The sequence below is a fragment of the Euprymna scolopes genome, chromosome 41 (genome assembly GCF_053919585.1).
Source record: "Euprymna scolopes isolate OS-2025 chromosome 41, ASM5391958v1, whole genome shotgun sequence".
Classification (NCBI taxonomy): domain Eukaryota; kingdom Metazoa; phylum Mollusca; class Cephalopoda; order Sepiida; family Sepiolidae; genus Euprymna; species Euprymna scolopes.
The window spans coordinates 21,325,567-21,387,541 of record NC_136522.1 but is presented as its reverse complement, the minus strand read 5'-3'; the positions used below and the strand labels follow the sequence as shown (position 1 = coordinate 21,387,541).

At 35.1% G+C, this 61,975-nt stretch overlaps 1 protein-coding gene across 1 annotated transcript; it reads right to left on the bottom strand.

The window, feature by feature from the left end:
- Positions 1-10,449: 10,449 nt before the first annotated feature.
- Positions 10,450-57,682, bottom strand: LOC145266405 (uncharacterized). Its single transcript, XM_080122059.1, has 4 exons — positions 57,577-57,682; positions 34,245-34,377; positions 31,620-31,728; positions 10,450-16,174 (listed from the first exon to the last, which is right to left on the bottom strand). The coding sequence occupies exons 1-4, from the start codon at positions 57,656-57,658 to the stop codon at positions 16,079-16,081; spliced, it is 420 nt and encodes a 139-aa protein (XP_079978185.1). The 5' UTR covers positions 57,659-57,682; the 3' UTR covers positions 10,450-16,078.
- Positions 57,683-61,975: the final 4,293 nt, after the last annotated feature.

Sequence of the window (61,975 nt, the reverse complement as noted above, 5' to 3'; positions counted from 1 at the left end):
GTCGCCTTTATTGAAAGTTTAAGGCAGACATACATTTATATATTGGTAACTAAAAATTTTCGACCCAAACTGATGAAAAAGCTTGCCCTATCTCTGAATACCCTTTATATAAAATTTCAAATATTTAGACCAGAAGTTGTCTGAGTAATTTGGAAGAGACCGCAGAGGTCAATTTTAAATCGTAATATCTCACAGTTAACAACGAAGCTTGCCTGTCTATTTAATTTGCTCGATTTCGAGAAGATAAATATTCAACATTTGTTGCTTGCCGCATGTGGTGGGTTAGTCTTTTTCCTATAACATCTTGGGGGAAAAAACAAAAAAAGCTTTCAGCAGTAAATGAAATCCCGCAGTCAAACTTGACCTCATTAACTCATTAAAACGGGCACCTGCTAAATCCAAGTAATTAAATAAATTCAAACATGTTTCCGTTAGCATCTCGCAGTGGGGCAATGGTTAACGTCGCACTTTTTTTTTTTTTTCACACTTTAATTTACAACTTTGCCTCAAGGGTTTGGGTTCGATCCTCATACTTACTTTTTTTTTTTAAACCCCCCCCCACTCCCCGGAGTTTCTACACACACCTCCAAACACCCGGGCAACGCCGGGTTCCCCTCGCTAGTACTTTCATAAATCAGAGTCCATTTTCTGTAGGCTGTTTTTGAACCCAGTCAACGAAGGGTATTTTTGCTAGTATATATATATATGTATATATATATATATGTATATATATATATATGTATATATATATATATATATATATATATATATATATATATTGTTAAAATGTTTTTGATGGATATAGAGTGAATATCTACAAGAATTTCACGATCCTATTTATAACTATGCGTTAGAACAATCAACTAATGATAAGCTTCCGACCTCATTATAAAAATATCGAATTTTGGATTCAAGTCAGTTCGCTATCACTCTCCATCTGTACAAGACTGAACTACTGCTGATCCGGACACGATTGATATTTTGCCGTCATCTTTGTTCTTAAGAATTACTCAACATTCGAAATCGTGACTGCATTGATTCTTTGCCGATTTGATTTACTACCGCCATCTTTGTTCAACACTGGGAAATGTAAAAAGACGGTTCAGTATATTTAATAATTTATAAGAATATGCAGAGAATCCATATATCTATAAAAGCGAACTTGTGTGTGCGTGTGCGTCTGCGTGTGTGTGTGCGTCTGTGTGTGTGTATGTGTGTGTGTGTGTGTGTGTGTGTGTGTGTGTGTGTGTGTGTGTGTGTGTGTGTGTGTACATTTCCCTCCCAAACTACTCTGTCAATTTTCAGTCTACACACTCGAGATTTTACATAATGGGTATTGAGATTTGGGAAAATCTTTTTAATCGGTTTTCGGCCAGAAATTTGGCTGTCAAGGGGTTAAAGGTTCAACAATTTGACCTGTAAAAACTCTACCAAAAGTTCTCCACCAATTTTGAGTATAAACACTTTAAATTTTAGATGTAGGTTACTTGGACACAGATCAAAGTTTTTAATTTGATTTCAGCCCAAAACAATAAATGTTAAGGGGTAAAAATTGAGTCAAATTTAAAGAAAATTTGACTTCTGCAGTCTCTACCAAATTACTCAGCCAATTTTTGGTCTAAATAGTTTAAATTTTACATAAAGTACATCCAGTCATAGGGCAAGCTTTTTAATCGGTTTTTGGCCAAAAATTTAGCTACCAAGGGGTCAAAGTTCAAAAGATTTGACCTTTGCGGTCTCTAGCAAACTATTCAGCCAATTTTGGATCTAAACATTTGAAATTTTACATAACGGGTATAAGCTTTTTAATCAGCTTTTGAGCGAAAATTTGTCTGCTAAGAGGTCAAAGTTTACAGAGTTGACCTTTGCAGACTCTACCAAACTCCTCCGCCAATTTGGGATGTATACACTTGAAATTTTAGATGTAGGTTACATGGACATAAGTCAAACTTTTTAAGATATATATAAATATGTACATAAATTTATGAACAGTACATAAGGCCCGAGCAAAATCAACTTTTGTCACTGGCCTATGATATACACAACTGACAGTGAATAAAACACAACACAGCTGGTTTATAAAAATATTTTTATTTATTCCACACTGACAACAGTTTTTGATTCATTATGAAGGGGGTTGACATCAGTGAAAGCGTGTGGCGGAGGTGTTCTGCAGATGTCTTGACGATGAAGAAAATATGTTAGCTTGTCCCCGGTATGTTATTAACTCTGCTCGCTTTGTTGTGTCGATTTATATAAACATTCTTTTATCCTGGAATGTTTAATATTTCCCATTGTCTATTGTCTCTACCTTTTGACCAATATGCTCTCTCATATTTCTGGTCAAATTATGCATTTTGATAGACAATGGTGGAAAACCTTGCATTTCTCACATGGAATTAATTTTTGTGTGTGTAACCTATCGAATGCCTCTCTTTCTGGGGTCATCTGTCAAATATCCAACATCTTGATGTAATGCACTTGGCAGAGAGGCGTTTTAACCAAGTGTCACACACATACACAGCAATTAAGTTGTCGTAATTAGTACAAAACATTAAACAAATTGTAATCCATACCATAGACATGCTCTTGTTTGATCCTTCCCGACCAAATACAGCATACCTCGAAAAGGACTAACTCAAGACACTGACCAATGAAAATCAGCAGACATTTATTTAACTTGATCTTAGTTTCAATCCACTGGGGAGGATAGCAAAGAGAGAAAGAGCGATCAAAATCGCTAATTAATTATATCTTTGTCAGATTATATCACTTTACACGTCCATGCACTTTATGCTCCCAAATGGACTGTTTTCTTCTACCTCACACTTTCTCTCAGAGCCATGTGAAGTCATATTCGTTTCTATTAATTCCCACAGTCTAACCATCTTCACCTTGTGACACTTTCTCTCAGAGCCATGTGAAGTCATATTCGTTTCTATTAATTCCCACAGTCTAGCCATCTTCACCTTGTGACACTTTCTTTCAGAGCCATGTGAAGTCATATTCGTTTCTATTAATTCCCACAGTCTAGCCATCTTCACCTTGTGACACTTTCTCTCAGAGCCATGTGAAGTCATATTCGTTTCTATTGATTCCCACAGTCTAGCCATCTTCACCTTGTGACACTTTCTCTCAGAGCCATGTGAAGTCATATTCGTTTCTATTAATTCCCACAGTCTAGCCATCTTCACCTTGTGTCCATCAAATTGATCCCAGCTGACCTTCCCTTTTCTGTTATTCTCTATTAACTAGTTTATATACATTGCTATTTGATGAATGTCTAGCATTTATGCATATAAATATATACACAAAAATGTATATGCAAAGAGCGATTTTCTGGTTGGCGCAATGGTTAGAGCTGACAATTATCAACTTGATGGTTGAAGGAGTTGCGGATTGGGGTTAGGAAGAGTTGCGGGTTGGGGTTAGGAAGAGTTGCGGGTTGGGGTTAGGAAGAGTTGCGGGTTGTGGTTAGGAAGAGTTGCTAACCTAACCACACTGAATATACAACGAAACAGTGTCTTTGGTTGACCATATAAGCTCCCTCTTTTTGGGGAGGGGTAGAACACTGTTGTCAGGTGATGTCTCCTGTTGCTTTTTAACGTAATGCAAAGCTCTTTATAAACAAAAAAATTGAGCATGGCGGAGTATCAGTCATGTGTTTTAAATAGACATTTGAGATGACAGTTTATGAGTGCTTCTCTCATTTACCCAATGGTTAGAGATGACTATAAACACAGTGACTGACAGTTTGAGCTCAGACTAGTCTTATCTAACTGCACTGAAAAGCTGAGATACAAAGAAACAGTCTGTCTGTTGATGATTATATTCAAGAAAATACAAGCATCAGTTTACGGAAGTATGAGGATTATTCTAAATAACACCCTACCTGAGAGCTCATCCTTCAAACTCTCCGTGTACTCCTCTCACTCCTCCTTGGTCTCTTGATGCTGGGTGGTTACTTTGATGAAGGCCCTGGGTATTAAAAGGTCCTGTCGAGTGAATTACCAATTTCTCCACGTTATAAAAAGATTGAAAGGGAAAATCAACCGGCAATGTCACCAAGATTTGTATTACTGGGGAGTAAAGGCCATTTAAGCCAAAAAAGAAAGATTAACACTTCAACAACTGATCATACGCTTTATATAACCCTATGACTTTGGGTTGGATTTGTCGCAATCCTGGTTGACGGGACCATATTTGTGTATGCTCCTGGTTGTACTCGTCGATCCTGGCTTACAGGACCATAGATGCAATCCAGCAGGGCTACACTCTTAACCCACATCACCTTTTACGACTGGCAAATTGGTGTATCTGCCAGTTTAAAGGGGAAGGTTTTTTATATGAACACCTTTACTTTTCTTTTCATTGCAAATATTTTCAATATTGCAATTTTCTTCATCCAGCTCCACCACCCCGCCTCTTTTGCATATTGTATAAAATTGGGTTTAAGTAGATTATATAACCCTATGTCCTCTGGGTTGTATTTGTTGCAATCCCAGCTCACAGAGCCATAGATGCAACCCAGCAAGGCTACACTCTTAATTGTCTAGTGGTGGACCCCTAAAAATGTAACCAGACAATTACTTGTTATTGGAAACTACCGCTCTGATACTCTTGGCATGCAAAACATGCACGACCCTAGATCTATGTGGCAACTCTTCAGCTAGCTGTTCGTCGTCAGATGCTGCGGTTGAGTTCATCCTTCATAGATGCTTTGGTGAATGGCATCGGTGCTGTAATAAATCGTGTTTCGAGTCAACAATTTAAAAATAACTCTGAGATTATTTCTTAGGAACAAAAATAATTATTTAAAAGATCTTCATGGTAAACTTTGTATAAGGAAAGTAAGTTCTTTGGGTTCTCAACGGCTTCGTGTTGCAGGTTGTTACAATTTAAGTTCGTTCAGACAATTTTCCAGCTAATAGCCTTTCAACTTAGCAAGAGCCCAGGAGCGATACGTTCTCTTCAATGCCAGCCAACCAAATCCCCTGTTTTTCAGAACACAATGGTTTTTATAAAATGCAAATTCCAACCACACATCTTTTGAGATCATTCTGTTTTCCTCTCTATTCTCTCCCTCTCCCTCTCTCAGTCTGTACCTTTCTATCTCCCTCATTTCTCTCCAAATATATACTAAATCAATTTATTTATTTATCTGTCCACCTACCTCCCTATATATTGGGGTTTACCACCGTCCATAAATGTCTGGTTGCTTCGGCATTTAAATATAGTGTGTGGCCCAACATCATCATCGTGTCGCCATGTCAACTTCACTTCTCTTTTCTGTTCACCATATCGGGAATAAATACATATCCCAGACTTTGGAGGAAAGATAAATTTCTTAAACTCCATGTCAAACACCCCACCCAACTCTTAGCCTGTAAGTAAGGTGAATTGGTGTTACCTGGGCATGCAACATTGTTACATCTGATTCTTCACAAGTCTCAACTTAGGCTCTTAACATTTGTGTGTTGACGGCATCCTTTGGTTAGACTGGGCGATTCTCTAGTCATTAACTCTAAGCCTGCGAGTCAGCCTTCGTATGGCAAGTTTATAGATGCAGCGCTGATTCTATACGATAATAAGAATGCAGAAAAAAAGCATTGTAGAAAAGGTTGATATGACGTCAATTAAATACACACACACATAGTTATTTGTGGCAATATCCCTTGTTTGACGGTAAAACAAAAAAGAAAACTTTTTGTTTCAAAATAGATGTAAGTTAGAAAAGATAAGGGTAGGTCACCATTACTGGTGGAACAAATTAGGGTTAGGGTTAGGGTATGCTGTTATTATTAAGAAAATTAGATGACTTTTGCTTCAGTAAAGCATAGCTTCTCTTCATGCTAACATTCTTAGTTGAAAATAGATGTTTAAGAGGAAAAAAAGTAGCGTTTTGCACCATCCTATCTTAATGGTTCCTCTATTCATTTAACGTCACTTTTCCCTTGTCCAGGGGGTCAGACAAGTTTTGATATTTCACAAGCTCACTTTCCAGTTCTCATAGTTTAACAGCCTCCAAATTGCACTCCATATCGTCTTGTCTAATTACTTACTTCCAAGTTTTCTTTGGTAAGTCAACCTTCAAGACGTCCATGCTCCTGCAAGCAGTAGTACGGTCAAGCACCATATAAGGTTAAATATTAGTGGAATTTTTCCAATTAGAATTTGAGCAGGTTAATGTGTCCTACCAGTGACGTCATGCAGATAGAAAACGGATAGAGATGGTGAACGAGCAAGTTTTTTTGTCTCTTTCAACTGAACCACCAGCACTTGAGATTTTGGATAATTGCTTCCTCTCCACCTGTAGCGGAGGAGAAAGAGGTGGAGGGGGATTTTTATTCCTTATCAGAGATGACCTTGATGTTTTATTTTTCAATAACTTTGTCTAACCATTTCTCTGCGAGTAAGGCACCAAACAACTCCTTTACTTTGGCAGCATTCTCCCAGGAAGGCTTGAGTTGGCTCCTTGCATAGAATGCACAGCATTCCAGATGAATACAGACAGTGCATGATAGTCTGCAGCAATCAAGATAGTCAGGGGCAGCATGGTAGAAGTGATGCGTGTTGTTCTTGCTGGTCTGGGAAACGGGTTGGAAACTTAACCATCTGTGAAAGGGAATGGGATATAGAGAAGTTATGTGTTGTGCTACCAGCTGCGTCTGTGTAAGTAGAGGATCCAAGCCAGTTGCAGTGGCGGACATTGAAGTCACAAAATACATGCACTTGTGTGCTAGTGTTGAGGGAGAGTGCTGTATCTATGCTGTCAGAGACTTTGTTTAATAGGGTGCAGTCCTGAGCTGAGGGAGAGCGGTAGAGAAAATAAAATTAGCTAATATTATGTTGCATGTTTAGTCTGAAGCACATAAAGGCTTGACTGTTCGATTCTAAGTTTGTTTCTCTAGTAAGGGGGAGATTGTTACGAATATAGACTCCAAATGTAGCTATGTCTTCATCCAATCTCCACATCACATCTTCATCAGTCTTGAAGTGGTTCTGAAGTTATTGCTTTGTGGATGAACTCTCCTGGGTTGTGGCATGCAGTGTGACCAAACCAAAAAAGTCTCCTCTTTAAAAGAGTTGGTTGAGGGAAATAATCCTGCTTGATATCCAGATTTGTCTATTGGAGACAAAATGGTGCCAGGAGACTTGCAGAATTCAGTGGAGGCAGTATAGATCAAACACTACCAACCTTTTGAGATCTCCAACCCTCATCAGCCAGGTCTTGCAGCCATAGAGAAGAATCATCAGAACACGCGCCTGATAAATCCAGACTTTTGTGCCTATTGCGATCTCAAAACAAGACCACAGACGGGGTTGCAAGCGATCAAAAGCATGCTGAACATTGTTGATTCAAACGCCGATGTCATCATACCCCTTACTTGTGGCGAAAAACATTGAGTCTAAGTATTATATTTAGGGATGAGAGATATAAGAAGGATGATACCTTTTGTTCTCCGAACGGCACCAGATTATAAACATATAAATTGTATGTATGTTTGTTTAGCCAGGGGATATGATATTGAAGTATAAACTGAGTCTTGTTGTATCAGAGAGTTATCACACGGGTATATATTACAATTCATATTTACTTAAAGGTATCAATTTTTATAAGAAGAATAATATATGTCTCATACCTTTTCTTTCTCCAAGAGTTCTATCTTCACTATTCAACTCCGTGATGAAAAATGAAATGACCAACACCATAACCAATTGAGACCTCTGTTCTTCCTTCTTTTGTGAAACCACAGAACAACACTTTATATTTTTAATATATAAATTTATTTCAGTTGTCTCAAATGGTCTTCACTAGAGCCTGCATTTCGTTTACATGCTTATTCTTCACAGCCTCGTTTCCTGGCTTCAAGTACATCTATTCACTTTCATGACTAAACTCCAACTTTCAACTCTAAACTTCCCAACCTCCTGACCTCTGTCCCAGTACGTCATCATTCAAAAAGCACACATATCCCTTACATGTGACCTTTCCCCGTCTGCCTGCCCAAAGTTATTTTGTTTATTTAACCTAGCTAATTTATGTAAACATCTTCAGCTAAAACCCATTGCTACACTTTATTCTATAAACAATAAATAACTCCCAATATAAACTATTTTAAGAATATCATTGATTAGATAGATAGATAGATCGATTATAACTAATTAACTTAACAATGTTAATTAGCCAACACTCCTTTTCTTTTTTTTTTTTTTTTTCAAAATGTATACCGATGGATACATTTTCTAATTTCCCTATTCTCACTTTATTTTTCAGTGAGCCAAGAAAACGCCAGATAACATCTCTAATATGCATTTTTTCCAATTTATTCATCTTTTTTCAACAAGTGTATGGTGCAGACATATGTTTTCTATGTCTCCCATTTTATTTGGTTTATTCGGCCGGATCCCCTTTTCTACAGCCCATGGCATCACTCAGGGATGTGAGTAAACTAACCTCATGTTCGTTAACAGCTGCCACGTCAGTCATCCCCGCAGCCATTTCCAAAATTTTAACAATGTCAGTTATCCAACATAAGTATTTGAAGCAATATACCTCTGTTAGTATTTCCTGACTGACAAGAATCATGCTTTACTCGGATGGTAGGAATTTTGCAGAGAGGACTTTTGTTTTTGTAGCATTTATCTTCATACTAATAGGTGTGAAGTGGTGCATTTTGTTTATGGTTGATTAGATGTTGGCAAAGTTTGCTCAGAGACCGGTTATGTCATCAGCATAATCAATGTCAGTCAGGACGAAGTTGCAGCCAACAGAGACACCAGAAAACTCGGCCAGTGCATTACAGGTGATGCAGCATTGATTGTTGCCAGACCCCCTCCCCTCTCCAGAAAAAAAAAAAAAAAAACTTATGTTGCATTTCTGCTATCTTTAAAAGAATGACGGCACACTGATATAAGAAAATGTAAAGAATATATTTTTTTCGTCAGTGACGCTGATGAATGGTTGGTTGTTAGAAAGATGTATGTATGGGGATTCGATGGGTTGATTCTTGTCAGGGCCCAAATCGTCAACCAACAGTATCCTTTTTGATAGTTATTATATAAACATTTGTGACCATCTAAAACGCCCCTCCTGAGATAGCATCGTCAGTGTATCCACAACTTCAGAGTGTTTTATTTGGCCATTGTTATTTTACTGAATTAACCTGACTTTATTACACCTGTGTAAACTTTAGCTAAAAATGACCTTTCAAATATCATACTCTTAACTTAGCTTCTTTGTGACAATTGATCAAGTTCGCTATTTCTTCCCATGTAAGTGCCTGGTGTCAGGTTCATTATTTTTATTAAAATGACTTTTTGGTACATTTGATAATTATTTTGTTGTTTCTTGCATTTGGCCTGGAATATGCTTTTATCAAAATGATTTCTCAGTATATACACTTGTCCCTTGAGTGCTTGCATGATCCAAGCATCTAATCTCCTGAAACCAACAAAGATCAATCAATCTGCAAGATATTGTCTCCACTTCTTTGGTTCTTCCTCTCATTGTTTCCACATTTAAAGATGCAAAGCTAAGCATATATGTGGGATTTCGCTGGATAACTACCTGGTTAGTCCACTTTTGGGTACTTATGCAAAATGTTATTATTTAGAAACCCATTCATGGGAAGAGAAGAAGTGAGACGTTTTGTAACTATTCTGTGCTTTCATCTAAGAATTTAATTAAGAAATTACCGCAAAAATTGAAAATACTTATGCCGAATATGAACTATGCTGAAATAATAGTATTATTATTTAGAAACCCATTCTTAACATGGAGAGAGGAGGGCATTTTTTTTTTTTTTTTTTTTTAACTATTCTATACTTTCACCTAACAATTTTATAAAGAAAAGGAAACCATAAAAATTGAATTTAACTTGAAAATGCTATCTATAAAATAGCATAGTCTGTATATATAATTTAATTGAAATTATTGGGACGTTTATTATTTATTAATTTATTTATTGCGGACTATTAGCCTTATCTTTCTTAGTTGTTGTTTGATAACGTTTCGGCCAACTATTCCTCTAGCCTTCATAAGATGGTAACCACGACGGGATAGGAACTCTGAATCTCCTAACTGCATTTTCAGCAATTACTGCCATCCATAGTGAAGACAACAACAATGGAAAGCAGTAATTACTAAGGGTGCAGTTAGGAGATTCAGAGTTCCTATCCAGTCGCAGTTACCACCTGACGAAGGCCAGAGGAATAGTTGGCCGAAACATCGTGAAACAACAACTAAGAAACATGATAATAGTTTGCAATAAATAAATTAGCATAATCTGTATTCTGCAATAAGTACCCACTTTTGAATGTAGATCTTGTAATGTTTTTTAACGAGATGAAACAAAACCCAACACATGATGGCATGTTCGAAATAAATTGGAGGAAATTCCAAAACATTATGCACAAAAGTGTGAAATCAAAAACTAAAACAACAAAAACAGCAAACACACACATATATATATATATATATATATTTTTTATTTTTAATGATTAACAAAGTTTTATATGTAAAGAAGAAAATGTAAGGCAGCAGTATTTAAGCATAAGTTGAGGAAAAAGAAATGGATATTTTTTTTATTTTTGCTTAATCTGTTTTTTTTATTTTTTTATTTTGCTTGGTCTTTTTTTCTTTTAATTTTTATATAAAAAAGAATTTGTTTAAAGGATGTATATTATAATAATGAAAAAAGAAACAATGAAGTTTATAAGAGTATATAACCTGTTAATTTCAATATTATACAGTTATTGGTTGATATATGCCGGCGGTTTCAGAAGTTAAATGCGGTTTATAACTGCTAAAAACAGTAAAAAATGTCTTGCTGCTATTAGTTACGTTTGACTTTGAAAAACACTCGTATAGTACGACCAATCAATAACTGTGAAACTGGAAGAAACACATATATATATATATATATATATATATATATATATTACACAGAGAGAGAGAGAGAGAGATGGAATTAGAAGAGAAAGAGAGAGATGGAGAGAAGAGAGAGATGGGAAGAGAACAGAGAGAAAGAGAGAGATGGTAAGAGAAAAGGTAAAAAGGGAAGAGGGAAAAGAAGAGAGATAAAGAGAGGGCTGGGAAGAGAATGAAAGAGAGAGAGATGGGAAATAGAAGACAGAGATGTGAATAAAAGAAAGAGAAGAGAATAAGGAGAAAAAGAAAGGGGAAAAAAAGAGAAAAAACCAAATACACAAAAAATATAAAATCGAAATTATTGAATCTCTGGTAACATTTTTTCGGCTTCTCTTTAAACCGTATTAGTCCAGTTAATCTGTATTAGTCCAGTCAATCTGGCTGATTTTTTGGCTGAACCTCAAACAAATTGCTAACAAAGGTTTTTAACTTGTCAGGAATAATCTTTCTTTCAGATAAAAAAAAAAAGTTTATCAAAATTAGCCTTGACAAAAGGGGTCAATGGCCACCATCTTTAAAGAGTCCTGCCGATTATAGCCTCCTTTTTTCAACTCAATTACTGTAAGTTAATCTTAAAAAATAACAAATGTAGCAATGTAAAATTGAATAAAACCAACAGTTTTCATAAAGTTAAATATAATTATAACTTCTTTAGTTTGGTTTGGTTTGATTTGACAGCATATCAACCTTTTAAGATCAGTTAATGCCAAGAACAATCATTTTTTGATAAACATTTCATTTTTTCCACATTTTTTTTTTAAATAACACAATGTGCACATTCCTTTATGATTTCTTATGCTTTATTTTTGTCTCTCGATGTATTACTGCAGGAGCTTAATAATCTGATATTCAAATTTCAGGAAGACCAACTGTGGACCATAATGTAAGGAGTATTGATGGATTCAACACATTCAATGGTATGGGTATCATAGCATCTTTTACGCTCAGGAAAGTTAAAGCAAAATATTCATAACTTTAATGGTTGGAAAAATATCCAAGAGTACACTTTAAAAAAAAAAAAAAAAGGACAGGCAATTACACTTGGGTCCAAAGTTTCGTTCAGCAAAGATGAAGCAGTTGAGACTGATCCACAACTCCTATTCCAGAGACTGTGTGTGCTATCTACCAATGAATCCTCAACCCAGCAACAGCAAGAAGATTTCCAGTATGAGCTTTGTGGTTACCCACCTGCACTTTTTGGTTACTTTGGACTACCGCAAGAGGCAAAAGAAAAAACGGCTTCGGCAGACACAATATGGGAACTGATTTCCTCTGTACAATCAGGTTCACAGTCTTCAGATCCATAGTATCTCTTAGATGGTGGAGCACTACTTCAATGCCTTGCATTGGCAAAATGGTCACACATTTGATGAGATCTGTGCTCAATATCGCAGATATGTCACAAGATATGGAGAGGCATGCATTGTCTTTGATGGGTAGGACAGTGGTCCATCTATTAAAGACGCGACTCACCGACGCCGAGTTGGGGGCTCTGTTGGTGTTAATGTGTCACTGACTCCTTTCATGGTGTTCAAATTAAAAAAGGATATTTTCCTTGCTAATCAATGAAACAAACAATTGTTTATTGACTTGATTGGAAAGAGTTTGAAGGAAACAAGATGTAAAGTATTCCATACATCTGGAGATGCTAATGTATTGACTGTGAAGACTTCTCTAGAACTTGTACAGACAGGAGAAACCATTTTGACAGCAGATGACATTGACCTATTGGTCCTCCTATGTTATAATGCCAATAGAGTTACATCTTCATGCCATAACCAAACGCTGGTGAAAAATAGTGAAAGTCTGGAGCATCAAAGAGATGAGAAAATCTTTGAGAGATGTGGTTCCAAGGAACTGAGAAGGCATCATCCCTTTGAAAGGTGATGAAGAATAGAAATTTCCTTAAATAGGCAGAAGTGTTTGGCAAGGAAAGTAGTGCAGAAGAGGTTATTGAAGCTGAGGAGAAAGCTTTAGTGCGCCTGTACAATGATAATGATGGGAAAACATCAATCATCTCCGACTGAGGCGCTTCAAGGATAAGGTTGCAAAAAGCTCAAAGTATGTTGATGTCAAATCATTGCCACCAGCAAGAGCAGCTACGAAATTCCACAGCCCCCAAGTTTACTCCCAAATTCAAGAATGGAAAGGTAGAAACCAGCTAAAATCTGACGAGTGGGGACGGAAACTTTCAGATGGTAAATTACAACCAATCAAGACTGACTTACCACCTGCTACTATAAATTTGTTGGCTATAATTACGTGTAACTGTACTTTAGGGTGTACTATGGCAAAATACAGTTGCAGGAAATATGGCACTCACTGTTCAAATTTGTGTGGTAATTGCAAAGGTCTCTACTGCACCAACTTGTCACAGCCAGATCTTGATGATGATGATGACGACGTCGTGACTTTTGACTAATTCTCGACAAGAAATGTTCTTTGGTCCGTTCATAAACTTGTTCTGTGATGGTTATGCAAAAACTTTGCCCTGGCATTCGACCAACTGACCATTGCTTTATTGTAAATTGTACTTAGTACCTTTTTTTTTTTTTTTTTTTTTTTTTAGAAAATTTCAGGAATTAATGTGAAAATTGTTGACTTGAAAAAGGCTACTTAGTCTGTTTTCGTATCTTTTATATTAATATTTGTATAAGAAAGAAAAAAAAGCATGAAAACAATGGCAGGGCTAGTCATTTTCTGGTGTTAGTTTATTATGAAGCATATTGCTATTTATCATTACAATTTAAAACATCAAGAAAATATCAACCTAGCTTGCAGTCATGTAAAAAATTTTTTATTTCTAATCTAATAAAGGTCTTTTATCAGGAAAAACGTTTATTTTTGTCGGTAATCATCAGAAATAATGGACATACTTGTCAGAAAATGTCAGGATTATGTCTCGATATTTTAATATAGTTAAGTTGGATTTAATCCTTTGGACTTTGAAAGGCGTTGGCAACCTAGCGAAGAAGTATATTTCAACCTTTCATGATATGGTAATTTTGTTAATTACGTATAGTCTTTTTCGCTAGTTATCACATTTTATGTCAGAATACAAAGTTGGATTTTAACCCTTTAAACTCTGAAAGGCCAATATATCAGCCTAGGTGACCTAGCACAAAAGACTACACGGCCAACATTTCGGCCTCTTATGATATGCTAATTGGTAATTTTGCTAATTACATATTGTCTTTTAGACTAGTTATTGCATTTTACCTCAGGATTCAAAGACTGAAAGATGGCAGCTGTTGACCCCCTTTCGCCAAGGCTAATTTTGGTAAACATTTTTTTATCATGTCCACAATGTAATTTAAAATATTTGTTAGCAATCTGAAGTTCAGCAAAAATTTGTCTGGACTATATGGTCGCCTACACAAAAAAATATAACAATAGAAAAAGTTAACACAAACGATTTAACAGATGAAAAACAGGTTTTCTACAAAACAATCACCATGACTGAGTTTTGATTTCTTGGATATCAAAATTCAGTTGATGTTTTTTTATTTTTTATTTTTTTCAATTGAGTCATTTTTTTTTCAACACAAAGCTTTAAACATATTCTTTTCATGTGTTTTTATGTGTAAGCTGATCATATTTTAATTTAATTTTTTTTATGGTTCTTTCTTGAAATATTTGCTTTTCTTATAGCAAATATTTTTATTTTGTGTCTCTTTGATTTGTTCATCATGCTGTTCCCAAAATTTAAACATACAAGAAAGAAGAAAAGAAAAAAAAAAGGAAGGAGAAACGGAGAAATAGAAGAGAAGAGGAGGAAGGGAAGGAAGAAAATGAGGAGAGAGAGAGAGAGGGGAAAAGGAAGAGAGAGAGAGGGGAAAAGGAAGAGAGAGAGGAGAAGGAGGAAAGAAAAGGAAAAAAATATAGAAAAGGAAAAAGAGAAATAGAGGAAGGAAAGGAGTAGAAAAGGAGAAGAAAAGCAATGAAAAGGGAAGAAAAGAGGAGAGGAAAAGGAGGGGAAAATGAGGAAAGAGAAAGAAGAAAAGGAAAGGGAGAAATAGAAGGAGAAAAGGAAAAAGAGGAGAGGAGGAAAGGATGAGAAAAAGAGGGAAAAAGGAGAGAAAAAGGGAGAAAAGGAAAAGAAAGGAAAGGAGCGGGAAAAAGAAGGAAGAGGATGGGAGAAAAAAGGAATGAGGAGGAGGTGAAAAGAGAGAAAAAAAGGATTAAAAAAAAAAAAAAAATGGACAAATTAAAAAAAGGAAGGAACCAAAAAAGAGGAAATGGAAAATAACATTGTAACCCACCCTCCCACACAATCTTCAAACTTCTTTGGGAGCAGAATTTTCTCCAATGGAAAAAAATAATGTACAATCACACTGCAATAAGAGCAATATCTTGTTTTCTCAAATAAACCAATTTTTCAAAGTGAATGATTCATGATAAAATCACAAGTGTAGCCATTTTGCCTGCATTATAAAACTATGGTAGCACAAAACATTAATTACACTTGTTATTTAAGTATACAAAGCCAGTATTCAAGAAATACACAAATGTCTAAATGGTGAAGGTTTGATGCTGCTGTATTTTAACACAAGATGGCGATACTCTTAATGATTTCATGCCAAAAGTAAACTTAAAAAAAAGAGATACATTCTCATCTAGATGCAAAAAGTTTGGTTATCCCTGAGAGCCACGTGTTTTTTTGACTTCCTGTATTTGCTGACTCTTCCGTTTCATGGTAAATGCCTTGCAAAAGTCCCTTCTGATTAATGCTTACCCATTTAAAAATAAGCAAATGAAATTGGTTATTTATAAGAACAACAATATTTCAAAGCTGGAACACATTAATTAGAAGGGACTTTTCCAAGGTATTCATTGTGAAACAGAACGGTCAGCAGAAACTGAAAGTAAACAAAAAAATGCACTGAACTTGGGGGATAACCAAGAGTTTAAAAATGGTGACCATACCGTACCCACCTGAAAAAAATGTAACTATTTAAAAAAAAAAAAAAAAAAATTAAGACATTTTTTTTTTTTAATAGCGGTGTGATTGCAACAAAATGTTAAAAAAAAAAAAAAAAAATCACTTGAAGCAGTTTGAATATTTTACAGCTGATGACCTTTGTCTTTGTCATCATTTCCCTAATCGGTGGTACAAGTAGAAAAAAAAAAAATGTCCCTTCTGCATTAATATTCCTGGTCAAGTCCCCTTGAGTCAAGAGTTGCCTCCCATGATTCTTCTTCAGCCTTTGCAAGGATCAAGACCACTTTGCCATTATAAAACTGAAATATTAAAATAACACAATCAAATTACTAGCGATTACAAATATTAAAATAACACAATCAAATTACTAGCGATTACAAATATTAAAATAACACAATCAAATTACTAGCGACTCATCAACAAATTCTTTGGATTACTGTTCCCATCTTAAGAATCATTTTCACACCGTTTTGGTCAATCTAACCTCAGAACTTCTTCAGGTTATCTTGTCAAACTCTGGAATTTGATCAGTATTTTACACTGAACCCTTTATGGGGTAGAATGCTCTTGTTCCATCAGCCATGACTGGATAGAGGTCCTAAGTAATTCACAATTCTATTTTTTAGTCACCCACAATGAGAATTGAACCTTCAAACTTTAGGAAAATATCACTTTTTTACAACTGATTTGTCCAAGTACTCTAACCACTGCGCCACGAGTCCTTTGGAAGAAGGTCAGAGGTTACATCGATTGAAACGTTGTGAAAATGGCACTCAAGATGCGAACAATAGTCTGAAGAATCCAAATAATATGAATAACCAATCCTCATCTAAAAAATTCAGAAACGCAAATTCGTTTAATTTAATGCCAATTTATATGCTGACATTTGTTGGACAGTTTCTTTGATGAAAATCGCTCCAGACAAAGCATGAAGTCACTTAATGTAAGGACCTAAAAAGAACAAAAGATGATTAAAGCAAAAACAGGGGGTATGCCTATGAACCTTAGTCTTAAAAAGATAAAAAAAATCCAATCAGGAGAAAAACAATTAGCAGGAAGAAAATGGCAAGGTTTCCTTCTTTGTTTAATAGTTAAATCATTTTTTTTTTTTTTGCTACTGCTTGCTGACATGAGCTAGCAGACCCTGGGTGTGGCAGCAAGACTCGGTGCCAGACCACAAGTCAAAAGAAATCCAAACTTGGCTTTAGAAGGAGTGCTATGACTTCGAATCTTCTCTCACTGCCTCCCCTCTTCCCCCAATCTGAACCCACAGGACTACTTTGTTTGGTCATACGTCGAGAACATCACCAACATGACCTCCCACAACACCAAAGCCAGCCTGATTGAGGTTGAAGGATGTTACATTGAATAGATGTAAGTTCTACTACATAATCACGTTACTTGAATTGGTTTTTTCAATAAAAGTTTAAAAAAAAAAAAACTGCAGCATTGTTTTTTTAGGGCAACAACTTTATCGTTCTACCACAGTACAATACAATGAATCTGGTGAAAACTATTTACCCACACGGTGATTACTGTTACCAAATAGCATTAGATCGATACATCAAATTTGGAAAAAAATCTGAATTTAAAATTCCATCGAACTTAAAACCATAATCAATCTTTTCATTGTCAAGCCTATATAAGAGGTGTGGGACTTCATTGACTACAATATGGGCCAAGTAGTGAAAATTACAAAAAGTCTCTCCTTCAGCTCCACTCACATAAATTAAATGTCAAGAAAAAAAAAAATTCAAATTTTACTATTTTTATAAAAAATATTTTTAATTATTATAGGGTAAAAAAAAACATCCATGTATATATAACTTTGTTATAATCCTACTTTTAACACTAATAATAATGATAATATAAAATAAAACACAGATAAAAATAATCTATATATTAATACGATAGCGTGTGTTATTTTTGTGTTATGCTTACATCCGGGTCGTTTAATTGTTATGTACTTCCATTTCTTTTAAATAAATAATTTTAACAAGAATTCTTCATAAGTTTTGGTTTCGATTATAGCAGATGGTACTCAAGTCATCTATTTTTTTTATAGATAATTTTACCAAGAATTCCTCATAAGTTTTGGTTTCGTTTTTTTTTTTTTACACAGTGATCACCACTTATCAAGGCCTGGAAGCCACTCAGAGATAAGGGTTATTGCAAGTACAGTACGTTAGTGTGGAGATTTGATGAAGTGTTTAATTAAGGGGGCGGGTCATTAGGAATTTGTTAACATTGGACTTGAAGACATTCAAGTTGTAGTCCGGGGGGAAGCAGGCAGACGGAATAGAGTTCCACAGGCGTGCAGTTCTAAGAAAGAAGCTTTGTTCATGGAATCCGCATTTTGATTTAGGCACAGATATAGAGTGGGGGAAATTTTTCACTCACAGTGGATTCAGCTAGACGGGTGTTTTTCGTGAAAGATTGGCGAGGGGGGACCAGAGATTGGAGTTCAGACGAGCACCTGCCATGGAAATAACGATAAAACAAGGATAGGCTCGCAACGTCTCTTCTGTGGGAGAGAGAGGTTGCAGGGTAGAGAAAAGGGCATCCCCCACTGAGCCATGAAGTCTATTTTGTACTCTGTCAAGGCAGGATAGGCTGTTTTTAGCAGCTCCTGCCCAGAACAGCTAATGGCACCTAGGTAATCTTTTTTTTTATAAATAATTTTATCAAGAATTCTTCATAAGTTTTGGTTTCAGTTTCGATTATAGCTGAAAGAACTAAAGTTATATATATATATATAAGTTTGGGATTCAGTTTCAATTCAAGCTGATGAACACAAATCATATGGATATATTCTTTTATTTTTGAAATCGTAACTTTATAATATATAAAAATCAATAGAACATTAACGATAATATATACGAAATCTGCAAGAATTAAAATACCATATTTAAGAGTACTTTACGACTAGGCTTTGCCGGGCGCTCATGCTAGCTTAGATAAATACTTTTGCAGTTTTAACAAAAGAGCTACAATAATATCAGAGTGTCTCCATTTACACTGAACATTTACAGAATGCCAACATCAATATATTACATATGAATGAGTCCCCTGTGGAATTTCCACAGGTCTCGCTAGTGAAATATTAATATAATTTGAAGTATAAAAATCAATAATTGTAAAAAAATATATAATCGACAAGCAGGGAGACATGATGTTGCCCAGAATTGAATGAGGATCAACAAATCCTTCACGCCATACTTTGTCACCAAAATCAGTGAAATTTGCCTGTTTGGGATCCACTGCGCTGCACCAGGAGGAAGCTTCACATGCCTGTCTGAAGTGACTTTTTCCATGATACATTGTAGTCTACATAGCACTGTAGAGAACCTAGCATTGATTTTATGAAATTATTTTATATATAATGGCTTGAATTAAAGTTTAAAATTCAAGAGTCAAGTATCATGGTTCGATTGTGCTCTAACCAGAAACCTTCATTTCGAAGGTGTCCCTGTCATATTAAAGAACCTACTATTTTATAAGCCAGTTCCTTAAAAAATATATAAAATAAACAAAAATAGAGCAAAAATAATGAAGATATAAAAGAAAATCTAAGAATTAAATAAATTGCACGCCTGTGGAACTGTGTTCCTTTTTCCTGCTTTCCAACTGACTACAATATGGTTGTCTTCAAGTCCAATGTGAACAAATTCTTGATTAGCCATCCCATTAAGTAATCCAATTTACCTAATTCCCACTACTAAAGATTACTGCAACATTTTCCCATTGACTACTGGACATTCATTAACCCTTATCCTCATCTTAGAGAGACTTCATGTTTTGACAAGATTCTAGGTCTGACCTTTACCCCTAATCTGAGATGGAACACGTACATCAAATCCGTTACCAAGGCTGCAAGAAAAATGGTGGGATCATTCTACCGCTCCAGTATATATCTCACTGCTGATGCAATTCTCTACCTGTATAAGAGACAAGTACATCCAAGGATGGCGTAACTATTACCACATCTGGGCAGGAGCTGCTAGAAGCAGCTTATCCTGTCTTGACAGAGTTCAAAATAGACTTTGTAGCCTAGTGGGGACACCTTTTTCTCTTTCCTGCAACTGCTTTTCTACAGAAAAGACGTTGCGAGCCTCTCTTTGCTTTATCGTTATTTTCATGGCAAGTGCTCATCTGAGCTCCAATCTATAGCCCCCCCTCACTGGCTTGACTTTTACAGAAAACACTCATCTTTCTGAAACCACTATCAATAATTTCCCACACTCTTTATCTGTGCCTAAACCTAAATGCAGATTCCATGAACAAAACTTCTTTCTTAGAACTGCACGCCTGTGGAACTCTGTTCCGTTTTCCTGCTTTTCAACTGACTACAATATGGTTGTCTTCAAGTCCAATGTGAACAAATTCTTGATGAGCTTAAGTAATCCAATTCACCAAATTCCCCTTACTAATGATTATTACATGTTTCTCTTGACCTCTGTACACTCATTAACCCTTATCCTCGAATGGCCTCCGGGCCTTGATAAGTGGCGACTCCTTTGTAATAAAAAAAAAAATTTAAAAAAAAAAAAAACTGTGCATGTGTGAATCATTCATATTATGTTAAGACCAAGCCGGTTAAAAGATTGTGTCAAGTTGGCCTAATGGTTAACGTACTTGTCTCACTGTCTTTAGGTTTCAGTTTTGATTTCAGCTGGAGAATTTTTTTTTTTTTTACCTACAAAGAGTGAACTGTTTAGAAAAAACATAATACTCGCATGCACATGTCTCAGTGTCTTTTTTTCATATTTTTTTTTTTTTTTACCTACAAAGAGTGAACTGTTTAGAAAAAACATAATACTCGCATGCACATGTCTCAGTGTCTTTTTTTCATATTTTTTTTTTTTTTTTTTTAAGGAATTTGATGTTACATTTAATTCCGGGCAACGGCGGGTACATCTTCTAGTAGGATATATTAATGATAGTAAAGTACCTATTTACTATGCCTCCCTACGGGACAGAGTTAGACACCAGGGTCGTTTTTTAACATGGAGAAAATGATAGTAAAGTAATCCACGTTATAAATTAAATTTTAGTTAAATCAAAAGAATTAGTTTTACAGTTTATCGGAATCGGTACCAGAAAACTTTGAGCCTCGTTTCCGATGCCAAAGCCAATTCCTTAAATTATCTTCTTTTTTTTTTTTTTATTTAATTTTGGTTTAAGAAACATCTCTCACTGCTTGTAGTAATAATAAGATAATAAATATTTATTGATTTAAACTTCCAGTAAAACTAAAATCTCTAGATCACCCCCCCCCCTCACAAGTGTGTTTTTATGTTTGAGAAAATATATGCACATTTAAGATGTATTTTTACAGTAATCGAGACAAAATAATAATTTTATAGTTAAACATTTAAAGATTTATAAAGAATCAGAATCGGTAATTGTATCAGAATTGAGAAAAATATTGGAATCGTTCATCACTACTAAATACATAAACTCCCAGAAAAATATATAAAAATCAGATAAAGGGCGTTTGTACAAAAAAAATCACCACAATCAAGATGCACAATATTTTCTCTTTTTTTGGCAGGGCGGGGGATTTGCACCATTAAAATAAAGTCGAAAGATTGACAACGTTCCATCATACAGGGATATAAAAGTTATGCAAAACTGTTTTTTTTCTTATTGCTTTATCTTTTTTGTTTTTGCCGAGAATGGGGCATCCTATTAAATGCCAAACATTTACCCATTATTTCAAAGACTCAAAATGATAGAACTGTTTGGACATGAATTTCACAACCTGGTCAATATGCAAGCCTCCTAGACCTTTTTCTCTCAACTTCCCCTGAGCTATGTTCATGTTCCGTTCATTCTCCTCTAGGATCCTCCGACCATTCCGTCGTATCAGTTAAGATAAAAACGAAATGTAATAAGTCCCCAGACGTACCCCTCCACCGTACTGTATACCAATACTCTATGGCTGACTGGGATATATCTGATTTACCTCTGCATTCCATATTTAAAAAGGATGTGTCCTCTATAGTATCAGATCTGACCGAATGGTTAATTGTAGGCATAGACCGATTCATACCATCTAAAAAAATTCCAAAAACCTTACAGCCAGCCATGGTTCTCCCCAGAATGTGCTGCTGCTATCGCGCACAGAAATCACTTTTTCCATAACTACCAACGTAATAAATGCACTGAGACTAAAGCTGCTTTCAAGAACGCCAGCAACCACTGTAAAAGAGTAATAAAAAATGCAAGAGAGCTATACGCCCAGTCTGTTAAATCCAAAGTAGTTGATCAGCGGCTTGGTTCCCACCAGTTTTGGCAAATAACAAATAGGATCCTGAACAGAAGTGTGCGTTCTATCCCAATCATTATCAATGGATCAGAGGTCATCTCGTCAACATCAGACAAGGCCAAACTATTTGCAAAGAACTTCGCAGCTAATTCTACCCTATGCGACGAAGGCCATCAACTCCCCATATTTCCTCCTATAACACAGAACACGCTAAGTAACATACAAATATCTGTGCATGAGGTCGCTAAGCTAATCAAGAACCTTGATTCCAGTAAAGCAACTGGCCCTGACGGCATCCCAATTATATTGTTAAAAAAGCTACAACCAGAACTTGCTCCCATACTTACGAAACTGTTTAAGCGTTGCCTTAAGAAGTGCTTTCTGACTCCCTGGAAAACCTCATCAGTATGCCCTGTATTTAAGAATTCAGGTGAAAAGTCATCTCCCTCTCAGTACAGACCAATAAGTCTCCTGTGTGTTATGAGTAAGTTGCTGGAATCCATATTAAATAGAGAAATAGTCAAACACCTCAGCAGAAATAACCTTCTTAGTGACACACAATATGGTTTCTGTTCTGCAAGATCTACCACAGATGTGCTAACGGTTATATTTCACAGGATTAGTGAATCTCTTGACAAAGACTTCCTTTCTAGGGCAATTGCTCTTGACATATCAAAGGCCTTCGACAAGGTATGGCATAAGGGCGTACTTCACAAGATTTCCAGCTACGGTATAACTGGAAATGTTTTCTCAATCATTAAATCATTTCTCTCCAATAGGCTCATAAGAGTAGTGGTAGATGGACAAAAATCAGAGGCCTACAGTATTAATACTGGAGTCCCTCAAGGGTCAATCCTGGGCCAACTCTCTTCCTGATCTACATCAATGATCTCCCTAAACACATACTTAAATCATTCGTTGACATCTATGCTGATGACACGACCATCTATGGCAACACATCAAAGGCTGTAAATGACACAGTTCTCTCTGATTCTCTCTCCTCTGATCTCGAGCGTGTGGTTCAGTGGGGGAAGACGTGGCTGGTTATCTTTAATGCATCTAAAACCAAACTCCTATCTTTACATCATCAACGCTCTGATCCCCATCTACCATCAATTGAAACAGATGGCTCTCGTCTAGGAGAAGCCCCGTGTTTTGACAAGCTTCTGGGTTTGTCCTTTACTCGTGATCTGAAATGGAACACGTACATCAAGTCTGTTGCCAAGGTCGCTGGAAAGATGGTGGGATCCTTCTACCACTCCAGAAGATATCTCACTACTGATGCAATTCTCTATCTATATAAAAGCCAAGTACATCCAAGGATGGAATACTGCTGCCATATCTGGGCAGGAGCTGCTAAAAACAGCCTATCCTGCCTTGACAGAGTACAAAATAGACTTCATGGCTCAGTGGGGGATGCCCTTTTCTCTACCCTGCAACCTCTCTCCCACAGAAGAGACGTTGCAAGCCTATCCTTGTTTTATCATTATTTCCATGGCAGGTGCTCGTCTGAACTCCAATCTCTGGTCCCCCTCCCTCGCCAATCTTTCACAAAAAACACCCGTCTAGCTGAATCCACTGTGAGTGAAAAATTTCCCCCACTCTTTATCTGTGCCTAAATCAAAACGTAGATTCCATGAACGAAGCTTCTTTCTTAGAACTGCACGCCTGTGGAACTCTGTTCCATCTGCCTGCTTCCCACCTGACTACAACTTGGATGTCTTTAAGTCCAACGTTAACAAATTCCTAATGAACCGCCCTCTTAAGTATACATTTCATTAAATCTCCACACTAACGTACTGTACTTGCAATAACCCTCATCCCAGATTGGCTTCCGGGCCTTGATAAGTGGTGATCACTGTGTAAAAAAAAAAAAAAAAAAACTGGGAGCTACACCTTTGCCTCATTTCCCAAACTCATGTTCTAAAAATCAAAAATTAAAACAGCTAATAACTGTCACCAATAAGTTGAAAATTTCATTTTCAACCGATCTGTATAGTTTTAGTATTTTGGATTTTTGTAAAACATGGAGGCTACACATCAAGTAAAATCTGATACCATATTTAATCTATTGGGTTTTGGGGTTTGGGACTCCAACAGCAACAATAAAAAAAAAAAAAAAATGTTGGAAAATGTCAAACTTGAAAAGCTATTCAGATTAATAGAAGATGAAATTTTCCTGCATTTGGTAACATTCATTGTAATTTTGTTTTCCTCACCTCTTATTTCTGTTAACTTTTCAATCACCAATTTTGCTATGGGTGATAAATTCTTTTTTTTTTTTTTTTTGAGGGGGCGGGGATCATGCTGAAAATTTATTAGTAATAAACCCCTTAAAAAGTTTCTCCTTAACCCTAAGTTCGAATTAATAATAAGTAACTCCCTCCCCCCAAAAAACTCCTTTAATCCAATTACTAACTTAATGTCCGAACAATAAGCCCCTTTCTAAGCAGTGAAACATTATAAAAATGAAATAACTAAAAATTACCCCCTTCTCAAAAAAACAGATAATCAGATCGAAAATTAGACAATCATTGTTGATATTTCTAGTCCCCAAAATTGGAAAGAGATTTGCAATTAGCCTTCGTTGTTTATCTAACGAATAGCCGACTCAATTTATTGAAATTGAATTGATGGCCATCCATGATACTCGGGATATCATTATGTAACCAAAACAGTTTTTTCTTTTTACATCAAGATATAAATAAAATATATTTCTATATAAAGTTAGATATATGAATATATTTATATATCTGCATTTGTATAGGATTGTATCGGATTCATTCCTAAACCCAAAGCACTTGTACCTCCCCTCGATGTACATACACTTGAAAAACCTATTTTCCGAGTAACTTCTTTACAAAATGTTTACAATTTCAATTAACAATTAAATTCCTTATTTTAATTTTCATTTTTATAACAGAAACAAATTTCACCATTACATTTCTTTTACAATAAACAGATATTTAACTATTTTGTGTGAGCTAAACAATTGCGATTCCACATTCCTTATTTTCAATAACATTCTGTATTTATTTTAACTTATTATTGGAATTTTCAATTCCAAATCTAGCTTCGCAAGTTCAAATCCTTGACTATCCTATTTCATATTTACTCACTTACAAGAACAGGCTTCTGTTATTGTAACAATACAATGGGGGCATTATCACCATAAGTTTCTTTCATTTCATCAAAAATCTCCTGTGGTGTGCGTCCTTTCAAATACAAAAACCTAATCATTGCTCGACATTCAACAGGCTCCATTTCACACCTGACTCAGTTCAAACACCTGTAAAACAGAAACCACAATTAGTTCAGAGCTGTAATTTTCCACAACCCGTAGTGATATAAATCATTGCACATGCAAAATTTCAGCTACATCAGACAACTGGAAGTGGGTCAGGGGCATTACTTATTGCACACCCCTCGTAAGTCGCTTCTGCTTTTCCATAGTTCGTATAGTTAACACAAATCTGACGTCACAGAAACATGCGGTCCATTTTTCACAATCGTTTGGCAGACCCTAATGAAGACATTTAAAAATAAAGCTGCGACAACTTTTTTTTTTTTTTTAATTAAAAAGTAAACGCTATGGTAAGGTTTTTTAAAAATAGTCTTTAACCTTAAAAAAATTTTTTTTTTTTTTCAAATTATATTTTCACCCCAAACAAGGCACATTGTCACTTTGATGTAGGGGGCTACTATCAGGGGCAACAACTACTGGGGTACTATGTAGGGATTTGGGCAGCAAGATGTTGGTTCACGTTACACTTGAACTTTTGCACGTCAGTACAGTTGGGCAAGCAGGGACCTGGAATGGAATTCCAAAGTCTAGCGATTCTGGGGAAGAAACTATTGGAGTAGAAAGATCTTTTACATCTAGGGATCTCTACAGTGTGGAGGTGGGATTTAGCAGCCTGTTTGGGTTTGTCGAGGGTGCTCACGTCGAGGGGGCACAAGTGATTGCAGTTCGTCAGAGCATTCACCACTAAAATACTAGTAGAACAGGCAGAGGGATGCAACATTTCGTCGATACAGAGGATCAAATTATTACAGATGTGACGACTTTTTTTTTTTGTTTACTATAACAATGAAAATGCAACGATAGATGTGGAGAAATTGTAAACGAAGTTGATAACATCAATAATACAAATGTAGTCTTTACACAACTATTAAGAAAACAAATTTTCATTAGATGAAAACATTTTAAAAAAGAAGTTCGGCAACTTTTTTTTTATTAAAAAGTAAATTATGGTAAGATTTTTTTTTAATTAGTCTTTAAAAAAAATACAAAGAATGAAACTCTTTAATAACTTTTTTTTTTATTAAAAAGTAAATTATGGTAAGATTTTTTTTTAATTAGTCTTTAAAAAAAATACAAAGAATGAAACTCTTTAATAACTTTTTTTTTTATTAAAAAGTAAATTATGGTAAGATTTTTTTTTAATTAGTCTTTAAAAAAAATACAAAGAATGAAACTCTTTAATAACTTTTTTTTTTATTAAAAAGTAAATTATGGTAAGATTTTTTTTTAATTAGTCTTTAAAAAAAATACAAAGAATGAAACTCTTTAATAACTTTTTTTTTTATTAAAAAGTAAATTATGGTAAGATTTTTTTTTAATTAGTCTTTAAAAAAAATACAAAGAATGAAACTCTTTAATAACTTTTTTTTTTATTAAAAAGTAAATTATGGTAAGATTTTTTTTTAATTAGTCTTTAAAAAAAATACAAAGAATGAAACTCTTTAATAACTTTTTTTTTTATTAAAAAGTAAATTATGGTAAGATTTTTTTTACTTAGTCTTTAAAAAAAATACAAAGAATGAAACTCTTTAATAACTTTTTTTTTTATTAAAAAGTAAATGTTATGGTAAGATTTTTTTTTAATTAGTCTTTAAAAAAATACAAAGAATGAAACTCTTTAATAACTTTTTTTTTTATTAAAAAGTAAATTATGGTAAGATTTTTTTTACTTAGTCTTTAAAAAAAATACAAAGAATGAAACTCTTTAATAACTTTTTTTTTATTAAAAAGTAAATGCTATGGTAGGATTTTTTTTTAAATTAGTCTAAAAAAAAAAATAAAAAAAAATACAAGGAATGAAATTCTTTAGTAACTTTTTTTTCTGTAACAAAGCTTACAATATTAATAACACTAACATCTAGTTTTTAACAAAAAAATGAAAATGCGACAATAATTGTAGAAGAATTGTAAACAAATTTGATAACATTAATAATACAAAATGTAGTCTTTACAACTTTTTTCTACATTTTTTACGACTTACTAAGAAATTAAATGCGACACTAGGAAATTATTTTTTCAATTGACAATGATGGGCGAGCATCATCAGATAGGGGTAAGGGAGAATGAGACGAGAAGTATTTACATTTCTGGATTTTTTAAATGAAGTCTGAAAAATTTTTAAATCATAAAATATGAGATTTTACTGAAAATGAGATAATTTTTTTGTCAATTTATTAAAAAATGTTCGCCATTTTATAAAGTCAAGTGTGGAATATGATATCTTTCCTGTGATGTCCATTTTCAGCATACCACGTTTGACACACCGGTTCCTGTCAGATCACCAAAGTTAAGCAACAATGAGCCTGGCCAGTATTAAATGGGTGACCATTTGGGACATGCAGGTGCTGTACGTGCTCTCTGCTTATCTCGGCATTGTTTCCAGTCGTCCTGGATTTCTCCTTGCCACTGGACTCAAGCAGTGCAGATTCAGGAGAGTTGTGGTTAGGGGCTGCGCAACCCTTGCCACACAATTACACATGCAGCTGTCCCCTACAGGGGGTATCCTTTGTCTTTCGAGACTGAACGGAGGCATCGATTAAAGGGAAATAAAATAATCATCCTACTTATAGATTTATACTTGACAGCTTCATCCAGCATTAAATAATCCATGCTGTTTGATGTTTTGAAATCTTTTCCTATAACAAAGTGACCTGCGGTGACTTCCAAATGTTTCCAATTTGTACTCCAGTCTTTAATGACAAATGTTTTGTCAACATAAAATCTGAACACATTCTACAGGGGGTATCCTTTGCCTTTCGAGACTAAACAGAGGCACCAAGATTTTCAGTGATGTAAAATTCCGAAAGCACCTGTTATTACTGACCCACCCTGTATTATACATATATTAAGATACCGTTACATGAACACAGTTAAATAGGCAGCAGCTACACAACCCAACATGTATATACACTCACATACACAAAAGAGACACTAAACAATACAGACATGGATACACATTCACGTATTTAGATATACACACATTATATAGAAGGTATATAACATTGCTCTTTATACCCATTCAGTGGTCTCATTTGCACACTGTTCCGCTGGAAGAGTAAAGATATTTTGCCATGGGGCATCTCTGATGAGCTCCCTGATGGCTTCCCAATCAGCCTTTTTGTAATACCTCGTTGTTTTGAGTAGTGGGTCTTCAGTTTTAGGGCGAGAATTTAGGCTGATTTCTACGATTATCACAGCGTGATCAGCATTCCCGAGTGGGCTGTGGGCATTTGTTGTACAGTCATTGGGAACCGTTGTCAGAAAGAGATCTAGAACCACTGAATGGTTCAAAACTGCTATTGAAGCACATGTTCCCGCACGGAAATTCTATAGCAAGCCCCACTCTCCCCAATGGTTTACTTCTGCTTGTGCAGCTGCCATTTGCCAAAGGCAGCATGCATTCTGCAGATTCAACCGACATAAGTCCAGCTCAAATAAACAGAAGTTCATAGAAGCTAGAAATAATTGTAAGAGAGTGATAGAGACAGCTAAGACAGATTACTCTGAAACCACCAGAAAACGCATCGAAGAACAGAAATTAGGAACCCGGGATTTTTGGAAAATCTACAACAGCGTAGTAAATAATGGACAGTCAACTATTCCCCCACTATCAAACGATCATGAGGTTGCTTGCACGGCAACTGACAAGGCTAATCTGCTTGCCAGTCGGTTTGCCTCAAACTCCACACTGAACTCGGTACACCACTCACTCCCTGATTTTCCTCTGCGAACAGACGCCTCACTAGACGATTTGAAAATCACCCCTTCTCAGGTACATGCTATTATAAAAAACCTAGACACCTCAAAAGCGTGTGGACCAGATCTCATCCCGGCTGTGCTATTAAAAAAATGCTCTGCCGAAGTTGCTCCAGTTCTGTCCAAACTTTACAATAAATGCCTTAACGAATCTTGTTTTCCCGACTGCTGGAAAACCGCCTCTGTGGTACCAGTCTTCAAGAATTCTGGTGAAAGAACTGACCCACTAAATTATCACCCCATTAGCCTCCTCCTGCTTTTCGCCAAATATTTGAGTCCTTAGTTAATCAAGCCCTAGTCCAGCACCTAACAGCTGCTAAACTCCTGACTGACAAACAATATGGATTCAGGCAAGCCCGTTCAACAGCAGATATCTAAACTGTAGTTTCTGAACGTATATACCGTTCATTGGATAAAACAGGGGAGGGTAGAGCAGTGGCCCTCGATATATCTAAGGCTTTTGACAGGGTATGGCACAATGGTCTTCTAAGGAAAATTAGATCATATGGAATCACTGGAAGAATTCATAATGTAATTAAATCCTTCTTAAGTAATAGAAAAACCAAAGTTGTCCTCGACGGTCATACATCCAAACAATACGACATAAATGCGGGAGTACCTCAGGGGTCTATACTTGGACCTCTATTATTCCTGATATTCATAAACGACCTCCCTGATAAAATTGTTTCGGAGATGGGTATATTTGCCAATTACACCACTCTCTATAACAGATATGAGGGGAAAACAAATGAACACATATCCAAGGAAATGGCAGAAACACTAGAGGATGACCTCCAATCCGTAGTGGAATGGGGACAAAAATGGTTGGTCACATTCAATGCTGCTAAGACTAAGCTTGTTTCCTTCAATAACTACAAGAAACCTTCTCTACCACCAATAGCAATGGCCAAGAACACATTACCTGAAAGTACTTCTTTTAAACTCCTTGGCCTAACGTTTACAGGGAATATGAACTGGAATAGATACATTGAGAGCATTGCCAAGGCTGCTGCAAGGAAGGTTGGCTCCCTCTACCGTGCTAGAAAACTACTTACGCCTGACAGTATCCTATACCTCTATAAGGCAACCATTCGCCCATGTATGGAGTACTGTTGTCACATCTGGGCTGGTGCATCTGCTTCTTGTCTCTCGCTCCTGGACAGGGTTCAAAAGAGATTCGCCAACCTGATAGGTCCTGAACTGTCATCTAGGCTTCAGCCTCTGTCCCATCGACGAGATGTTGCATCCCTCTGCCTGTTCTACAAATACTTCAATGGTGAATGCTCTGACGAACTGCAAACACGTGTACCTCCTCGACGTAACTACCCCCGACAAACCCGACAAGCTACTAAGTCTCATCCCTTTACAGTAGAGATCCCTAGGTGCAAGAAAGCCTTTTACTCCAATAGTTTCTTCCCCAGAACTGCGGATCTTTGGAACTCCCTTCCGGGATTCTGCTTTCCCAACTGCAACGATATGCAGAAGTTCAAGTGTAATGTCAACAAACATCTTTCTACTCATCTCCCTTCATAATGACCCAGCTAATTAAGTCCCTGATAGTAGCCCCCTGCTTCAAAGTGGCACTGTGCCTTGTTTGGGGTGAAAATTGAATAAAAAAAAATAAATAAATAAAAAAAAATACCAAGAAGAGCAACGATTGCCTCAATGGAGCCAAACAAACAGAACGAGTTATCTCCCTTACACTGGACACTAGTACCAATTAGTTAACGGTTTGATTCCAGTGATAACACTACAACATTGCGGTGATGGAACAGGGATTGGAGCTTGGCTGTTAGTGCTGGATATATTAGATTAAAGACTCTTGTTTTTGGATCCTGTCTAAAAGGAGGGAGAGACTAATGGTAGATGCCCCAGCCAAGATCTTTCAGCAATACTCCATACATGGATGAATTATGGCTGGTCCGATACAGGGATTGAACTCACAACCTGCAAATTATGGAACTTTTACTTTTAATACATTCTACCGATTTTCCCACCACTTCTCATCTCATTCACTTTTATTTAATACATTCAATATGCAAACAAACATTCAAGCAAGATTTATGATTTAGTAACTAGCACTAGCAAGGCTATCCGACATTGCTTGGGAAAGTTGTAATTAATTTTAATCAATAACCAATGTCATCGTCATCATCAGTTTAACATGTTGGCATGTGTTAGACAAATTTAGAAATTGATTTCCAAACTAACCCATCTCTGACCAGGTCATTTCTTAAACTGCAATAAGGCATATATTCTTTGAAAGTCATTTCCTTAGTTGGGGCAAGGTGCTCTTCCTGACACTAACCTTGGTAAACCTCTCCTACTTTGCTCATAAAAATTAAATTTGCATGTGTGATTATTGAAGCCAGCCAGACCCGTGTATTAATTAGAACGATCCGAATATACTTACTTTTGCAATGCAATCATCAGGCGTTATTTCTCCTGGCAGTTTCTTTACAAAATATTCATATTTTATGGCGTTCTTTTTTGTCTTTACATCAAGTTGAAAAGATACAGACCTAGAAAACATAAAACATATACATGTAGTTTCTAGTTGATAAAAGATTTAAAAAAGAAATGAAAGTTATAAAACAAAACACACATACTTTAAATAAAGTTTGGCTGGTTGTTTTATTTTATGGCATATCAACTCTTTTCGGGTTATTAAATGCAGAATTTTGTCATTTTGGTAAAAGTTTCCTCCTTCAGATTCTTGATATCTTCAAATATTTATTCATGCTGCTTAGTTTTGTTGCTTAATGGCATATCAACCTTCAAATAACCAATTGATCCTCAGCCACGGCTGTCCATCATATTTTAGTGGTTAACATGTGAAGCATGCATGGTCCCCCGTGAGTGCACAGTGAATGAGGCATAAAAAATTACTAAGTTCAGCATTGGCCCCCCCCCTATCTCATTTAGCCCTAAAAGTCCCCAGGGGACATCAAGTCCTGGTGAAAATGAACAAACGGTGCAGTTTTAGGCCTTAACATATTTAAATTTGAGTTCAGCACCATGCAAAACTGCTAAATAGACATACACAGAAAATTTTGGACAAATATGGCAAAATAATCCCAAAATGAAGTGTTTTTATTAGCCCTAAAAGAACCCCTTGGGACACACCCAAGAGTTATCGCAAAGCAAATTATATAGAAATCAGTTAGTTACAACTTTTCAGAAAGTTTTATAAAAATCAAAAGCATCATTTTTTTTTTAATAAGCACAAAAGTGTCAATTTTAGCCATTTTAACCCGAAAGGCACTCCTAGGGATCAACCAGTGTTTTCCCGAAAATCCGTTCTGTTACTTTTTTACTCATATCATGTTTAATGTTTGTGCAAAATTTCAAAAAATTCCAAGGCGTAGTTATTGAGAAAAGTGCGAACGAACGAACGGACAAGGGTGAATTTACAGGTCCACCCTCCTTTTGTTGAAGGACCAATTATTAGTAAGGGTTGGAATAGGATATTAATTGTTCTTGCAGTTTTTAATTTTTAAATTCAGATGAACATATATCAGCTCAAACAAAAAATTTATTGGTCGAAATAAGCACCATCAGAATCAACACACTTTTACCAACATAAAACAAGTGTATTTATGCCAGGAACGTAAAAATCTGGTATTCTGTTCGTGATGAGGTCGCTGAAGGCGTTTTTGATATCACTTAGGATTTTGGAGCATTTCTCACGCAGAAAGTTGTCAAAATGCTTGAAAAAGTGGTAGTTGGTGAGAGGTCTGGAAAGTATGGCAGATGAGGCAGAGTTCTGTAACCCAATTCGTTCAATTTATGCAGGGTCGGTTTAGCAACATGCGGTTGGGTATTGTTGTGGAGGATAATAGGGCCTTTTCTGTTAACTAATACTGGGTATTGTTGCCGAAGTTTCTGATGCATTTTATCCATTTGTTGGCAGTACTCATTTGCCGTAATGGTTTCGCCTACATTCAAAAACTAATGGAAGAGACCCGTCACAAACCACCAAACAGTCAACATAAACTTTTGTTGCAACTCTGACTTTAGGAAATGTTGCGGAGCTTCATCGGCATTTCACCACTGAGCTGAGCATTGCCAGTTGTCGAAAAGAACCTGCCTTTCATTGCAAATCACAACCCGGTAAAAAAATAGGTTCTTGTTGCATAAAAAAAGGGAAGATAACACTTTATAACGGCGTTTTTGATTGTTCGTAAGGCACTCATTTATCAAGTTTTTGTCTTTCCAATCTCTCAGGTGGTTGGAAATCGTCATATATGTTGTTTATCACTAACAAGGCTGGGTGCCCTCTGCTGGTAAAAAAAATAAAATAAATGACATTTTTTTTTCTTTATAAATTACAAAATGTATTAAATTTCATTAGCCAATGAAATTGCATTTTTAGTGGTTTTTGTTGTTTGTTTTGTTTATTCTAATGGAAAAGTTGTTTTCTTTTAACTAGCCAATAAAAAATGTTTTTCACAAACAATTTGTTAAAAAATCTGTTTTTGTAAATAAAATTCAATTGTTGAAAAAATCTTTACTAAAATAAATTGTTGACAAAAAAACTAAAAATAAATTAAAAGGTGTGTTTGAAGGCTTGTCAATGCAAGAATTATTCAGTTGATGGAAATAAATAACTAAATAGTGATAAATAATTCAAAGGGTTCAATAATTTTCAATAAATATTTATTTACCTGACTGTAAATTGATATACTTTCTCAAATATTTTGGGGGGCATTTTCAAGAGGTAACAACAACTCTCTATGCTGCCGCTATCAGTTTGATTTAAATTGGCCATTAAATTTTATTTTGTTTTGAAACGCTATTTTTTGAATGTTTAAATTAATAAATTGATATTAGTTATCTCCCTTTATGTCAGCCTAAAGTAAAACAAAAAAAACTTTATTTTTGATACGCAATAGAAAAATTTTTTCTTGGTTTCTGTCTTTCAAATTCTTACTTGCATTTCTTGGTGAGAATTTTCCTCGTTTTGTGATACTTGGAAATATCATTTTTACGCTAAATGACAAAACAGAGACAAAATGACTCGCTTGTATTTACTTACCGAGAGGAGAATTTAATGTCTGGCACAGCATTTTTCGGTTTACCCTGCCAAAAGCGACCCAGAAAATTTCCGACTCTTAATTCTGGAACTATCATGGTGACTACTGCTGCTGTGAGAGAGTCCGAAGTTCCAACTGAAAAACATCAAAACTCAGAATACAGAAAAGACATTTTGTCATGTTGACCATCGTCCAAAATTAAATTCACTCATTTGAAACTATAAGATGTTCCAAGAGTAATGCCTCCTATTTTTTATTCCTTCAAAATGGATCAAATGGAATTGCAAATTGCATTATTATGATGACTGAACATATACATTCATGACCTGAAAGTTTCATCTCTCTGTTGCAGATATTAATGGTATGAGGCTAAGAAAACAACCCCTGTCACGGACGTGTGTCAGAAGCAGAGATACACGACTGAATTTCTGGCAAAAGTGCATGGAGAATGGTGGTGACTATGTAGAAAAATAAATTCTGATGCACAAAAGGTCACTCATTTTATTGGTACTACTCCCATCTTTGTAACTATTCAACATTTTGAGTTCTAATTAAAAAAAAATAGGAAGCTTTACTTTTGGAATGACCCTTGTATATTATATCTGTATCTAACCTGCATTGTCTAGACAAAGATATTGTCAGGTGGAGGGCTTAGAAAGACAAAGAAAAAGGGAGGAGGGGAGGAAGTGAAAAGAATTTCTCAATAAAGATAATGGAAGCAAAATTGCATTTTGAATTAATTTAATTCAAGGTCTTCGTCTGGGCAACATCAGCTAGTATGTCATAAATGTTTATATGCCGAGCGGATAATTTAAAGAAAAATAAAAACGAGTATATACAGATAAAATTGTTGCCCTAGAAAATGCGACATTATTCCATTTCCGTTTGAGGAAAAACGGTTTCCTTTTTTTGTTGCAGACCATCTACTAATTGGCCAATGGTGTACAAATTCCAAAAGTGATAGGAGCCTTCTATCATGCCTGAAAGCGACACAATGTTCAACGAGTGAGATCGAAGATGCGCCGCTGTACAACTCATACTCTCTACCAATCCAAGTTATGACAACAGGACCATTGCCAGCAGCCTCCAAATGCAAATCCAGATGATTCAACACTTGAAGGCACAGCTCAACAAAGTTTCCGGCCACAATTATGGTCTTTGATGTGGTTTCAAGTGAGAGTCACATAATGCCACATCTCTGAAGTCGACTTGAAAGTCAACACCAAAGTGTACCTGGATATGCTGAAGAGTGTGGTGATCCCTTGGTGCAATCAGGTGGCCGCTGGCAGACTCTGGGTGTGGCAGCAAGACTCTGCGCCGGCCCACAAGTCCAAAGAGACCCAGGTTTGACTTCAGAAGTAATGCTATGACTTTGTTCACTTCTCTCACTGGCCCCCACTCCTCCCCCGACCTGAACCCATTGGACTACTTCATTTGGTCATAAGTCAAGAACATCACCAACATGACCTCCCACAACACCAAAGCCAGTCTGATCGCTGCCATCCGCAGAGTATTCGCTGAGCTCCCACCAGCACTTGTGGAAAAGGCATGCTTCCAGTTCCAAATCTGTACCGAGGCTGAAGGAGGCTACATTGAATAAATGTCAGCTCTACTACATAATCAAGTTAACTAAATTGATTTTTTCGATAAAAGTTTGAAAATAAAGCTGTAGTATTGTTTTCTTTAGGGTGACAATTTTAGTGGCAGATGCACCAGCCAAGATATGTCAACAATACTACATGCAAGGAAGAATTGTGGCTTTGTTAAAATATAAGATGCTTGCTGGTGTGAGTGATTTTCTAGCATGGTAGAGGGAGCCCATCATCTTTGCAATGTATTTGTTCTTATTCATGTTGCCTGTGAATGTTAAGTTGAGAAGTTTAAAGGATGCGCTCTTATTTAGGACGTTATTTATCATGGCAATTGATGGTTGAGAAGGTTTGATTGTAATTGTTAAAGGAAAGAAGCTCAGTCTTAGTAGCATTAAATGTTACCATCCGTTTATGGCCACATTCTACTACAGACTGAATGTCATTTCCTAGGGTTTCTGCTATTACCTTGGATATGTGTACATTCGTTTTTCCCTTCATGTCTATTATAGAGCATGGTATCATCAATAAAAATACCTATCTTGGGCAAAATTTTATCAAGGAGGTCATTTATGAATATAAACAATAATAAAAGTCCAAGGATCGACCCTTCAGGCACACCTGCATTTATATTGTGTTGTGTAGATGTATGGCCATAAAGGACCACCTGGATTTTTCTCTTGTTTAGGAAGGATCTGATTATGTTAAGTATTCATCCAGTAACACCATATGATTTAATTTTCATGAGATGCCCTTCATGCTAGCTTTCCCCCCGTCTTATCCAGTGCATGGTATATGCATTCAGAGTGGATAATTTAGAGACAAATTAGAATGTATATATACTGCAATTGTGCAGTATAGTTAACAAAAGAAAAAGTTATTTTTCTACCTACTACTCCAGTGAGTATACTACACAATTTATGCGATATAATTTCTGGAGTCAGCCATTTTGAATTCAGACTGTAACAATGTTTTTTTTTTTTTTTACATAGGCATCACCACATTATCAAGGCCAAGAGGCCACTCAAGGATAAGGGTTAAAGAGTGTACAGTAGAAATTGGACATTATAGTAATCATTAGTAATGAAAATTTGGTAAAGTTGATAACTTATATGGAACGGCTCATCAAGAACTTATTTACGTTAGACTTGAAGACAACCATATTGTAGTCAGCCGGAAAGCAGGAAAACGGAAGACAATTCCACAGGCGTGCAGTTCTAAGAAAAAAGCTTTGTTCATGGAATCTACGTTTAGGTTTAGGCACAGATAAAGAGTGAGGGGAATTATTGATAGTGTTTACAGCTAGACGAGTGTTTCTTGTGAAAGTTTGGCGAGGGGGGACCATAGATTGAAGCTCATTCGAACACTTTCCATGAAAATAACGATACATCAGAGACAAACTCGCAACATCTCTTCTGTGAGATAAAGGTTGTAAGGAAGAGAAAAGGACATCTCCTAGGAGGCTACGAAGTCTATTTTGAACTCTATCAAGGCAGGCCAAGTCTGATTTGAATGAAATATTGAATTGAAATTAAAACGATTTCGAAGATTTTTTTTTTTAAGTATGCATGTCGGTAAAACGTTTTTAAAGAGTTAAAAAATATGCAGGTAGGTAAAAAAAGAAACTTTTATTGCCTTTGGTAATAGTTATTTGTTAAATATTTTTCTTGTTAACTATACTGCAAAATAGCTCAAAAAATATCTGAGAGATCCAAGAGTCTCTTAATCTTCTAGTGCCATGATGGCGTTGCATTATTTCATGCAGCATGTTTTGGGCAAGAATAGCCTAGCAGCACCGAATTCTCTCGAGGCTTAGAATAAAATAAATAAAATAAAATATAAGCTTTTACCAATGTCAAATTAAAGATGATCAATCTGACCTGGTTGTGATTTTTATACCAAGTTGAGGATACATCATTGACAATCAGTCCGACAGAGTCTGGGCCATTTGAGTTAGGTGGCCTTTCTGTTAGACTGAGGTATGGTTCTATGCAATTCTAAGAAGTCCATCTTCCCAGGCTTTACCTTCTCCCTTTAAAAAGGGGTTAGTTTATACCTATTATTATCTATATATTAATACGATAGAATGTGTGTTATTTTCTGTGTCATGCTTACATCATTTTCTTCCGAGTGGCTGTCGTTTAATTTTTATGACCTTCCATTTCTTGCAATAAATAATTTTACCAAGAATTCTTCAAAAGTTTTGGTTTCAGTTTCGATTATAGCTGAAGGAACTCAAGTTTTATATATATATATATATATATATATATATATTTCTTTATAAGTTTTGGTTTCAGTTTCGATTCAAGCTGATGCAACCAAGTCATATAGATATACTTTTTCATTTCCGAAACCACTTCATAATATATAAGAATCGATAAATAATATATATGAAATCTGCATAAATTTAAATATTTATTAAAACGTATTCTACGACAGGGCTACAACCTCTTTCTCACAGAAGAGATGTTGAAAGTTTGTCTCTGTTTGCTCTGTTATTTTCATGGCAGGTGCTAGGCTGAGCTCCATTCTATGGTCCCTCCCCCCCATGCCAAACTTTCACAAGAAACACCAGTCTAGCAGAAAACACTATCACTAGTTTCCCCCCACTCTTTATCTGTGCCTAAACCTAAGCGTAGATTCCATGAGCAAAGCTTCTTTCTTAGAACTGCACGCCTGTGGAATTGTCTTCCGTTTTCCTGCTTTCCAGCTGACTACAATATGGTTGTCTTCACGTCTAACGAAAACAAGTTTTTGATGAGCCGTTCCATATAAGTTAACAAATTTATCGAATCTCCATTACTAACGGTTACTATATTGTCCAATTTCTACTGTACACTCTTTAACTCTTATCCTCGAGTGGCCTCTTAGCCTTGATAAGTGGTGATGCCGATGTAAAAAAAAAAAAAAAGAAAAGAAAGAAATACTTTTTCAGTTTTATCAAAAGAGCTACAACAATATCAGGACGTCTCTATTTATGCTGAACACCCATAGAATGCCAACATCAATATATTAAATATGAAAGAGTTTGTTGTGGAATTTCCACAGGTCCCGCTAGTTTATTTATTATTCAATTATACAGCATAATTACATTGACACACTGGTTCACATTAGATCACCAAAGTTAAACATCGTTCAGCCTGGTCATCATTAAAATGAGTGACCATTTGAGAATATACTGTTGTATAAGTGCTCTCTGCTTATCCCAGCATTGATCCCAGTCATCCTGGACTTCTTTGCCACTGGAATCAAGCAGTACAGAGAGGAGTGGTTCGGAATTGAGCAACCCTTGCCCCACAACTGGTCATTGTCATTCCAACAGACATATATCCATCCATTTAGTTTATTCTAATTGCTTAAGGCACCTCTACTGGAGAATACCAATCGGGCTGCTCCAGCATTTTTTTTTTTTGTGTGTGTACGCCAGCGTTCTCTGCTCATAGGCAATGGCTTTTCAATCACAATCTTGTGTCAGATCTTGCTGCGGTGGATTGAAGGTAAATACTAACTTAGAACCTTATGATCAAGCTCTCTTACTGTTAGTTATTTGTTAAATATTTGTTTTGTTTTTTTTCACCCATTTTTCTTGTTAACTATACTGCAGAATAGCTAAAAAAATATCCGAATTGAACCCCCCCACCCCCAATAATCAATGTTTTTATTTTTTTTTAAGGGACAGTTTTCTGATAAGCACCATTTGTAATTTTAAATTAGAATTATCCAAAATATTGTGAAAAGCCAAGAAATGAATTGTAACAGAATATAATTAGTATTATTAATGTACATGTTATCAGACGATAAGAATTAGAAAAAAAAAAAAAAAATCATGTGCTTATCCAAAATTTCTCTGATATCAAAAGAACAAAAAAATCTGTATAATACATATATCCGTGATGGAACGAAAATGGCATATTCCAAAAATCACATAAATTGGTTAAATAGTTTTATCTTGAACTAAGAAAATCAAATTTCATGAGCAAGCGAGGAGGGACTATCTTGCATCGCCATTTTGAAGAAATAAAGGGGGATAACTAAAAAACAACTAAAACTTAAGTAGCTTAAAATCATTTAAAAATGATTTTACTTATAAAAATAAAACTACTTGATCAATTTGTGATTTTGGGGATATTATCTTTTGGTTTTGGCATGGGTATGCATATCAAAGATTTTGGTTTATTTTGTTTTTTTTTAATATAGGCGAAATGCCGGACAACCAGCAAGAATTAACATTAGAAACATATGGTGTTTTCAAGACAAATTTGACACTTTTAGAAAGGAAAGAAAAGTAGCCATATCTTGGTTATTAATTGATTCATTCTTAAAATTCAAAATGCATCGCTTAGATATTTTTTTTTACAGAACACATTTCACTGTCCCCATTCCACCACAGATTGGAGGTCTTCCTCTAGTGTTTCTGCCATTTCTTTAGAAATGTGTTCATTCGTCTTCCTGTCGTGCCTGCCATAGAGTGTAGTGTCATCAGCATATATACCCATCTCAGAGGCAATTTTGTCGGGGAGGTCATTTATGAATATCAGGAACAATAGAGGTCCAAGGATAGAACCCTGGGGCACCCCCGCATTTATATCATATTGTTTAGATGTACGACCGTCGAGGACAACCTGACAGCATAGACACGGCACTGTCCCTCGACACTAGCGCACAAATACATGTATTTGGTGACTTTAATGTCCACCACAAAAACTGGCTTGGATTCTCTACTTACACAGATGCAGCGGGCAGCACAACTCATAGCTTCACTATATCTCACTCCCTATCACAAATTGTTACGTTTCCAACCAGTTTACCTGACCAGGAAGAACAACTGGAAGAAGTCACCCTAAGCCCCAGCTTAAACTTTAATCTGAAGCATGTTGCCTTCATGGTGTCCCTGGCAAGATACCTGAATGCCATTTTGATCTTGGCAGTCAGTTTGCTCTTAATGTTGCATGCAGTATCGCTGAAATCTTTCTTAAATGCAATCCATTTGTAATAGTTCAATTGCAACCAAGTCAGTTGGAGGGCCAGATGGTGAAACTGATGAAGGCATAGCATTTCTCTGGATTTCCCCTGTGATGTTGAGCAAAGTTCTGCTGTCATATTCCCTTCACATAGTCACTCTCTCAACCAGCACTTGACAACAGTGGATAGAAACTCAAAATACCCGTTTTATTTGATTCCGAGCCCCTTTTCAAAAATGTGGGATGAAAAAAGTAGTAAAACGACATTTTTCCTAATTACATTGATTTTAACTCCAGAATGTTCTTTATTAATATTTAATGAAAATAAGGTAAAACAATTTTTATTGCCAAGACAATAATTTTTAGTGCATTATGTTGTCTGACATTAATCTACATATTCGGGTTTATAAATAAAATATAGAGTTTATTTATTTCACATTCTGGTTAAAATGTTGGATTAAACTTATTCAGGTCTAAAGTTCAAATCATTCGATCAACAGTACAGTTATAAGCCACACTGATGATTGTTAATGAAGATGAAACATGTTTTGATAAAGATGTTTTATAAAAACATAATTTGGACTATTCAGACTACCGTTCTCATCTTGAATGTTATTCGCACAATGTTCTGATCGATGTAACCTCAGACCTTCTTCAGGTATCTTGTTGAACTCTGAAATCTTTCTGTCGAAGTGAGGAATCTACATGGAATTTCAAATGGAACCCTTTTTTTAATCCACGGGGGTAACATAAGAAAATCAAACTTCATTTTGATCATTCATAGTTGAACCCCCCCATCCCCCAAAATAATCAATGTTTTTATTTTTTTTTTTTTTTTTAAGGGACAGTTTTCTGATAAGCACCGTTTGCTTATTTCAAAATTCATAACCGGTTGTACCTTGTTGCTAATTTCAGATAAAAAAATAATCTAAAAATTTTTTTTTTCAAAGAAAAAAGTTCACTTTTTCCCTTCATTATTTAAAACAGAAAATAAAACTAAATTGAATAAGTAAAAAAACAAAAATGCAACACCCCTCTTTTTCCACCCAAGAAATAAACTTTAATCAATTACACGTCTCAGTTTACTATTAAATGGTCAGAAAATGGGTGCTCATTTTAAGTAAAATTTATAGCGGAAAATGATCACCCATTGTAAAATATATATATATATATATATATATATTAGCATTTCAGCCCAACGTTGCTCGGGTGTTTGGGGGTGTATGTTGAGCAAAAAAAAAAAAAAGAAAGCAGTCAATTTTTTTTTAACTTTGACCCCTATTAAGACCCCTTAAAATTTGTTTTGGGCTCAAATCACGTTATTAAGTTAGATCCATGTCCAAGAAACCTATATATAAAATCTCAAGTGTTTAGACCCAAAATTGGTGAAAGAGTTTAGTAGAGTTCTCAAAGGTCAAATCGTTGAACTTTGACACCTTAACCGCCAAATTTCTGGCCGAAAACCGATCACATCGATTTTCCCAAATCTCAGTACTCTGTATATAAAATTTCGAGTCTGTAGTCTTAAAATTGACAGAATTATTGCGTAGGGAAATGTACACACACAGACACTTTCACTTTTATAGATATATAGACAGACATATTTTTTTTTTTTTTAATTCCTTCTCCATGGATATTTTTTCAAACTATTTGATTGTAATTGCTAAAAAAAAAAAATATTTTTTTTAATCTAGAATCTGAATTTTTTTTAAAGGGTAAACTACGACAAATGTGGTAGTGAAAATTTACTGGAAAATCAATTATTTTTAAAGCTTTCTTTCCATAAACATAAATATTCATAACAGGAGTTTCCTTGGTCATTTTTTTCTGTCCTTTGTCAGTGACAGGGAAATCCTTCCAGACTTAGAGAATCGTTATTCTTGTCCCAATCCAAAGTGTCCTATTTTCTAACTTTGATTTTTATGTCCAACTGCCCTCATGGGGAGTCATGTAAATAAGGATACTTTGGGTAGACAAGCAGTAATTAAATTCTCTTCTCATTTAAAGTGTCACGTGTTGTTTTATATCAAGGTTGAAACTACTATGTGAAATAGAGTAACTAAGAGCATGAAGTGTGTGTGTGTGTGTGTGTGTGTGTGTGTGTGTGTGTGTGTGTGTGTGTGTGTGTGTGTGTGTGTGTGTGAGGGGGGGGGTAAATATGCTGACTACCCTCCCATCTCACCATCCAACGACATGTGAATTTCAGCCAGATTTTTCTATTCATCTAAAACTGTGGTTAGTTATTTAAAATATTTAATCATGGGAGTGACTCTCACGTTCAAGCAAATATAAACAGACTCTGAATACTTATGTATGCATTCATGCAGAAGTACATTTTAATATATACTAGACTACCCGTGACCCGCTGGGTCAGTATGTTATATTAGCTATGGAATTCATGTATGAGCGTGACACTTGTGACGTAAAGAAAATAGTTTGTTTGTTTTTTTTGACATAAAAGAAACATTTCTATGAAAGTATATTAAAATGAAAAATCACAGACGGATCACTCAACCGAGAAAAAAAAATCCTCCCTATTTGTGTAAAGTTACTTATTTTTCCAAATAATTGCTCAAAAATCGAAAATTAAACATGATTTTCCTATGAATCGAACGTCGCAGAAAGTCATTTAGCAGCAAAAACGCACATAAACCTACCGATAAGAAATATAAGAATGAAAAAACCATATTGGAATCCTTCAACCAAGTTATAGAAACCTAAAATCTAAACAAATAATTAATAAAACCTGAAGCAAAAAAATAAAACCTAAATAAAATAAAACTAATATTGAAACAGATTAGTAAATGTGTCAATAAATTCACCGTTCTCACAAAACTATTTTGTATCTAGAAATGTAAACAAAAAATAAAGCAGAAGGAAGGAAAAGGGATGGATGAGAGTAGTAGTAGTAGTAGTCTTGACTTTACTACAATTGTTCTTATGTTTGTCAACGGGTTAAAGTTGTTTAGTTGTAAGAAAATAGCGACAGTATAGTTGTAATAAAGAATAGTTGCAAAACACCCCACTCTTCCCATGTTAAATAATAATTTCGAAATAACAATATTGTAGTGCGCAGGTCAAAATCTCCAAAAGAAGCAATTCGTGTTTATTTGTTTACATTGTTATGGGTTAATGTTTATGTGCGCATGCACAACTGGATGTCGTAAACTGGAAAGTGGATTACATCACTCGTTACAAGGTCATTTGAGTTTTATAATTATATAGATATATATACTAGCCTGGGTGCCCGGATTGCTCGGGTTTTTGAAGGTGTGTGTTGATCAAAAAAATAAAAAAAATGGTAGTAGGCAAGTATGCTCGAACCCATGACACGAAGGCGGAAAAGAAAGTGAAAGAAAACCCTGACGTCTTACCCCTACTCCATGACGCAACTAAAAGTTCGGAACGTTACAATTAGGCAAAGTCAATCTAACAGATACAATGACTTGCAAAAATTGCTCACAAAAAATCGATCCCTCTCTATAGAAAACTGCCTAGTTGAGGATGAAGGAATTAATGTTTTGGGCCAATTTTTCGATATTTGTTGTCCGAGACATCGAGCTTCCAATTGATACCAATCTTCTGAAAATCTGTCACCTCTGTCGAAAGCTTTAGGCAGGCAGACATACATACATACATACATTTAAACAGACAGGTGAGATTTATATAGATATTGCTGCTCTATCAGAGACCCGTCTCTCAGGAGAAGATCAAATGACAGAGGTATCATCAAGCTACACTCTCTTCTGGATTGGTAAACCGGAAGTTATCCGTAGAAATGGTGGAGTCGGTTTTGCGATTAAAACATCCTTGGTTGATACTATGGAATTTCCTTCCAGTATCTGTGATCGCATCATGAAACTTCGTGTTCCTCTCTCACATAACAGATTCACCACTATTCTTTCTGTCTATGCACCAAAGCTTCAAGCGAATGAAGATGACATCTTGTGTTTCTAGAATTCTCTGCGTTCTGTTGTTGTATCTACATCAATTAATGAAAAACTTATTTTTGGTGATTTCAATGCTTGTGTTGGGAAAGACTATGAGACTTGGAGTGCTATTGGCAGCTATGGTATCGGTACTATGAATGCTAATGGCCTTAAGCTACTAGAGCTATGTTCAGAATTTAATCTTGCTATCTGTAACACTTTTTTTCGCCTTAAACTGAAGCACAAAGCTACTTGGATACATCTACGTTCAAAGCATGGTTACCTAATTGACTCCATCATAACTCGAAAACGCGATCTTAAAGATGCATATACTCTTGGTATCATGCACAATGCTGAATGTGACACCGATCATAAGTTGATAGAGGAAAGTTTAATCTACGAATCCGAAAGAAAGTTTGTCATAGTAGCGTTAAGGTGCCTAGCCGTATTGATGTCACCAAGTTAAAGTTGCTTGAATTTCAAAAGAGTATGGTGGAAAAGGTTGATAATCTTGCATTTGATGGTGCTTAGGTGAATTTCAAGACTCAGGTTTATTCTGCTAGTGCTGAAGTGCTTGGCTTCAAGAGGGATAAGAACAAGGATAGGTTTGACGACAACAATCTTGAAATTAATCAGTTGCTGATGAATAAACAAACAATTTATGAATCTTTACTTCGTGAAGATCATTCTGATCATACAACTAATTTGCGACAATACAAAGAGGTCAAAGCCACATTGCAACGTGAGCTAAGAAAAATAAAAAACCAATGGTGGATGAATATAACGGAGCAGATGCAAAAGGCGTTTGAAACAAAGACTTTGAAGAAATTTTATGGACTCCTGCGCCAAGTATTTGGTCCTCCTACCTCTTCAATATCTCCCCTGATGTCGAAAGATGGTTCTGTTGTCATTAAAGACCCAGAAAATATCTTGAAAAGATGGCAAGAGCACTTTACTGATATGTTTCACAATCCCTCAGCAGTAGATGCTGATGCAATTGATAGCCTACCACAATGTGATATGTTCAGAATGGATCGTTTGCCTAGTCTGGTTGAGGTGCAGTTGGCTATCACACAAGTCAGCAGTGGCAAGGTACCTGGTTTGGATGGTGTTCCGGTGGAACTTCTTAAGATTAGAGGTGCGAATATTGCTAATGCTATCCTTGGTTTTGTTGAGGAAATCTGGGAAGGTGTTCCTGTTCCACAGGATTGGATTGATGGTGTCTTCGTGACCCTGTTTAAAGGAAAGGGACAGAAGAATGTTTGTGACCACTACCATTGGATTACGCTTTTGGAAGCTTCTTTGGAAGTTCTCGCATGACTTCTATTAAACAGGTTACTGGAGGATGTTTGTCCTAATGCTATTCCAGAGTGGAAAATTGTCTGATTATATTCCAGTTGACAATGGTGTCAAACAAGGTGATATTCTTGCTGCCACTCTTTTCTCTATATATTTTGCTGTTCTACTTGCTCATACGTTTCGAGATTGTGATAAGGGTGTCATGTTAAAGTTTCGAACCACAGGTTGAATTTTTAACCTTAAAAGATTTAATGCCAGAACCAAGCTGCATCATGTCTTGGTCAAGGAGTTACTGTATGCAGACGATGCTGTTTTTTGTCGCACACTGAGACGGATATAATGGATAGCTTTGCTGACTCCTGCATTGCCTTTGGTCTGAGGATCAGTCTGTCTAAAACAAAGGTGATGTTCACTCTTGCACCGGGCCAGTTATACATGGAGCCGAACATCATGGTCTGTGGCACTAGACTGGGAGTAGTTGATTCATTTGTGTACCTCGGTAGTTCTGTCAAGGGATGGTTCTCTCAACACTGAAATCCGCAGACGAATTCAGAAGGCATTTGTAACTTTTGGAAGGTTGGAGAAGAGAGTGTGGTCTGATCGTGGCATCACAGACAGGACTAACATCTGCATTTACAAGACCTATGTGCTAACCACACTGTTGTATTCATCGGAGACATGGACATTGCATCCAAGGCCCATTAAATGGCTGAACGATTTCACCAAAAATGCTTGAGACATCTTAAACATCAAGTGGCAAGCTCAAGTACCTGATATTGAAGTGTTGTGAGAACATGTTGCTCTAGTGTTGAGACCCTTGTAATCAGATCTCACATGTGTTGGATGGGCCTCCTGGTTCGAATGAAAGATTGTAGGCTGTTAAACCAAATTTTTTACGGGGAGCTGGAAAATAGCAAGTGCCCTCAACACAAGCTTAGGAAAAGGTTCAGAGACTCTACAAAGAATAATTTGAAAGTCTTAGAAATCGACATCGACACATTGGAAGAACTTACTTTGCAAAGGCCGAAGTGGCGAAAGCCTGTACATGAAAGTTGTGATGCTCTTGAGAAAAGAAAGCAGGCTCACAGCAATCTGAAGTGAGAGCTTTGCAAAGGTTTAATTGATGGTCTTAACCATGACACACAGAGCTGGAAATGTGGCACTTGTGAATGAGTGCTTTTGTCAAAAGCTAGCTACGTCAACTACCTTAAGTCGCACAAAACTCCTGTTCAGGTCAACTTTGCACCTATTAGTCTGAACCAAACAATCTGTTTAACATGCAACAAAGTTTAAAGTCTACTGCTGGTTTGAGAAGACATGTGATTGTTCATAGGAATATCCTTCAACCTCCAGAGGAAGTCAACTCGATGGAAATTGCTCAATTTGTATGTCACATCAGCTTCAAGATATGCAAATCTGCAACGGGAGTGCAGAGTCATCTGAGATGACAAGATCAGGAGAACTCAATGTGATGGCGATCATCTGGAAAGATGCAGCAATCATCATCATACATATATATATGTATATATATATATATGTATATATATATATATATATATATATATATATATATATACACACATATACAGAGGAAGATCAATAATTGTGTAATTATAAATCAGCTTCAAAAGGAGAAACAAAACAAAATCTTTTATCCTCAGTATTAATATATAAGTAAATACAACTATCAAATCTATCCTATATCTAGAGTACTTTGAGCACAGCACTTTTAAAGTATTCATACATTATCAGAAACTTTGCTCTTTTAGACCTTAGGTCTATTATTCTCTATAATATATATATATATTATTTTTAAAATGTAATTATCCACTGACACGTGTTTCGTCGTGTATAACTCATCAGAGTGGCTGAATATAGCGAGATTCGAAATAGAGACCTCACAGTAATGAGCCTAAGCCCCTTACTTCTGACCCATCTCACCAACTATCTGGATATATCGCGATTTACTTAAATGTTGTTTGTTTTGGTTCTAGCGATATATGTTACATGATAAGGGCTGTCCCCTTTTCATGTAAGTATAAAAATGGACAGTTTAGTTAAAATGAAATAGCAACAGACGGAATTCAAACCTTGTAATTTAGTTTTAGAAATAGATTACGTGTGAGAATGTAAAAATGTAAAACAAACTTGTTTAGAAAATAGATAAAATATTCAAGAAAAGAATGTGAGCTGTCAAGTTTGTTATGAAATTTTAAATTGAAAGAATACAGCTTATAAGATAATGTTTTTAACATATTGAATATAGGTTAAAATTCCTTTTGTAGAAATAGGAAAAGTTTTGGACACGTATGTCCAGAACACGTGAAAGAAGGCACATGTTTTAACATGTGTATGACGTCACGGAAAATAGAAAGTTCTAGGAATAGAGAAAAAACTTTAGAGTTAGTCAGTCAGTGAAGAAACTCGGAGAGAGTCCGTCGTCTAGGGAGCGAGATGTCACTTCAAGAAAAAAATGTGAAACTTTGAATTCTTGATGATGGAAGTCACGGCCGGTCGTGGGACGAAATAAACCATCATGTGTTTTGTAAAGCTTGTCTTGTCTTATGATTCTTACGAAAAGGTAAAGTGAAATTGTATTATATATTTGTGTTATAAAATGTCTTTTCATACACATCTCGACTTCTCATATCCACAATGAGAATCTACATGTCTACACAATGTCCGAACTGTCTGAACACTATCCCTTCACTCCAAGAGCTTTCTTCCCCTTCTGCTTCCATAAACACAATTAAGGAATGAACATTTAATATATAAGAATCTCTCCTAACATGAACAATATCTCTAAGTCTCTTACAATCTCTCTCTCTCTCTCTCTTCAACATCCCTCTTAATAAAACACTCTCACTAAGAAAAAGCATCACTTATAATAAGACTCTTCTAAGACTGCGCGTATAATAAGACTCTCTCAATGAAACCTATATAACATATGTTTTAAATGAATTCTATTATTTACGAAAGCGTATTTTTACCTAAATGCGAGCTGGGAATAATTTGGTACCCCCACATGGGGAGCGGTATATATATTATTTTTAAAATGTAATTATCGACTGACACGTGTTTCGTCGTCTACGAATAATCAGAGTGGCTGAATATAGCAAGATTCATTTTATATATATATATATATATATATATATATATATATACTTATTCACACATAAATCTTATGTATGTTGAGTGATGGAGTCATTCAGGTCCAGATTCCTAATCATTTTACTGGCGATTCAATTATATAAACCATACTAATGACTGTTAGTAAATATGAAACATAGATATTTTTTAACTCTGTTTACCCCAAAAAAAGGCATATATTACCTCTTAGATGTAATAGGCAATTATTAAGAATCATGTCTAATGGGGGATTGTTGGGAGTTACGTTATATTTAAACTTTCGCATATCAGTACAGTCAGGAACGCAGGAAACAGAGAGGGAATTCCAAAGTTTAACAGTCTGTAGGAAGAAACAAAAGTAGAAGGCTTTCCAACATCTAAGGAACTCTACAGTGAAAGGGTGGGATTTTGCTGCTTGTCGGGTTGGTTGGGAGTATGTAGGTCGAGGGGAGCATATTCTATTAAATACTTGTAAAGCAGGCACAGAAATGCAACATTGCAGTGATGGGACAGAAATTGGTGTTTGGCCGATAGTGGAGGGACTTACTAGATTTGAGACTCTTTTGGACTCTGAAGAGACTAGTGGTAGATACCTGTGGATAAAAATATTTATTTACAAAAATATTATTATTAAAGCTCTGTTTAAATCATGCAACTTGAGAGAAATATGAAAAACTAGCAGATTGCAAAATGCACTTAAATATATTTTAATTCATGCAAATTTCATATTTATTATTATAGAGCCACAAAAATAAAAAAGGGGGAAACTGACTTGGGTACCATCAGCTAGAATTGAAACCAAAACATGTAGCTGTCCAGCCTTATTCATTACCATCAAGCTACGTCCATATGCATATAAAAATATTTCTGTATTTTTTTAATAAGCGTAATTCTAAATATACAACAAATTTTATATTGATACTTAAAAGGTATATATAAACATTCTAAATTCTTCAGATTTTTTTTAAACAGCCTTCGTTAAAAAAAAAGTATATTCTTCTATTAAACTTTTATTGTTTAAATAATTTAATTTTGTTTTATTAGAAAAAAAAAAGTTGAAAAGCTATTTTTCACTCAGCAGTGCACCTTGGAAGATTGTCAGTGAAAGAAATACAATTGCCAAAAGATAAACGCTTCATTATTTCTAGTCACCATTTTGAAAAATCACTCGCAAATGCGACTGTTTCACTCGCAATGTAGAGCCCTGTTTAACTTGTTATAGGAAAATATTTAATTCGATTTTAGGAAAGAAAAAATTGCATTATATTTCAATTCTATTTATAAACACCGATTTAATTTTTTTATGACTGCAAAAATCGGAAAAAAATTATCTGATAAAAAAAAAAAATGCACAAAATATAAGGGCGTATTATTTTTACCCATAAAGCAGTCGAAATGCGAAACGATAATTAATTACAAATATTTGGCAGCCATTACAGAGTAGAAATGTTCAAGATAACTCAGATTATTTCAATCCCACGCCCAAGAGGAAAATGAGACGGGGGGGGGGGCTTTACAGTTATTTTTACTTTGAAAACTGTGGTTGTGGTAGGGGGGGGGTCGCACATCAATGCCAGCCAAAAAGGAAACATTTTTTTTTTGCTTTATATTTTTAGGAAACAGAATTCCGGTTATCAAGGGCCAAGCTCGAATGCAGTAGATAACAAGAAACGAAAAATTTAGTTCTTTTATAGAACAGTGACACACTCAAAATAAAGGTTTCGTTTGGTTGCTTTACAGCATATCAACCCTTTTCAGGTTATTTAATGCCGCATCCAGTTATTTTGGAAATAATATTCATGTTGCATCCAGTTATTTTATAAAAGGTTTTTATTCTTTAAGCTTTTTGTATCTTCAATCGCTAGTTTGTAGTGTTTGGTTTGGATGTTTTATAGTGGATTTTATCGTTTTTGTTCCCTGCCCTATAGAACATGAATGAATTTTGTAGTGGAAGAGGGAAAAGAGTTACAATATTAATGTTTGGTACATTTTAAGTTAGGAAACCAGTCAGGAAGTGGGGGGGGGGACAGAAAGAGAAAGAGGAAATGGAAGAAAGAAAAAGAAGGAAAAGGTGGCTTGTTGGTTTTGGTTTTGGTTTGCAAAAAGGGTGGAGATAAAGAAAAAACATCAATGTTAGGTTCATTTCGTCTCAGGAAGCCAATATCTTCAGACAGCCTGATCTGGTAGCACCAACAAAATAAAGGAGCATAAACGTTAGTTTACTTGGTCTGTTTCGGCTCAATGGGAAAACCAACTTCAACCGTTATAGACTACTGATATAAGATGGGGAGGAGGAGGGGGGGGGGGTAAACATGAAGATTTGATGACATAATTTTATTAGAAAGGTGATATGCAGTAACTCAAAAGTTGTATATGCATGTTTTTTAAGATTATCAGATGCTGAGCACATTAGTATTAAAATCAATTTAGTATAACATAGTAATTATGGAAAAACATTCTAAATTCGTACATCAGCTTATTTCCAATATGGTAGCATGATCAATAAAAATGGGGGACTGGAAATAAAGTGCCATGAAAAGAATTTAAAAAATTTTAATCGTTTAGCAAGTTATAAAAAATACAAGAGTTATTTTTTTGAATAAATCTTTTTATAAAAATTTTGTTTTCAACAAATTTTTTTTATATATAAGTTACTAAAAGACTTTACTTTCTTTTAATGAAAATCGCTCCAGACATGGCGCAAAGCCACTTTATGTAAGGAGCTAACAAGAGCAAAAGATAGTTATTGCAAAAATAGGAAATGCTTATTGACCTTAGTCTTGAAAAGACCAAGGTTAAAAGTATAGGCAAAACAGTGAGCAGGAAGAGAGTTCCACAAGTCTGCGGTTCCTGGAAAGAAATTACTGGAATAGGAAGCTGTATTACAATGAGGTATCAAAACAGCAGATTAATCGAGACCACTTGACGGAGTCAAATGAGCAAGAGTAAAAGAAGTCAGGAATAGATCAGACAATTTTGAGGAACATATACCATGATAGTATTTAGAGAAAAGACTAGGCAAAGTACTTAGACTCATCAATGGGAATGATGGCAAAGTTCGCGTGGCCCGTGTATTAAGGGACAGTTGTGAACAGGTTCATTCTTTAAAACATTTCCCCTGGATTTAAAGGCCGCTTCTGTGCAGTCTTCTACAGAATTTATAGAAAAAGGTGATCCCTTCTTCTGTTAGACTTGTTCCATCGCAAATGACGGATCATCTCCTATAGTTTGCTGTGATGCTTGTGACAGTTGTATTATTTTGATGGTATTGGGCTGAGTCAGCACGATACTTTCGGGGAATGGAACTGTCCAAACTCCTTTCATTCTCTCTTTAAACTCAGTATTTATTAAGTTGTCATTTGACTTATATTCAAGTTATCGTTCTTATTATTATTATATATTAATATTAATATACTAGCATTTCAGCCCGGCGTTGCTCGGGTGTTTGGAAGTGTATGTTGAGCTAAAAAAAAAAAAAAAGAAAAAAAAAAGGCGGTCAATGTTTTTAACTTTGACCTATTATGACCCCTTAATATTTATTGTTTTGGGCTCAAATCAAGTTATTAAGTTAGATCTATGTCCAAGGAAACTATATCTAAAATTTTAAGTGTTTAGACCCAAAATTGTTGGAGGCGTTTGGTAGAGTTCTCAAAGGTCAAATCGTTGAACTTGGACCCCTTAACAGCCAAATTTCTGGTCGAAAACCGATCATGAAGATTTTCCCAAATCTCAGTACCCTGTATATCAAATTTCGAGTCTGTAGACTTTAAATTGACAGAGTTATCGCGTAGGGAAATGTACACAGATACACACACAGACACGTTCACTTTTATAGATATATAGATTGATAATCTAGATAAACTAGATTTATTGGTTAGAAATTCATTTATCAGAAGCAGACAGAGTCACATATGGTTACTTTAAAATAAAAAAATGGTTAAACCTACGATGGTTAGTTAACACATTCCAGGAATAAAATAAAAATTAAAATTTTTACTGGTCAATTAATTGATATACAGGGTGGGCCAAAATAAGGGTCCTATTTTTAAAAATTCATAAATTCATGTAAGTTTTAAGAAGTGTTTTTCGGCCAAAATTTGTTTTGTTTATTTCAAAAAAATCTTGGAAGGGTCAGTCTACACACACAAAGTTTGGTGAGTTTAACTTTTATTTTGTGGAAGTTATTCAAATTTAAAGATAGGACCCTTATTTTGGCCCACCCTGTAGTTACCTTGTATTTAATATCTGGAAAAAAAGTAATGAATACCTATTACTTTTTCTTTCCTCCTTTGCCAGTGTGTCAGAAATTGCACGACTTGAAATACGAACTTAGATGTCATGTTTTATTTCAGCCTTTTTGATTGGTTGATTTAAATTTGAACCCTGTGCACACAGAACATTCAAACCGAAAAACTTTAATTTGTTTATATTTTTTTTAGAGGATGGGCGGGTTTTTTCGTCTCTCCTTCTTTCATGCATGGACTCATTAATCTAAGGGTGATTGGAGTCCTTTCTTCTCTTCTGAGAGACTAACTAATTAGGTTTCATTCCTTGACATACTTATCGTCTCCTTTAAATTAGCTAATAATTTTGATATCGTAATTAACTGTTCGGCGGAGCCAACCGCCTACTCTATTGAAATCATAATTAAATGGATTCTTTACTAAGAACATTCAAACTCTACTCAGTAGAGATTTAACTAACACTTCTTATGAAGCATCACCTACCAGACTCAGTCGAGATGGAAAATGACCCAATGATTTTGCAACCCAGAAGAAAGACGGTTGTTTTTATCATACAGGGTAAGTTTGCCTTTCATTCGTTGTGTCAATTTCTACTCTGTCTGCTAGTTCTAAATTATCTGAGATTAAATTTCTCACGTCACCCCCATATATATTCTGAAAACTACATTACCCAGGGTATTTGGATACATACACTTGGTACTTGTACAGTTTAATCAAGACATTAAAAAATGAAAATATTGAAAAAAAAAATTATATTGTACATACTCGTTATGGAATAAAGTTTTTATACAAAAAAAATCAATTAATTTGATCAAGCAGGTTTCTTTTTAGAGAGAAAAATCAAATTTTAATGAGATCGATTGTATCGTCGCCATTTGCCTTTGGGAATGAGGAGAGAGTGCCTTTAAATGAAAAAATGATTAACAAAGGACAAAATGAAAAAAAAGATTAAAAAAAAAATGGAACTTAGAAACTAAAATAATTATCTAGGTATTTTTTTCTGCCCATGTTTCAAAATATTCTCGTCAAATTTTTATAAACTTTAGGCGGTAATTGGAATTATCTCCCTTGGGGCCCCACCTCATCATCCACGAAAAACAAGATGGCCACGATACGATCAATCTCATTAAAGTTTGATTTTCCTCTGTAAAAAAAAGAAAAAAAACACTACTTGATCAAAAAAGTGTTTTTTTTTTGTTTTTTGTTTTTTCTTGGGTGCTAATGCACTTACTGATTCACGCTATTTTTTTTAAAATATAATGAGGAAAGACCAAATTTTAAAATAATGAAACGTTTAATCGAAAAAATACAATATTCTAAAAAAAAAAAAAAAAAGATTTCACGAAATTCAATTTTTAACTGGTACCAAAATCTATTAAATATATATCAAAATTAGTATTTTTGGCCCTCCATAGTTAAAAAAAGCACACATTCACTTATAATTTTTTGCCGTTATACAAATAATCCAATGAAGCGATTTTTTTTTTTTTATTCTCTTAATGAAATACACAAGTTTTTGATTATCATATTTTCTTTCTACTTTATCGAGTGAATTTTTTTTTAAATATCTAAAAAAGAAAACCTTGAATGTAATAGAAAAAATTGTTGTCACCGTCCAGTATTTATTTGACGATATAAGCATAACATGAGCTTTCATTAAAAAAAAAAAAATTTTTAAATTAAAAAAAAAAAAAAAAAAAAAATCAACGTGGTTTAAAAAAAAAAAAAAAAAAAGGTTTTACACTTTGGACTTTACAGGTAAATTTAAAAAAAAAAACACTTTTGTTCTTTTGTTTTAAATTAGAATATTTTATTTATTGATCTTTTATCTTCAATTTGTGATATATTAAACTTTGGTGAGTAAATTAATTATATAAATTTTAATAGACATTTCAAAATGGGGGGGGTGAATTTAACAAAAAACGTTTGTCTAAAATATTAAATTTGGTTTATTGGAAAGAGCATAAAATTTCACATTGATCGTAAAAATTTAACCAATACAAAAATTGATAGATTTTTAAAGTTTAAAAATTGAAAATTATTTAACTCGTAAAATTCAATTGATTTCATTACGTAGGAAAAAAAAATGGCCGCATGAAGGCGCGCCGGCATTTTTTAAACATTTTGTAAATACTGTTTTTTTTTTTTAAATAAAAAATAATATTTCTATTATTTTTTAAATAACTTTAATAGTTTATTTTTGAAGTATATTCCATAAAGAAAATAAACAACCCACTTTAAACAGCGAAATTACGAGTTTTTTATATTTTATTCGCAGTGTCGGGTTAGGGGTGTCAAAAATTCCCAAAAAGTTTTGATACACAGCAGTGTCACAGCACTAGTACCGGTGCTAATGCACTTACTGATCCGCGCTGTTTTTTAAATCGTATTTCTAAGTTTAATTACAGTTTTATGTTTTTTATTATTCAATTGTAAGGTTAAAGTATAGAATAGGTACAAAACACCCCCTCCCCATGTTAAGAATGGCTTTTTAAATAATAACTTTATTATTTCAGCACGAATCAATAATTTTCTTTTTTTTTTTTCTTCAATATTTTCATTTTGTAATGTCTTGATTAAACTATACAAGTACCTTTAATTTTTTAGAGGAGTACATGATCGTGTGGGTGGGCGTTTGCACCTGATACCCATAAAAAGGAACGGTTTATTTTATAACTTAAAAATTATATAATAAACATAAGACTAAAAATGTTAAGAGAGGTTCAGAATCCATTTCCAGGTAACGCCGTGTGCGCCTTTATGAGGAAGCGGAGAGGCATAAAAACGGAAGTTTATCTCAATGAATGTTATATGGGGTTTGTATTACTGTACACATAGATTCGAAAAAGTTGTCAAAAAACAAATATATAACAAATAAATGTTATCAAAGGCAAGATAAGTTACTTTTCTACCAAACTGGATATATTTTTTGTGTTTTTATTCAATGTAACATATTTATTCAGCTCGAAAAACATACAGTGTTTACCGATGTATTCGAAAATTCAAGATGCCGTCTCGTCTCACACTCTCTTTAACACGGTAAGTATGGAAAAAGGTGTTATAAATAAAAAACTATACAAAATACTATTAAAAACCCGCCGAATATATGTCAACCTATGTCACGGTAACATATCTTGAGCGAGTTTTTAACAGAATTTATCCGTTTTTTTATTTATAACATCTTTTCCCACACTTACCGTGTTAAAGAGAGAATAAGACGCCATCTTGAATGTTTCAATACATCGGATCGCTAAACACTGTATGGTTTTCGAGCTGAATAAACATGTTACATTGAATAAAAACACGAAAAATGTATCCAGTTTCGTAGAAAAGTAACTTATCTTGCCTTTGATAACATTTATTTGTTATATATTTGTTTTTTGACAACTTTTTCGAATCTATGTGTACTTACTGTACAGTAATACAAACCCGGTTTTCCTATTCGATCCCGGGCAACGTCGAAGATGCTTCACACTTAATTAAAAAAAAAATACGGGCAAAACTTTATGATGTACATACCCATTACGGAAAAAAAGTCATATTCCAAAAATCATGTAAATTAATCAAGTAGTTTTAAACTAAAAAAAAAAAATCAAATTCTGTGATGAAGCGAGAGACGGAGGTGGGTGGGTTATATTGCTTTAGAATGTGTTAAAATTCAAGGGCGACAATTCAATTCGACCACCGAGATTTTGTATCCAAAATAATTACAACTTTTTAATCTCTAAAAATCATAACATTTGATTTTCTTAATAAAAAAAAACAAAAAAAAACTATCCGATAAATTTACATGATCTTTTGGAATATGATATCTTCGTTCCGTCACCGACGTACATCATGACGGTTTTCCTGTATTTTTTTTTTATTAAGTGTACTTCTAAATAAGCACCACGCCAGATCTTCCTACTAGCTTATATATATATATATATATATATATATATATATATATATATATATATATATATATAAATTCCTTCGTTGACAAGTATGAAGCTTAGTAGTTTCAGTAGTTGACAGGGTGAAAAGTCAGTACCCCAAATGTACCCGAAAACACATCAAGTTTCTTTAAGAGGAAATAAACATAGTTATCCTAATTGGTACTGGAGACCATTCTTATCTGTTAACAAAAACAAATAACATTATTTTTTTTAGTTAAACTATTAAAAAAAACAAATTTATTTACCTGAATGCGGTTCTCTACTTTCGGTAGACATATTTGATTTTGATAAATCGGCAGATAACTCTGCTATACTTAATTTAAACATTCCTGGAATTGGGGTCAGACGACAAACTCCAAAAATGGATCTATTTTAAAGTTTATGTTAATCTATTCCAAGAATTAAACAATCATTTTTTTCATTTAAAAAAAAAAAAAAAAAAACACTGATGTTTACTCGATAATTTTCCTATTTATTAAAAAGAAAAAAAATCGGTATTCATTTTTTAGGAGAGGGGGTAAATTTGTAGAACCAGCAGTCAGCACCCACCCATAGTACACTGTACAGTAGTACACCCCGAAAAAATGAGATTATGCTTTTTTAGGCGATTGTATGGGAACAAAACATGATGAAAGCTTAGCGAAAAAAAAGAAAACAGAATTATGGATTAGTTTTGCATATTAATTTAATGCAAAAAGATCCCCCGTTTCCGAGCCATTCTAACGTTTTAGGACAGCTACCGATTTATTTATTTATTTATTTATTTATTTATATATTTTGCGTAATCGCCTAAAAGAAGTAGAATCTAACTGAGATAGGGTTAGTCAAGGGTATTAATCTACAAATTTACAAAAGCTAAGAAAAAATTCGGTAAATTTTTAATCTGTTTCCATCTTATCATTCACCTTTAAAATGACAACTTTAATGGTTTTCGGGTATGCTGAAAACGAATATCACATTTAAATTTGAGACAGACAAGTAGTTTTGTGGATATTAAAACATTTTTTCGATGTATTACTTAATAAATGCATGTGCATTTGTAGCAGTCGAAACTCGCTACAATCATAGGCAGAAGCTAATTCTCGCGACCCGAGATTTGAAATCCATTTTCTCCCTAGCTTGTCCAATCACAAGCCATCTCTCAATCATGTGACCGAGTACATAAAAGGCGAAATCTGAAACTCTTATACCTCTTTCATTCTGACCCTGCCGGGCAGCAGACTTCGCCTGGGGCTTCGACCCTGGGCAGAACATGAGTACAACAAGCTAGCTATGGCTATCTTCAAACTCAGTTATTTCCACGTGCGGTACCCACACAAACTTTATTTATGATGCTAAAGAACTTCTCTCGTTGATAAAACTCACACACACCCACAACAAACACATTGATTACCTTGCCCCTTTCTTTCTCCTGTAACCAGTTTTCACCGTCTCGACAACTACTAGCCGTAAGCATGTGTAAACGGAACTGAACTATTCTCTCCTTCAACCAACCATCATGATATTAAACCTATCTTTACACAAGAACACTTCAACCTACTAACCCGTTCCTCTCGTGTACATTGTACTAACGCTACTAACGAAGATAACAAATAAAGTTGTTTATCAAATGTTAAAATGAGACTTCCTTTTGTTGTCTTCATTATTAACTAATCATTATTAACTAAACATTAGTACTTGCTCAGTTGGAAAAATATATGGCCTCCAGTATAAACATAAGAGATTACATTGGATGATAAACCTCTTAACATTCAGAAAACTACTTGTCTGCACTAAATTTAAATGTGATAGTCGTTTTCATCAAATCTGAAAACTTTTGGAGTCATCAATTTAATGGTGAATACTGAAGTGGAAAGAAAGTTTTTAAAAATGTCTACGCTAAATTTGAATGTGATATTCTTTTTCAGCATTCCCCAAAACCTATAAAGTCGTCATTTTAAAAATGGGTGTTAATGTGAAAAGAAAGTAAAAAAAAAAATACAAAAATTTATTCCCCCCTCCCCAATTAGTGTCATTTCATGTCGTGGTTTTGTTTTGCATCATATCAACTCTTCGAAGTTATTAAATGCTGAATGTAGTTATGATGATAAAAGTAGTTGGGCTTCACATTCTTTATATGTTCACATATTTCTTTGCTAGTGTACAACCTCCATCAAAAAATAGCGGGGGAAAAAATTACGCTCTGCAAGTGTTCACTCATAAATAAACGTCCGTAATTTATTTCTTCATATTATTATCATTTCTGACAAGCTAAACAAAATACACTTTCCGTTGACTTTTTGCATGAGCGAATCGTTCACGTGACGGCTTCCTTATGTTAAGAATAAGTAAGTTTGGAAACACTTTTTAAAGATCATTGCAAGCTGACACAATGGTTATTGTATTTGACTCATTGTCTTTAGGTTTTGGTTTCGATCTCAGCTCAAGTATTTTTTTTTTTTGTTTTACTTACAAGAAATGAACAGTTTAGAAAAAAAGCATAATACTTGCATACACATGTCTAACTTTCTTTCTGTTTATTTTATTTACTTCATTTTTTTTAAAGGAATTTAACATTACATTTAATACCGGGCAACACCGGGTACATCTGCTAGTAAGTGATTAAAAAAGGACAGAACTTTTTTCACTGTAGATAGACACAGAAATATCCTTTGTTCTTAATATTTTTGTCAAACGTTGTCAATATTAATCACCACTGTGCAATGATCTTAGCCCTTCAAGTGCTAAAATGTGTCATGTCATCTTCTATTAAGCCCATTTTTATTGATGGCAAAATATGGATGTTACATGTGGCAAATCTGTATATATGATCTCATTCCAGCATGTACAGAGTGAAACGATAAAATTGTCATCCTAGAAAAGATGACATGATTCCATTTCCGTGTGATATTTTTTTTTTTTTTTGCTGCTTGATTGTTTGGTTGGTTGTTTTTTGTTTTACAGCATATCAACCCTTTTTCAGGTTATTTAATGCCGAATCCATTGATTTTGAAGAAAAAGTTTTTAATAAAATGTTTGTTTTTTTTTCAAGTCGGTTTCTATTTAACCCATAGTTGGGACCCTAACAGGTACTACCACTCCGGGTCAGAGTGGACCTGGGAGCAATGGCAATTAAGGGGTGGCTCCACACTCCCCAAAGTCCTTAAGCTGGGGCCTCACTATCGGATATAGGTAATATAAGCTCATATCCAGGACCGTTTTTGTTTTTGTTGCTGACCATCTACTAGTTGGCCAGTTGTGTACAAATCTCAAGAGCGATCGGAGCTTTCTTTCATGTCTGAAAGTGACACAATGTTCAAGGAGCAAGATCGCATGTGCACCGCTGTACAACTCATGCTCTCTACCGATCCAAGTTATGACAACAGGACCATTGCCAGCACCCTCAAAATGCATCGCTGGATTGTTATGAATAACAGGAATATGCTGCGGGTGATGAAAACAAAGTTTCCAGCCATGGTTATGGTCTTTGGTGTGGTTTCAAGTGAGGGCCACATCATGCCACCTCACATCTTTGAAGGCAACTTGAAAATCAACACCAAAGTGTACCCGAATGTGCTGAAGAGTGTGGTGATGCACTGATGAAATCAGGAGGCCTCTGGCAGATTCTGGGTATAGCAGCAAGACTCGGTGCTGGCTCACAAGTCCAGAGACCCAGGCTTGGCTTCAGAAGGAGTGTTACGATTTTGTACTTTTCTCCAACTGCCCTCCCCTCCTCGCCTGACCTGAACCTGCTGAACTACGTCATTTGGTCATATGTTGAGAACATCACCAACATGACTTACCACAAAACCAAAGCCAGCCTGATCGCTTCCATCTGCGGAGTATTCACAGAACTCTCGCCGGCGCTTGTGGAAAAGGCACGTTCCCAGTTTCGTACTTGTATCGAGGTGGTGATTGAGGCTGAAGGTGGCTACATTGAATAGATGTCAGCTCTACTACATAGTCAAGTTATCTGAATCGATTTTTTCAATAAAAGTTTTTAAATAAGACTGTAGTGTTGCTTTCTTTAGGGCGACACTTTTATCGTTCCACTGTATTTGCTCTTTCTCTCATTCAGCCTATAAGCTAGGTAAAGATGGACTTTTTTTATGGTGGCGATAAGTCAAAACTATTTCCCCCACTCGATCTAGGTCCTGTATCATCATGTCCGTCACAATACTGCTACTTAATTGTACTTGAGACAGCATTTGACTTATTGTGTTTAAGTTGTGATTGCGTAATTATGTGATACCACCGATGCCCCCCGCCCCAGGAGGAAGTGAAAAAAAAGAGAAAAAAACATATCAAGAAAAAAGGAAACAAGTTTATCAGCAGAACAATCGAGAGAAAGTTGTTCACGAACGTACACAAAGGAAGCTGAATAAGACTGTTAATCAAGGTGTGACAGACAAAAAGAAATGAACATAAAAGTAGAAATATTTTAAGTTAGTTTATGAATTTTAGGTGTGAAGCAGAGTTTGGTTACAGTTGCAGACAGTCTTAGGTTTGCGACAGTTGATGACAGAGTTAAGGACACATGATGAAGGCAGGTTGTAACTGAGATCAGACCAAGAGAGCTTCAAGAGATTGAGATGAGCTGACATGGCAGCCAACGGATGCAAATGACCGAGCCGTGTTTGAGGTGACATCAAAGCGAGGAAGAAG

What these genes read in the sequence shown, in the direction of transcription:
- LOC145266405 (XM_080122059.1), bottom strand. Translation starts at nt 57,658, where the DNA reads ATGTTTAAATTAAGTATAGCAGAGTTATCTGCCGATTTATCAAAATCA. An exon ending in AAGTAGAGAACCGCATTCAG is followed by an intron (nt 34,378 to 57,576) that starts GTAAATAAATTT and finishes GATGTTTTTCAG; the next exon opens with TTGGAACTTCGGACTCTCTC. An exon ending in GACATTAAATTCTCCTCTCG is followed by an intron (nt 31,729 to 34,244) that starts GTAAGTAAATAC and finishes TATGTTTTCTAG; the next exon opens with GTCTGTATCTTTTCAACTTG.